This window comes from Pogona vitticeps, chromosome 8 (assembly GCF_051106095.1).
Source record: "Pogona vitticeps strain Pit_001003342236 chromosome 8, PviZW2.1, whole genome shotgun sequence".
NCBI classification, from domain to species: domain Eukaryota; kingdom Metazoa; phylum Chordata; class Lepidosauria; order Squamata; family Agamidae; genus Pogona; species Pogona vitticeps.
In genome coordinates, this window is record NC_135790.1 from 13,112,311 (window position 1) to 13,174,691 (window position 62,381).

Sequence of the window (62,381 nt, forward strand, 5' to 3'; positions counted from 1 at the left end):
TTAAAGAAGACTTAAATAATATTATGTTCAAAATTTTAGATAAAAGACTTACAAATAACAGATTTAGAAAAAAATGAAATATAAACCATCCCATTTATTGTCTCCTAGACAGTCAGTCACTAAGGAAAAGCCTGCTTGAAGAGAAAGATCTTTGCCTGCTTATGGAAGGACAGCAAAGATGGGGTCGGCCTGGCTTCAGGTAGGGGGGAATTCCAGAGTCTGGGAGCAGTTCCAGAGAAAGCCCCCTCCCATGTCCCCATCAAGTGCACCTGTGAGGGTGATGGGACTAAGAGAAAGGGCTCCCCTGATGATCTTAACAGCATGGCAGGCTCATTGAGGGAAATATGGTCTTTGAGATAGCTTGAACCGAAGCTGTTTAGTGCTTTATAGGTTAAAACCAGCACTTTGGATTGTTCCCAGAAATGGATTGGCGGTCAGTGCAGCTGTTGTAATGGGGGGGAGGGGTTATATGATCTCTCTACCCACCTGGCTGCAGTCTTTTGGACCTGCTGAAGTTTCTGAGCACTTTCCAAAGGCAGGCCTGCATCTGCAGTATAGTCTGCCTATAGCAGTGATGGCGAACCTATGGCACGCGTGCCACAGCTGGCACACAAAGCACTCTCTGTGGGCCCACGAGCCATAAGTCACCATAAATACTTACCCGTCCTCCGATCCCGGGTTTCAGCTCTCCCCTCTGCTGGTGCAGTGGTCCAGCGGAGGGGTGCAATGGCGACCATTACTGGTCTAGCCCAATGGCGGATTGGAGGACCAGTAAGTATTTATTTGTTAATACCACTTATAGCAAAAAACAAACAAACAAGCATTTAACCTTCATTTTTTCTAAACTAAAACCTCAGCATTTGGGTTTTAATTGCAGTAGTGGCACTCTGAAATAAATAAGTTGATTTTGTGTTGCAGTTTGGGCACTTGGGCTCAAAAAGTTTCACTATGACTGCACTAGAGGCAGCCACTGCCCTCAAGCAGCAGATTTTGCAGTACCAGTGTGTTTTTGCTATCTATCCATGGAATAGATCCTCATGAATTTTAACATATGCTCATCTCCAAATCATTGCCCATCTCCATTTCCTCAGTTGTGGCAATTTCGTGAGAGGTTGGGCAGTAAGCTTCTTTGAAGTGGCAAATTTTCTCCCCACTTGTACTTTGCAAGGAGCTGTCCGTGGAGTGCTCATGGTGTTGATGATGATGAGGCTTGCCAGTTCTCAGAGAATGAGCTGCTATGCCAGGAAATGGCTGGGCTCCCCTGAATCTCCAGGCCAGGCAAACAAATGTGAGGAGCCATGGCAGAAGGGAAGGAGCGAGTCCCATTTATTGTTACGGGGTGGCCATAGTGTTTGGGTACCCAACTCTAACCCTCTCCGAATGGCACCAGGGCTTACTGGCTTCCTGTGTCTGTCCAACACGGCACATAATATACTTGCTTAGGAGCTCAGACAGAGAACCCACAATGCCTACCTCCCTCCCTCACACATGCAGAAATATTATGTTCCCAATTTCTGTGACATCACAGGGCCCCACACCATGACTTCACAAAGACCCACCCCAGGCATTGGGCCCCAGATATAATGAGGGGGCGGGGGAAGATCATCCCGTGACAGCCCCTGACAAACAAGACAACACTTCAAAACCATTCCAGAAAAATTCTTTTATTGCTTTTGGAAAAGAGGCTAAACGGGTATCCTCAGCGGAAACAAAGGCCTGGTTCAGCTCCAGCAGGATGCCTGCCTTCTGCTCCCTCGCATCCCCCGGGGGAAGAGGAAGCTTAAGGCCCTGCAAGAGAAAGAGAGAGAGAAAAACAACTAAGGGGCGAGCTCGTCCACGGCCGTCAACTGGCTTCAACCCAGGCTTATCCACCCACCAATCTTCTGGCAACTTCATCCCGAAGTTCAACCTGCCAGCATCCACTGGCTTCCACCAAGAATATCCACCTTTCCTCTCTTCCACTCCGCTTCTGAAGCCAGCCTCCATCAGCTCCTAAATGCTTGGGTCACAGTCACGCCCCGGCGACATCCCCACGGAACACCAGCCAGCCCATTCACACACACATTCATACACACACAGGCACAAACCAGTTTCCCTCCCCCCTCGATACACACACACCTTCACTCCACCAGCCATTCACCCAAATGTCCGGGCTTCCATCCACCGATATCCACCGAGCTTCCCCAAGCTGGTTTCAGGAGGCTAACGTCCACCACCGGCTTCATCCACCAACCTCTGCCGGCCTCCACCTTGGGGCCTCAGCCAGCTTCTGCAGGCAGATTCCACCAGCTTCTGTCTGCTAACATCTGACTTCCCCCCGGTCCATTGCCAACATCAGCCAGCTTCAAGCCACGGATCTCCACCAGCCTCAAGCTGTTAACTCGCAAGCCCACTTAGCAAGTTCCTCTACTTTCAGGAGAGAACTTGCCTTGGGCAGAAGGGCTGGGTCTCTGCCGGACTGCCCTCTGGCCACTGGCCTCCCTTCTGGTCTCCTGCCCTGCCCAACAAGCCCCTTTTATCTGCCAGCAGAGGGGTGGGGCTCTGTGAGGTGACAAAGACCCAGGAGAAAAGGGGTTGGGTTCCCAAGGCAGCAGCACCCTCAGGATTGGCTGAGTCCTGAAGATGATGTCAACAGTCCCTCTGATCATGTGATTCACCCACAAAAGCTTGCATTTTGCATGATTTTTAATTTTTTTTTTAAATTAGTGGCCTATATATTCCAGCAGCCCAAAAACTCTTTCAGGCAAAGGTGGTCAACTAGATGCTCTACGGCACCTTTATAGGGCCTCCATCTAGCTGCTTTGATCTGATAGAGTGGGTTCAGATTAAATTCCTTAGAGCAATTCTTGAAGTTCCAAGATGCGTACCAAATGCACAAATTCGTTTAGAGACAGGCTCACTAACAATGGTAGCCAAAATTACGCTAGCCTCCCTTCAGTACTGGCTTAAAATAAATTATCAATTACAGGGATTAACCCATCTACTTCTAGAGGACAATTTTTAATCAAAGTGGTTGAAAGCGGTCCTAAACAAATTGCAAGTTATGGGCTTCTCTCCACAAGCAATACTGAGTATGCAATGGGATGAAGCAAAATCAGCCCTTAAACAGAGAATAATGGACATGGAAAGACAGATAGATCTCGGTAGATGCCCCAACTTTAGAGCAATAGACACACACAAATATCGCTTGCTCCCCATGGCCTATTTATCACAGCTTGAGGCATATAAATTTAGGAAAGCATTTACTTTGGCCAGATGTGACGCCTTTCCCTCAGCAGTGTTGGAAGGCAGGTTTAAGAAGATCCCGAGGGAACAGAGACTCTGCCATTATGGATCTGGTGAGATAGAATCCATTGAGCATATGATGCTCAGATGTAACAGGCATAACAAGATTCAAGGAAAATATATTACACCTCTCTTAAAAGACATGACAAGCCAATCAGACTCGGACTACTGTAACCAATTGTTAATTGATCAAAATTGGATTACTACAGAACTGGTAGCGAAATTTTGGGTGGCATGCCATAGTAGCCAGAATAGATAGCCAAATTTAGACATTGGTCTTTCATAAAGTGGTTGCATAGACCAGATGGGCGGGACACAAATCAAATAAATAAATAAAATTGGTATATTTGTAGTTTTATTGCTTTTTGCTTATTTGATTTGGCTTTTTGCAGTATATGCCAGTACTATACTTGAAGCTCTGGTTTTAATTCTGTTTTATGTATATGGCTTGATGCTGTAATAATAAAAGTATGTATGTATGTATCCCCTGTCACCAATCCCTCTGATTGTTAAATCTCCCCGTGTTGACCTTCTGACCATTCTAGGCTGGATTCTAGGCTGGTGCTCCAGAGAGTTATCTTCCAGCATTTCCACCAAAAGGAATTTTCCTAAACCCTGAGCTGGGGGGAGGGGGAATGAAAGTAATAAATGAATAAGGATTGGCACACTCACACAATGCAGCCTTTGACCCTTTGGGGTTTTTTGTTGTTGTTGTTTTTGCTGCTTTTGGGGCATTTTTTCTTGCCCTTGCCATGAAAAAGACGTTAAGAAAAAAACTAAGTGTTTGAAACACACCAGTATTTTAACACCATCCCTGCACTATCAAAGATGCAGCTGTGTTTCAAAGACTCTCCCAGCCTTTGGAACTCACTCCCAGTTGGGTTCAAAAAGGTTAACCATCACTGACCTATAGTATAGGTCTGGAAAACATTTTGCATTTCAGATGTTTTGCCTTTCAGATGTTTTTCAGATGTTTCATCTCAATCCAGCATAGCTGGATAGTGGGACAAAGCTTCCCGCCATGATTTTAGTACCTCCTCAGAGAGACCTACAGGACTATTCTAGATAGGAGGAGGGAACTGAATATTCATTACTATGCAACCTTTTGCAGGAGTTGCCTATTCTTCAATCTCAGTTTCTTCCTCACTGCTGTCTGTGAGTGGAAACTCCTGAAGAGCCTTCTGGATTATGTAGCTTTTGGTTTTCATGGAGCATTCCTGGCTCAAAATTACCTAGACAAGTAGGAGAAAGAGAGAAGGAAGACAAAGCACTTGAGCATCATCTGCCATCAACATGCCAAACATGCCATCTATAAAGATCTGCTTTAGGACATCTAGTAGCCTTTTAGCTGCTTAGGGTCCAAAGAGGTTCCTTGCTCATTGGTGAGCAATGAGAAGGACAACAGCTGTTTCCTGGATCCAGCAATGGTGGAATAATCATGACAGATAGTGTCATAGGGGCACTGGAAGAACCTAAGAGGTAGCTTAGTATGTAGGGTTTCCATTTATTCTACCTTGCAAAGCACATTTAGAAGGCTATCAGAATACAGTCCTCTATAGGAAAATATCTTCTGGTTTAGGATTGGGGAATGTGTAGCCCTTCAGATGGGGGTGAATTACAACTTCCATCAGCCCACTGCAAGCATGCTGATGGAAATTGTACTCAAGTACTGTATGTCTAAAGCATCACATGTCCCTTATAGAGGTTTTGTTCAGTCCAAGTCCAAGCGAAAGATAAAGAGCCATAAGAAAGGAGCATAAAGACCTTCAGGTTGCCTGCTCTTTGCCATTGCTTCTGTTCTGGCCAACAGATAGAGCCAACCTGGACTTCCTCTTACTAAAATGTTCATCTCTGGGAGGCCCATTCCAGTTACCTTTTCTTAAAACCTTTACTGGCATTAAAAGGGGATAAAACAGCAGTAACAATTTATGTCATAGTGTTACAAACCAAGAAGGACGGTCGTGAAGGTGAGAACTGGGAAGGTGATGCGGGGGGAGGATGGGGCAGGGGTTTTGACTTGGAGACCGCTAAAAGAAAATCCGCTACCACGCTAGTGATGGTCGCCGAGTAATCGCTTAAAAGGGTAGGGAGGGGGTCAGCTAGGGAAACAAAAAGGGACAACAGAAGGGGTTCAAGGATGTTGTTTCTTAAATGTTGATGAGTCGGGCAGCGGAATAATATGTGGTCTAGGGTATCGGGCTCAGATGAGCAAGAGAGACAGAGTCTATTGATGCGTGGTATGTTTGCAAATCTTCCAAAGTGAACAGCTGATGGGAAAATGTTTAGTCTAGCTAGCATAAAAGCCCTCCTTTTACTTGGATTATTTAATTTACTAAAATAGTTTGAGGGTCTACCGAGTGAAGGGGAAAGGCCGAAGAAGTGAGGGGAACAAATAGGATTTAAATTGGGGAGTAATAAATTGAGTTCCTGTTGCCAGAGTTTAGATTTGATGATTTGATGGGCTCTGTGAAGGGTGGTGTCTGAAAGAGATTCAGGGGAGAGGTCCAAGGATGCGAGCTTAGCATCCAGAATATTGAACCACTTGGATGAAAAGGGATCTTTTAGTAGGTCATTGAGTATGGAATCTGGTTGGGTATTGAGGTGTAGTCTGAGCCAGAACTTGAAGGTTAGGGACCAAGCGATAGTAGAGGGAAGGTGCATGCCTAATTCGAGTATCAATGTGGACAATCTAATTAGGTTTGGGACTCCAAGAATCCTTCTGAGAAAGGAGGCAGCAACTTTATCAAGGTCTTGATTAGCAGCCTCGATCCAGATTGGGGCTCCATATAGCAGCTGGGAGAGGATTTTGATTTGAAATATATGGAGAGCAGCCGGAATGTACTGGTTGCCACTGTTGAAGTGGAAACGGGCGACTGCATTTAAATGTGGCATGGCAGACGAAATGGCAGCTTTACAATGGTGAGTCCAGCTGAGTCGGGAGTGGAAGGTGATCCCCAGATATTTGAAAGTCTGGACTTGCTGGAATGATAGATTACCAATCTTCCAGGCTGTCGGGGCCCAGGATTTTGAGAAAACCAGGATTTTTGTTTTCTCGGAATTGATTGATAATTCATTGGAGAAGCAGTATTCTTGGAAAGAGGATAGCAGAAGTCGGAGGCCAGGTTTAGTGACAGACAGTAGCACCGCGTCGTCAGCATAAAGAAGAATAGGTACAGGGACACCATTGAGAGAGGGAGGGGAGTTTACAGAACTAGGAAGAGCGGGAGGCAGATCTGCAAGGAATAGATTGAAAAGTGAAGGGGCAAGTATACACCCTTGGCGGACTCCTTTGTTGATAGGGATTTCGTCGGTCATGGAGCCTGCGCCATCGAGGCGAATCCGGCACGAGTTGGAAGAGTGAAGGCGTTGGATCAGGAAGAGAAGGCGGGGGTCGATCCCCCAATTGGACAGTTTCTTCCACAGTATGTCCCTATTGATTGAGTCAAACGCTCCTCTAAGATCAATAAAGGCCGTGTACAATCTGGCTCCATAATGAACGGAGTATTTTTCTGCGAGAAAGGATAGTGTGAAGGCGTGGTCAACTGTGGAAGCACCTGGGCGGAAACCTATTTGTTCTCTGCCCGGGAGGGCTTTTGAAAGTGCCCAGGCTGTGAGTCTGTTGAGTAGTAGTTTGGAATAAAGCTTCCCAATGGATGAGAGGAGGCTTATTGGTCTGTAGTTGTTCGGTGAGGCAGGGTCACCCTTTTTGTAAATGGGTACAATAGTTGAGGATAGCCAGGCGTGAGGGAAAAGACCTGAATTGTTGATTAATGTGAAGAGGTTGGATAAAGGCCCCGACCACCATGAGGGGTTGCTTATGAGGATTTCGGATGGAATGTCATCAGGACCTGGCGCTTTCCCAGTTTTCAAAGTATTAATAAGTTCTTCCACCTCATTCGGGGTGACCGGTGGCCATTCCGGTAGGTCTGGGGGATGCAGGATCGGGTCGTTATGTGTAGTTGGAGCTGTAAAGATTCTAGAAAAGTGAGTGGTCCAAGTAGAAGCAGGAATGGGAGGTGAAACATTACGAGCTAAGGGGGAGTTAGTGCGGGAAACCAGGGACCAGAAAGCTTTATGGTTGTTGGAGTGGATTGCATCATGGAGTAAATTCCAGTTGTGTTGGGCAAATAAGTGCTTCTTTTCTTCTAGGAGGAGTCGGCAAGTTTTCCTCAGATGGAAGTATGATTTTAAAAGGGCCGGGGAAGGGTCACGGCGGACTAAGAGGAAAAACTGCCTGACACACTTCTTGGCATTCAAGCATTCTGTGTCAAACCAGGAAGGAGGGTGTTTATGGGAATTGGTAGAAGAGGATGCTCTAAGGGACTGGACGAGTGCCTTGGCAAGGGACTCGTAAGTCGCAATGGCTGTAAGGGGAGAGTTGGTCTCAGTCAGTTTCAGATTAGAATTAGTAGAGTCTGTCGTACTCAGCCAAACGTTGAAAGCTTCCTCTATCTTGGGGGACCATTTGAGAAGAGGTATAGGCTTTGGTCGAGGGTCCTTTGATCTCATGTTGAGGATTTGAAAACTTAAGACCAGATGAATGGGTAAATGGTCACTTTCAGAATGAGAGTCAATAGTGAAGTCTGAAAGGTAAGGCAGGACGGCTGAAGAGGTAAGTGCATAATCAAGAACGCTAGTCCCCCTAGAAGAGAAGTGGGTTAATCTGCCTGGGATGTCGTTGGCGGTGGAGCCATTGAGTATGGTTAAATTGAATTCAAGGCATAAATCAACCAATTGTGAGGTGTAGTTATTGAATGCGGCGTCTAAAGAAAGTCTAGGGCCTTGGAACTCAGGTGGAATCAGCTCTTCTGAGTCCCAATTCATGTGTAGAGACAGGGCTGAGTTGTTGGAGCCCATTCTAGCGTTAAAGTCGCCCAAGAAAAGAAGGGGGATGGATGGATCGGACACCAGGTATTCTGTTGTAAAGAGCTTGACCTCGTCCCAGGGGGAGGGGGTATCTGCATAGGATGGGGGAATGTATATATTAAAAACTAATATCTTAAGGTCCTTGCATGCAAGCAGGAATGCTTGGAAGAACCTAGATTGGGAAACAATGGGAGTTAAAGAGTACCCAGAAAAGGGTCTATACAAGCAGCAGAGGCCGGCACGAGGGCGGCCCATTTGTTTAGATTTGAAAGCTGGAAGATGATAGGGAGTGAACCCTGATATGTGTGGAGGGGTTAGGGACCAGGTTTCTTGAAGAAAGATGATATCGAAGGACGAGAGATAACTGATGAGATCGGGATCTGTTGTTTTTTCCCCCCAACCCGCAATGTTCCAAGAAACTAACTTAAGGTCTGCGAGACTACAGGTAGTCAACAGGGAAGGTTGGAGTTAGATGAGCAGGAAAGGGAATCGATATGGGTTGGGTAACTGGGGTCCCCATTGAGAACTTGATTGTTGGCTAAAGAGGGAGCTCTCGTGTGTGTTCCGCCTGATAGGTGGGAAAGAGATTTGGCAACTAAGGCTGGCGAAGAGTCAGGAGGGGTTAGCGATATGGTCTCGGGCTCCTTGGTGCAGACCGAGTTATCCCCCTTGGGGTCGGGGTTTATGAGATTAAAATTAAGAGGAGGGACAAGTTGTGTTGAGGCATCCACTAAGAGGAAGGAGCCGTCAGGGGAGTGTCTATTCACAGTACAGGTAGGGAATAAGGAGGTGGGAAAACCGCTGTTATCAGGGAGCAGGGGAAGGATTGGGTTTTCACTGTCAGGGAGAGTCCTTGGGGGGCAATTGGGGATCCAAGGTTCAGGTGCGGGTTCCGGAGTGAGGGGGTGACAATTGGAGGTAATTCCAGTCAGCCGGTCGACTGGGTTCATCTGTAGCTTTGTCTTGCAGTCAGGGTTCGCATCGGCAGAAATCGGAGGGGAAGGAAGGACGGTTGGAGAAGACAAGTCCAGAAGACAGTCCCTGGAAGCGGGAGAAGTATTGGGACCCAGGCCGGTATTTGATGGAGGTTCTGGTGCAGGGGCCGGCGTCATGTTGTCTTGCAGTTTAGGCTTGACCGGTAAAAGGCTCGCGATGGTAGTATTCCTAAAATGTCTTTGGGGAAACATGCCGGCTCTTCTCAGGATTCCTGCACGTGAGAACAGCAGACCCGGGATGTGCTTGGAGTTGAAAAACAGCAAGAGACGGCCCATAGAGTGAGCAGAAGGTAGTTTCTCAATTTTAAGCAGGTTGATGGAAGAGAAGGCTACTTTTAGTAGTATAGCCAGATGGGTTTTGGCCTGCTTTATTCTGGACTTCCTCTTACTAAAATGTTCATCTCTGGGAGGCCCATTCCAGTTACCTTTGCTCCTTTGGTCAGTGTCAAAGGCCAGAGCTTTCCTTTTGTTTCAGGACTTGGTTGCTTGACCAAGGCTTTTCTCTAATTCTCTTTTTTCACTCTTCATCCATTCTTTAAAATGATTCAGTTCTTAAAAAAAACCTTCCAGTCTATGAATTTGGGATATTATGCTTCTGTACCAATGATTCAAAAAGCCAGGAGATGGCCCGATATTGCTGCATAAAATTGTGCACACATTACCAGCAGGAAATAGGATGTCAAGCTTTACATAGCAAAGGGATGCCTGAATGTTGACAACACCAATGGCAGCGGTTAAGTTGGTTTATAGGATGCCCTCTTCTGCTCATTACTATCCACACTTGTTGAACGGATGAGAAAAGGAGTGAGCTTCGGGTATTTTCCCTTACGTAGTGTCACTTTGTGAATGGTAGTGCTGCTGGGGGGGGGGGGTCTCCCGTTCAACTGTAGAGTGTCTCGGGGTTCCATGATTCCCCTTACTATTTCACATAAGAGGTTGTTTTTGAGTTTGGTGGTCTGGTTCCACCAGTGTGCTGATAACACCCAACTCCATCTGCTAAAATGATCTCCTAGGAGGCCCTTCTCTCAATCTCTCAGGCCCCAGTGTGTGGTCACTCAGGCCCCCTCCCCCACCAATTTCAATCTAGAATTTATAGTGCTCTCTCAGACAGTTGAAATTCTGCTAGTAAATATGACCTTATAGTCATTATGTTTTCTGTTTCATTAATTTAAAAATTCAGCGTGGAAAAACAACAGTATTCTTGTATGAACATATGGAAAGCCAAAAGCCTCCCACTCCTGAACTAACTAATAAAGATAAAATTAATCTTTGTGCCAATGACATGGTCCTGAAAGATGTACTGGCGCACACGTCTAAGGATATTTCAAGACACATGATCACTGGGAAGAAGTTGTTGATTAATAAGTCAAAGAATGATGAATGGTATATACTTATTGAGAAGCATAAAATTTCTGATTATTTTAATGTGTTTTATAACAGAACATGAAACCTTTGAGGGGCTGGGAGCCCTTGTTTATCACCCATCCCCAGTCTTTGGTGGGCGGCACCACAGCCTCTCAAATTTTCACATCTCCCAGAAATTGTGAGAGAACCATTTAAATGCAGCACATGCACCCTGGTTAATCAGAAACAGGAAGTGACACGCTGGTCACTTCCAGTTTCTTTAAAAAAATCCAGTTTCTAACTCTGGATTAAATGAGACCTTAAAACAAAATTACATTTAAATGGCATATTTCATCCCTTGCGGATTTTACAGTGAACTTTTTTAGGGGCACACCACACACTGGGGCCTGAGAGACTAAGAAAAGGGCCTCTTGGAGGATCTTCTTAGCAGATGGAGTTGGGCATCATCACTACACTGATGGTACCAGACCACCAAATTCTAGACAACCTCTTTCAGGTTTTCATGTATCTGTGAAACAGTAGGGGGAATCATGGAACCCTGATTCAATGCAAGGGAAAATCTCAGAAGCTGACTCCTTGTTTCACCTCTTCTCGCCTAAACACACTGCCATTGGTGTTGTCAACATTCAGGCTTCCATTTGTTTGGTGTGACAGAACCTTAGCCAATCTGCATGATACACTGTTTCCCTGAAAATAAGATCTAACTTAAAAATAATCCCTAGTATGATTTTTCAGGATGCTTGTAATATAATCCCTACCCCAAAAATAAGCCCCAGTTAAGTGAAACCCCACTCTCCACCATTGTGCAGCGACCAGAAGATGACACAACTGAACAGTATTTGAATGAATGTAGATTGTTGTAATGAAAAAAATTAAAAAATCCCCTGAAAATAAGCCTTAGTGCATTTTTTGAGCAAAAATTAATATAAAACCCAGTTTTATTTTTGGGAAAACACGGTAACAGGAAAGAAGGTTATTGGCTGGGGGTGCAGGTGGCCAACTTATCCAGGGGAGCCCAAAGGAGGAGAGGCCTGGAGAGAAATGAAAGGTGGAGAATTAGAATGTAACTGGAGAGAGATGTGTTTTAGGCAGTTGGGCTGTAAAAAGCTGGTGTTGAAATCTGATTCCTTACAAATTTTTAATCTGTAATGGAGAGAAAAACATTTTTTTTCATTCTTTAACCACTTGATCTAGTATGTTTAATGGCTGGAGTCAAGTTTAAAATGTGACAAGCCTGGGCTGAGGCTGGTTATATGATTGGTGGCAGCATGCAGGATCTGAAAATCCCTCAATTCTCTGAAGTAAACGTTTAGGTAAATTGGTAAGAGAATCACTGGAAGTCTGAGAGAAACCAAAGTATTGGTGCCATGATCTCCTGAAGTAAAAGTTTTGGATACAGTAAGGAGTCACTGATAAAATTTAGCTTGTACACAGATAAGTGTCAGGAAGATTTTAAACATATTTCCCGAGGTAAACGTTTTTGGGTAATTGTAAGGAAATAAAAATATATGAAAAAGAAAAAAATAGAAATGGAATCCCTGATTCTTGAATAAGCTGGTGGTGAACTGAGGAGGTTGCACTGACAAGCCCTGTTGATGTATTAGAGAGTGTGGAAATCTGGAAAATAAAAAGGAAATTAGAAAGGCAACAGATGAGAATCAGAGCACTAGAATTAGAAAAGGAGAAAGAAAGGAATAAATAAGAGCAATGGAGCTGGAATTAGAAAAGGAAAAAGAGATAAGGTTAAGAAAGAAAGAAACAGACTTTCAGTTAAGAATGGACTAGAATTGGGAGCCATCTCCTCAAGAAATTAAAATGGAACCAATAAATCTCATAGATATGAAGAGAGTGCCCAGATACTATAAAGTGAATAATGTAGACTTTTTTGAATGAATCTCTGTGGAATTAGGAGTTAAGTCTGAGGAAAGAATGGAGTATTTTAGATCTCAGATTTGTGGGGGTTTAGCAGAAATTTCCCCTTCATGGATTGCTGCCTTGTCGTGGCGAAGGGGCTTGAGTAACTCAGGGAAGCTATGGACAGGACATAGTGGAGAGTTCCGACTAAACACAATCCACCTGGAGTAGGAATTGGCAATGCCACTCCAGTATCTTTGCCAAGAACGCCCCATGATCAGAAACAAAAGGCTGAAAGATATGACGCTGGAAGATGGGCCCCTCAGATCGAAAGGCGTCCAACATGCTACTGAGGAAGAGCGGAGGACAAGTACAAGTAGCTCCAGAGCTAATGTAGTGGTTGAGCCAAAGCCGAAAGGACGCCCAGCTGTGGACGTGCCTGGAAGTGAAAGGAAAGTCCAATGCTGCAAAGAAAAATACTGCACAGGAACCTGGATTGTAAGATCTATGAACCTTGGGAAGCTGGAGGTGGTCAAGCAGGAGATGGCGAGAATAAACATCGACATCCTGGGCATCAGTGAACTAAAATGGATAGGAATGGGCGAATACAAGTCAGATGATTATCATATCTACTATTGTGGGCAAGAATCCCATAGAAGGAATGGAGTAGCCCTCATAGTCAACAAAAGAGTGGGAAAAACTGTAATGGGATATAATCTCAAAGATGATAGAATGATGTCAATATGAATCCAAGGCAGACCTTTCAACATCACAATAATCCAAGTTTATGCACCAAACACCATTGCTGAGGAGACTGAAATTGAACAATTTTAAGAAGATTTACAACACCTTCTAGAACTGACACCAAAGAAAGATGTTCTTCTCATTCTAGGGGACTGGAATGCTAAAGTAGGGAGTCAAGAGATAAAAGGAACAACAGGGAAGTTTGGCCTTGGAGTTCAGAATGAAGCAGGGCAAAGGTTAATAGAGTTTTGTCAAGAGAACAAGTTGGTCATCACGAACACTCTTTTCCAACAACACAAGAGGTGACTCTACACATGGAAATCACCAGATGGGCAATATCAAAATCAGATTGATTATATTCCCTGCAGCCAAAGATGGAGAAGCTCTATACAGTCAGCAAAAACAAGACCTGGAGCTGATTGTGGCTCTGATCATTAGCTTCTCATAGCAAAATTCAAGCTTAAACTGAAGAGAGTAGGAAAAACCACTGGGCTACTCAGGTATAATCTTAACCAAATCCCTTATGAATACACAGTGGAAGTGAAGAACAGATTTAAGGAACTAGATTTGGTGGACAGAGTGCCTGAAGAACTTTGGACAGAGGCTCTTAACACTGTACAGGACGCAGCAACAAAAACCATCCCCCAAAAAAGGAAATGCAAGAAAGCAAAGTGGCTGTCCAACGAGGCCTTAAAAATAGCAGAGAGGAGAAGGGAAACAAAATGCAAGGGAGATAGGGAAAGTTACAGAAAGCTGAATGCAGACTTCCAAAGAATAGCAAGGAGAGACCAGAGGGCCTTCTTAAATGAACAATGCAAAGAAATAGAGGAAAATAACAGAAAAGGAAAAACCAGAGATCTGTTCAGGAAAATTGGAGATAGTAGAGAAACATTTTGTGCAAAGATGGACATGATAAAGGACAAAAATGGGAGGGACCTAACAGAAGCAGAAGACATCAAGAAGAGGTGGCAAGAATAAACAGAGTAATTATATCAGAAAGATTTGGATATCCCAGGCAACCCAGACAATGTAGTTGCTGACCTTGAGCCAGACATCCTGGAGAGTGAAGTCAAGTGGGCCTTAGAAATCATAGCTAACAACAAGGCCAGTGGAGGTGATGGCATTCCAGTTGAACTATTTAATATCTTAAAAGATGATGCTGTTAAGGTGCTACATTCAATATGCCAGCAAGTTTGGAAAACGCAACAGTGGCCAGAGGACTGGAAAAGATCAGCCTACATCCCAGTTCCAAAGAAGGGCAGTGCCAAAGAATGTTCTAACTACCGTACAATTGCACTCATTTCACACGCTAGGAAGGTTATACTCAAAATCCTCCAAGGTAGGCTTCAGCAATATGTGGACCAAGAACTCCCAGAAATGCAAGCTGGATTCTGAAGGGACAGAGGAACTAGAGACCAAATTGCTAATATGCGCTGGATTATGGAGAAAGCCAGAGAGTTCCAGAAAAATATCTACTTCTGCTTCACTGATTATGCAAAAGCCTTTGACTGTGTGGACCACAGCAAACTATGGCAAGTCCTTAAAGACATGGGAGTGCCTGACCACCTTATCTATCTTCTGAGAAACCTGTATGTGGGATAGGAAGCAACAGTTAGAACTGGATATGGATCAACTGATTGGTTCAAAATTGGGAAAGGAGTGCGACAAGGCTGTATATTGTCCCCCGGCTTATTTAACTTATGTGCAGAATGTCAGCAAACACGGGTTCGAAAACACACGTGTAAGCCTGGACAGAGAGCAATCAGGAGTTTGCACATGCTAAAGTGGGCTGAGTGAATCCAAACTCAGCTAGCCATGCTACAACACTCCCTCTTACAAGTCTGCCCACATAAGATGCCCTTGTGCCCTTTCTCTATTGCTGAAATAAAACCATGTGGGCTTTGTAGTCCTGAGACTTATCTTGCACCACAGGTAGGACTCTAAGTAAGCTAGGCCGAGGCAGCACTCTCATGATGACCCTATGACAAGTGTACTGTTCAGGAAACCAATTGAGTTTTATAATCTTTAATTTATTAAAGAATAAGCATGTTACTAAGTATCAAAGCCAAATTAAACCAAAGCAAATAAACTAGCATTGTGCTGGTTATTTACAACTCTGTAGTGAGGCAAAGAAAACATGGAAAATAGACAAGTGTTCAAAAACCTTACAAGAATACAAAAAGCCATTAAAAAGAACAAAAACAGTTCCAGTCCAGTAATTCATTAGTAAAAACAAAATAATCCAATTAGGTTATAAAAAGGCTATAGTCCTCAGTGATCCTGTAGAACAAAAATACTGTTCTAAAAAGAAAAATTCAGTAAAAGTCCCATTATCCTTAGAAAAGAAAAATCCAGTAAATGTACCATAGTCCTTACAAAATTACAAGAGCATAGTCCATATGGAGTATTCCAAGAAAAGAAGTTCATAAAGGGTATTCCCTAGGTAACAATCCATAGAAAATAGTCCATGCATAGTCCTTAGGAAAAATCCCATAAATCCAAGGATAATCCAGTATAGTAAAGGTTAGTCCCATGTGTCACGAATGAATGAAGAGTTGGTCTTGAATGACTGAAGGGTCGGTCTTGAAAGACAATGTCCATAGGCAAAAAGTTCCTTTTTCAAGAGTAACTGGCAAGGGCTTATCGCACCTTCCCACGATGTCATCCAATCAGAGTTCGTTACTAGGCAAACAGTCCTGTTGCACCACATGACTTCTTTCCCATACACACCAGATGTTATTTGGGTTTACTGTGGTTTCGCAAAGATTCACAACAATTCCCATCTAATCACACCGAGTCCTTTTCTCAGGCTATCAGAATAACATTCTCTCTGCTCGCCTAGAAAACAACTTGTCAGCATAGCAAAGATCCTTTATACAAAGAAACAAGATGGAACCTCTCTGGCTCATTTCTTAATTAAAAAACCCATATGCCTTAAAAGATTTTAACTCAAAAACCCATCTCATCACACAGAATACATCATGCGGAAGGCCGGACTGGAGGAATCCCAAGCCGGAATTAACATTGCCGGAAGAAATATCAACAACCTCAGATATGCAGATGATACCACTCTGATGGCAGAAAGTGAGAAGGAATTAAAGAACCTTGTAATGAGTGTGAAAGAGGAGAGTGCAAAAAACGGTCTGAAACTCATCATCAAAAAACTAAGATCATGGCCACTGGTCCCATCATCTCCTGGGAAATAGAAGGGGAAGATATGGAGGCAGTGACAAATTTTACTTTCTTGGGATCCATGATCACTGCAGATGGAGACAGCAGCCACGAAATTAAAAGACACCTGCTTTTGGTAGGAAAGCAATGACAAACCTAGATAGCATCTTAAAAAGCAGAGACATCACCTTGCCGACAAAGGTCCACATAGTCAAAACTATGGTTTTTCCAGTAACTATGTATGGAAGTGAGAGCTGGACCATAAAGAAGGCTGGCCACCAAAGAATTTATGCTTTTGAATTGTGGTGCTGAAGGAGACTCTTGAGAGCCTCCTGGACTGCAAAGAGAATAAACCTATCCATTCTGAAGGAAATCAAACCCGAGTGCTCACTGGAAGGACAGATCTTGAAGCTAAGGCTCCAATACTTTGGCCATCTCATGAGAAGAGAAGACTCCTTGGAAAAGACCTTGATGTTAGGAAAGTGTGAAGGCAAGAGGAGAAGGGGACGACAGAGGATGAGATGGTTGGACAGTGTCATTGAAGCAACCAACATGAATTTGACACAACTCCGGCAGGCAGTGGAAGATAGGAGGGCCTGGCGTGCTCTGGTCGATGGGGTCACGAAGAGATGGAAACAACTAAACGACAAGCAGAAATTTATGGAGAAATGAGATTGGAAGAGGTCTGAAATTATGAGTTATTTAAGAATAGGGAAAAGAAAGATTTGGATTAACTGCTGAACATCATAAGACAAGACTAAGAACTTTAAGGAAGAAGTTCGATGAAATTTATACTCAGGTTGTTGTCTGGATTATTTACTGACTGGTTGGTAACTGAAGGGTCAGGTGTTAAAACTAAAGATGATATGAGACAGTTAATGGGACTAGAACAATTTTATAATACTACGCCATAAGCAGTACATATGTTTAAATCATTGCTGAGCTAACTGAATTAACTGACATATTAGTAACTTTGAGAGCAGTAACAAGACCTCAGTATAATGAGAAGAGAAATGGTATAAAGTGGCAATTTGGCAGAAACAAAGTGTCTGAAGATTGGAAAATACAAACAGAGCAGTCTAGAAATGAAAAAATTACCTTGGCAGAATGAAGGCATGGCCAGGGAAAAACAGTTTGTTGGGGGTAAAATAGGAAATCAAGTCTGTTTTGTATGTTTTAAAGAAGCACATTTCTGGGATGCCTGCCTAGAAAAAGTTATTAGAAAGAGAGGGTATACAGAGACACCAGTTTGCTGTGTCTGAAAAATCTTGAATACAGAGTTAGATCCCTCGCTTAATGGAGAAACAAACAGGCATGTTATTATGGAGACAAGAATGTCAGAATTGAATGAGGCTGGGCCAAGTCAGGGGATAAAACATTATTTATTTATTACGAAAAATGCAGAGTTAGTTGAAACGAGAATTCAAATTTAAGACAGTTCTATGGGGTATGAGAGGTACATAGAGAAAACTCTATAGGAGGGATAGGGAAGGGTTGTTGGAGGTGGGGTGGCAATCTATGTCAAAGAAAGGGTAGTATCCAGCAGAATGGAGATGGATGGCGGGTCTGACTCCATCATAGAATCACTCTGAGTTGAACTACCAGGCCCAAGGAGTGATGTGATAGTGGAGGTGTGCTATTGTCCTCCAGATCAAAAACTTGAGGGGGACCGTAAAATGAAGAAACAAATCAGGGAGATGTCCAAGAGGGACAGGATTGTAATCATGGGGGACTTCAATTATCCTCACATCAACTGGGTCAGTGTGTCCTTGGGTCAAGAAAGAGAGACCGGGTTTCTTTACATGCTAAATGATTGTGCCTTGGAGCAACTTGTCATGGAGCCCACGAGAGGACAGGTGATTCTGGATTTAATATTGTGTGGTATTCAGGACCTGATTAGGGATGTGAATGTCACTAAGCCACTAGGGAATAGTGACCATGCTGTAATCTCTTTTGCCATGCATTTTGGGTGGAGAGTGTCAAGCAAATCTAACACAAAACCCTTGATTTCTGAAGGATGGATTTACCTCAGATGAGGAAACTAGTTAGAAAGAAGTTGAAAGGGAAGCTAAAAAGAATCCAATCTCTCCAGAGTGCATGGAGCCTGTTTAAAACAATGGTAGTAGATGCTGTAAGCAGCCCCTTATCTCCAAAGATGAGTCCGAAATCAGACAAACCTCTGACTGCTGAGCAGAGCCACTTAGGTCTCAGCCAGGTCCTGTCTAAACTTCTTCCTCAAAAGCCAATCTCCTTTATTAAGAAAGCAACACACACAGGTGTTGGTTGATTCCTTGGTCAGGAATCTCCATAATCTGCATTTCGGCCTTTACCTTGTCAGTTTGATGGCCTGTGCGTTGGCAATAGTCACAAGAACTGACATAGTCCTTTACAGTTTTTGAAATACCAGGCCAGTAAAAATGTCGAGAAATCCTCTTTAGGGTTTTTTGTATTCCCTGGTGCCCACTACTCGGATGGTCATGAGCCATTTCTAGTATTCTCAGTCTATATTCAGTAGGCACGACTAACTGTTGAATAGGTTGGGCATCCAAGTTGGATTTGGGGAAATATTCTCTGTACAAAAGTCCATTTTCTCCCCACAGGAAACTAACTTGCTGATGCGCAGGACGTTCAGCATAGTTGTCTGCTTGTGACCTCAAAGAAGCTAGAGAGGGATCATTAAGTTGCTTCAGTCTAAAGACCTCTGATCCCTTAGGTATCACCTCCTCTATTGTAGTTTCAGTTTTAGCTGCATTATCAGGTTTGGTCACAAGAGGCTGCTGTTGGGTAAGGTCTCCATCTGAGCTATCCTCAGTGGATTCCTGCTCCGGTTCAGGACCATGCATCTCCCTACTTTGAGAACGTGTGACTACCGACATCGAAGCTACATTTTGACTCTGCATGTGATCCAAAAAAGCAAGATCATTTCCAAGAAGAAAATCAGGTTTTCCCTCATGGGTTAAAATATGTTTTGCACCTGACCAGGACTTGTAGGTAATTTTTACATATGCCAAAGTAACATACTTCTGCTCAGTCTCTATAGACCCATAAGTTTTTACTGGACACCTCAGGTTGTTCAAGATCAAGGTGGGGTCTAGAAAATGTCTGCTTATCGAAGAAATGTCGGCACCCGAGTCACGAAAAGCACTTAAAGCCATATCACCTTCAGGTGTGTGAAGAAAAACCACCTCAGAAAATGTGCGGGTTGCCCAGTCCCTTTGTGTAGTTGGTACTATGCAATCAGGATCCATAATGGAAAATTTCTCTCCTGAGGTTGTCTCTTTTACAATTTCTGAGGAAATTGAAGCAATTTGTAAGTCCAAAATTCTAGGCACATATTGGTTTACTGCTGCCTGCATTCCACTGGCTTGCGAAGGGGTTACAGTTAGGTTAACTCCTTCCTGACTCTGTGAAGGCACAATGCTTGACTGGTGAGGCACAGAAACTGCATTACTGGCAGCTGGCACTTGCTGAGTTCCCGCTGGCACAGAACTTACATACGCCATCTTGGGAGTGCCTGCTTTAGATCTGCGTGGAGCTGGGACAGGTGTTTTTCTAGCTGGCTCCTTAACTTGGCTAGCTGGCACATTCAACCTTGGGCAATCTCGTCGCAGATGAGAGCCACCACATTCAAAACATTTAAGAGGTGTTTTACTCTGGCTAGGAGCTAGGCTCCTGCGTTGCTCAAATGAACTTTGCCTGGGCTCTTGAGAAAAAGACCTTCTAAAATCAGGCTGACTCTGTCTCTTAGGCACTACTGGTGCAGTCTTTGCCCTAACAGCAGGTTCATGCATTTTAAAGGAGAGAATTTCATCAGTTTTTAAAGCAAGGGTTTGCAAGTCTTTGTAGTTTCTCTCCAACAAAGTACTCCTTATTTCTGAAGGCACTAAATTAAGAAAATGCTCCATGTACAACGCAGTTCTTAAATCCTCAAAGGTACTGGCGCCCAAGGAGCTCAACCACTGATCACCTAGATGTTCTATCTTGTCAGCTAGTGCAGAATAACACTCATTAGGCTGCTTTTTCAGTTTTCTAAAGTTCTGCCTCAGTATTTCCGAAGTGAAACCAAATTTTCTCTTTACCACCTCTTTAAAAATAGGCCAGTCAGGGTCCTCATCAGATAATTTGGCTACAATGTTGGCAAGTTGCCCAGAACACTGAGTACGCAATAACTTGAGGTACCAGGCCTCAGGTATACAAAGATCTCTACACGCTTGTTCATATATAGATAAAAATGATAAGATATCATCGCCATCATGGTAGTAAGGTAGATTGCTTCTATCAACACTGGCTATTGAGTTCTTAAACTCCTCTTTTTCCTTCAGCTCATTAACCAAACGCTCCACCTTTTTCTCTCTGTACTGCTGCAATAACTGATCAGCAATGTTCTGATTATGAATAGATTGAGTGTGACAAGCAACAAAATCTGCAAACATCATTGTTAACTTATCCACTGGTGATAGACTCTTGTTAGGATCAGGCCCCTCAGCACCGGCTGCTGCTGCTGCCGCTCCTGCTGTTTCATCAGGAATGTCTCTGGCTGGCACTCCCCTCCCTACCGGAGTGCTGGCACCCGCCATTTCCTCTGCCTGATCCATCTGTTGCAACTTAGACCAAGTCTGATCTGGATCAGATCCAAGTAGGTCCTGGATATCTTCAGTTGTGAGACTGTACTTAATTCCACCTGTTCGCAATCCCCTAATCTTAATTGTCCTCTGAGTCACAAACTGCTCTCCAGGCAACTCCAAAAATTCTTCTCCTTCTAAGTGTTGCTCCATGCAAGCTGCAACTAACGCAGACGCCAAGTTGACCCAAAAGGAAAAATCCTCTCCCTGCCCCTGTAGCCGAAACTGTAGGGCGAGGGCAAAGCCATAAAACACTCTGGCAGAAAACAGCCCTACCCTGGAGCTTCTGAAGGGCGACCGCTTACTTGCATGAAAATGCCCACTCATTAAACAGCCCAATTACATAACCAAAGCATTAGTTCTTACAGACTTCGCTTAAAGCTAAGTCTTTCTTTAAGACCCTTAGCTGAAAAGAAAAATGCAATATAGCTAATTTATAGCTCTTCAAAGTAAATAGCGTGGAAGAAACCCCTCTGCCAAGGCTTGGGATTTCCCAGCTGTGAAAAGCACATGCATCGAGATGCTTGCTGCTTTCAACTTAAGCCAAAGTAAACACAATAAATCAAAGCCCGTGTTTCATCCCACCGCTGCCACCATGTAAGCAGCCCCTTATCTCCAAAGAGATTTATGGGGGTGCCGGAGACTGGGATGAGTCCGAAATCAGACAAACCTCTGACTGCTGAGCAGAGCCACTTAGGTCTCAGCCAGGTCCTGTCTAAACTTCTTCCTCAAAAGCCAATCTCCTTTATTAAGAAAGCAACACACACAGACAAATCCATGAGTTATACTCAGAATAATCTGGCTCTAAATCTTTGGTAGCAAACACACATGGCCAATTAGACATTCAGCTAGTCTGTGCAAGAACCAATGCATGCAGATCAAATCATTACTGCTTTATTGAAAAGAATTGCTTTAGAAAAGGTTTCAGTTGATAGTAAAATAGTTCAGTAGGTACATTTTCATATCAAGACAAACGGAATACTCCCCTCCCCACTCCAGCTGGAAAAATAAATAGAATTATGCTAACTAATAAAAAGCATAACACAGTCCATCTCACGTGTCTTGGGTCTTCATAGGCTGATGCTAGATGAAATCCAGTTGACTTCCATCAGTCCATGGTAGGAAAAATAGTCTATAGCAAAGCTACAAACCATTATGGGAAAAAGCACGTGTCTGACCTTTCTCAGTCCAACTCCATCTTTTTTTTTTAACTCCTTACCAACTTCCTTCTTCTTCCCAGAATTCTTCATAAGGAACACCCCCTCCTGGGTCTTGTTGTCCCGCCTAACTTTCTCATGGAGCTTCAGTTGTTATCATACTTTGTGGCAGAATTATTTTGACTACGAAAGTCTCTGCTCTCTGCTCATCTTAGCAACGAGATAACCAGAGAGCGAAGTTTCTCTGAAACAGCATGAAAAACTTTCCTACTACAGAGCAGACTTTAAATCAAGATGGATGCTATTGGGACAATCTTAGGACTACATATCCCATTCTAATACACATAAAAACACAAATCATCACAGATGCCCAGTGGAAGTGTATACCACAAAGAAAGAAGGGCTGAACTAAATCCAAGAAGGTGCTGGCATGGCTAACGAGCAGAGTTTGAGAGGTTTGGAAGGGCAAGGAGGGGTCCTTCTGTAAATGGAAATCCTTCCCAAATGAGGAAAATAAAAAGGAACTCAAACTCTGGCAAAATGAATGTAAGAAGATAATATGGAAGGCAAAAAAAGTCTTTGAGGAATGTATGACCAGCAATATAAAGGGGGATAATAAAAGCTTTTTAAAATATGTTAGAAACAGGAAACTTTCCAGAGAAGCGGCTGGCCCTCTGGATGGTGAGGGAGGGAAAGGGGAGGTAAAGTTGGACATGGAGATTGCAGAGAAATTAGTTCTTCGCACCTGTCTTCATGACAGAAGACCTTGGGCAGATTCCACTGCCCAAACAGCCCCTCCTTACTAATGAATTAAATCAGATACAGGTTAAAAGAGAGGATGTTTGAAGTAGTAAGAATAACTAGCCTTCATCAAAATTGCTTTTGACAGGTGCCCAGCCCCTGCAAGGTGGGAGAAAGGGTCAAGAATTGACCCAGGGCCCTCCTTCTGGGTGGGCAGGACTTTAGGATGACGTAGGGGGCTGGTGAGGCCACCGTGGGCCTGTAGAAGGGGTTAGTAGATGTGTGGGTCTCCAGTGACCAGAGCACGGCCTCAGGATTGGCCCTCAAGTAACGTGCCACCCCCATGGTCCTGTAAGCCAATGGGGAGAGGTTGGACGGTTTGGCTAGAAAAGGGCCAGCCATAGAGCATGCCTTGGCATGCTCTTAGGGCTCCTGGATCTGAAAATCCACAGCATTTGCTGAAACGCCACAGCAGTGATTTTGGGGGCCTTCTGCGTGTGCTTGCCGGTCTTTCCAGAGACCGGCATAGTTTGGAGAAGATGGAGGACAAGGAAAACCAGATCCCATGCACCCACACATCCCCAAAAGTGGCAGACCAAAAGGATCTGGATGACAAAACCCCAGCCAACCCTAGAAAGCGTTACATGAGATTCTGACAATGAGAATATGCCGCCTGCATCACTACAGTGCCTGGAAGACCCAGAAAGCTCTGAAAGCTGGCATAATATGGAAGGTTCCTTTTATACAGAGAAATCTTCTGAAAACCGGTATGTAATCATTTGTGGAAGGGTGGTGTAAGAGGGTTGCTATATATCAGAGGTCTCCAACCCCCAGTCCATGGCCTGAGCCAGACTGGGCCACCGAGACAGACCTCCCCCCCCCCCGCATGCACTCACCCCTGCACAGCTTGTTTGTGGCTGCAATGCGTGCTCCAGCACCCCCATGTGAGCACTGTGCTGCTGTTTATGCATGAGTGTGTGGGCCCAGACAAAGGCTGTGCTGCCATTTGCGCACGAGCATGAGCCTGCCAGATTTACGAGATGTTCAAAAAGTATGTGGCAATGGTCAATAATAAGCTTAGAGAAATCAGTAGCAAACATGCAATGTATTTTGATGAGCTACAGTAAACAGATAGAAGAAGAACTATACTAGAGAACACTGATGAGAAAGATCAGCAGAACCCCTCACTCATAGACATAAATGTACCTGTGTGTTCAAAGTCTGAATCAGGCAGAGGTGTGGACAGTAATGAAATATGAAATACAAGCAGTACAGTAAAAGAGAGGGAAAGAGATGGAGAGGTCAACAATGCTAATTACAGTGGTGCCTCGCTTAATGATGTTAATTCGTTCCAGCGAAATCGCTGTAGAGTGAAAACATTGTAAAGCAAAAATTAAAAAACCATTGGAACGCTTTAAAACCAGGTTAATGCGTTCCGATGGGCTAAAAACTCACAGTCCAGCGAAGATCCTCCATACGGCGGCCATTTTCACTCCCTGTCTAGTGAGGAATCCATCCTAGAAAACAGCGGGAGGCCATTTTCTTCAACTGGCAGCCATTTTGGAACCCGACAATCAGCTGTTCGCTGATCGTCGTAATGCGAAAAATCAGTTCCCGAAGCAGGGAACCGATCATCGCACAATGGATTTTGCCCATAGGAAGCATCGTTTTGTGATTGCTTTTGTGGATTCATCGTTATACAGGGCAATCGTAAAGCGAGGCACGACTGTATCTGGAAAGGCCCCTTGATCGTCAAGAGTTTCCAGAATCACACATCAGACGCTCCTCTTTATATAATAGTGGCAAAGCTCCACTTGGAAGGAGACTGCTTTGCATGACAAAGTCAAGAGTTGTTAGAAAGGAAGAGAAAACTGTATTGCAGATAAAGTGCCCTCCAAGAACATCTGAACCTGGTGCTACTGCACAGCGTTTGAATGACCATGCAAGCATTTTACTTTCCAAAAGTTCATGTGAAAAACTTAGAAGAAATAGAAAACAGAAATACAGGTTAAAACAAAAGCAGGAGATAAAACTTCTTGGAGAACAAATGAATTTGCCACTTGCTGTGGTCAAAATGGTCAAGTCAACAGCTCCAGTGACTGCAAATCCTAAATTTCCACTGACATCTGAGAAAACTTGCCCAGTTCCAGAGAGACTGTTGGTGAGATCCCAGGAAGCAGGTGCCAGAGAATGTGAGATTGGAGGAGCTGAGAGCTTCAACTCAGCCTGTAAAATGGCAAGTTCAAGATCCTGATTAACTGTTCTACCCTGTGAGATTGTTGTTCATATGTAAGCCAACCTGGAACGATAAAATAACTGTCTATACAACAAGCACCAGGTTTCCTCAACCTAGAGTTTCTTTGCAGGTTGGAGAAAGGACTCCAACAAGGTCATGGTGAAGAATAATTATTCTTCTTCAGGAGAAATGGACATTATGAATATATTATTTCATTTGGAAAATGAATTATTTGCTAATAATGATGAACAGTAATATAATTAAATAGTAAGAATAATAAGTTATTGTTGAATAGTTTCAAATTTAAATATGCATGTGAATGTGCCATACCAATATAAATTCATTTTATTAAAGGTAAAAAGGTGGAGGGACGTGGTGGTGCTGTGGGCTAAACCGCAGAAGCCTGTGCTGCGGGGTCAGAAGACCAAGCACTCATAAGATCGAATCCACGTGACGGAGTGAGCATCCGTCACTTGTCCCAGCTCCTGCCAACCTAGCGGTTCGAAAGCATGCAAATGCGAGTAGATTAATAGGGACCACCTTGGTGGGAAGGTAACAGCGTTCCGTGTCTAAGTCGCACTGACCATGTGACCATGGAAGATTGTCTTCGGACAAAACGCTGGCTCTATGGCTTGGAAACGGGGATGAGCACTGCCCCCTAGAGTCGAACACGACTGGACAAAAATTGTCAAGGGGAACCTTTACCTTTTTTAAAAAGGTGGAAGGAGATGCATTAGAAAATAGTAAAGATAAAATTGAACAAAATATATTGAAAAGTAATGATAGTTAATATTAAATATAGAACCATAATTAGTAATTTAATCAAATTCAGTGTATAAGTTATTGAGTTATTTGTTGAAAAATGTGTATTATGGTTAGTATGTTTGCAGATGTTACAAGAACTAATTGTTAAGGATATATGAAATCTATGCTAAATGTGAAATGCAATTAAATATATGCTCTTGGTTTGATCACTCCTTATTGAGAAATATTTGGAGGCTCTTAATAGAGCAATGATTTTAAGAGGGGAGGAATGTGACAGAACTTTAGCCAATCAGAATGGTAACAGAGGAAAGATGATGATTGGCTCTCTGTGTGTGGATGTGGCCAGCCTATCCTAGAGAGCCCAAAGGAAGAGGGGCCTGGAGAGACCTGAAAGGTGGAGCATTAGAATGTAACTGGAGAGAGAGGTTGTGTTTTGGGCAGCTGGGCTGCTCTGCAGTTCTAGGATGGTGGTGGTGGTTGCTTTTCTCTTTTATCACAAAGGTGAGCAACCTGTGGTTGGTAGACTGTGTCTCCTGTAATTCCCAACCAGCTAGTAGGCCACAGCGCCTCCATCTCCCCATACTTCTCTTGCTATTGAAATGTTATGGAAAGGCAAGTTTTAAAAAAGGCAAACAAAGTTTTACATAAATAGGAAAGCTAGAAGTAACCCTTTGCATTCATCTGGTTGACACCTGCACAGAAAAACTTACAATCTTCTCCTCCTTGACTGGGGGGCTGCACAGGAACCAGCAGAGAGGTGCATATGCCAGGTTGATACACCCAATGACAACCATCAGCCAGGGAAAACCAATGGTCTGTACGAGAATTCCGCTTGTAGAGGGACCTGCAAGTTAAAAAATGGTACCAAAATACACTATGGCTGAAATCCTGTTCCTTAGTGTAGTAAGTCACAATGGGAGTAAGCCCACTGAATCAATAGAGCTTACAGAGGAATCGACTCATCAAATCTCCACAGCCTACTCTAACTGCAACATTCTAAGCCAAGCAACAGGATTTTAGCTGCCAAATACTGGAAACATCCTTAGTGAATTCAATACAGTAGGCATATCACAGTTTTATGGAAAATTCTGCTTTTTTGCATTCAGACACCTAGAAATTTAGATATGTACCGTCAAGTTGAAACCAACCTATAGTGACTCTAGCAGTACTTTCAAGGGAAGTGAGATATTTAAGGAGTGGTTTTACCAGTTCCACTCTCATATGCAGTTTCAATGGCTGAATTCTGGTCTCCAGAGATCTCCTCCACCATTCTATCCACTATACCATGCTGGGAATATTGCCCTAGAAAACCTGGGCAATATTCAGCATTTCATATTCCATATCTTTTTGAGGTTAACAGGGGAAGGACAGACAATATCTTGTCCACCTTTTGTGCTTTGGCTAGGGCATTCCCTACACTGCTGTTGTTCAGTCTGGAAGTGCTGTTAGTAGGCCACCAAAATGGCCCCCTCCATGCCCAGCAGGATAGTGTCAGCAGACAAAGAGAAACCCCAAATTGTGTAGAAGAAAAGAACATTAGGAACAGGAGAAAACCCCAAAAGGGACAGATGAAAACTGAGTATGTTCAGCAGGCACAAAATGTCCATTGCCTCTCTGAGGTATGGTGAGGAAAATCAAAGGGAAAGGGGGACTGAATGGTGTGTCTGGAATCCAGAACAGGGAGTGATTCAAACTGCAACATTTTGCTGCCAGTTCAGCTTGTTAATGTGAATGTTCATTTTTAATTCAAAACAAAAATCAGAACGTTTTATTGACTGGCCATGGCCTTGCTGAAACAGACCACATGGAGGCAAGATAGTAATATAATAATAATCTTAGAACGGAAGGGATCATTGACTCCAGCCCCTATCAAGGAGGCACAATCAAACTTCCAACCTCTAGCTCCGCAGCCAGATGCCCACTGAGCTAAAGCACCATGAAATTTACAGATTGCTGGCAGAAAATGATGGCAGCTGGACAAAGAAACCCCTAACAGTTAAATTAATATGTAGCAGTTTTGAGCCAAGGTAGACTTGATACAAAGAATCTATATACAGGATTTTCTGCATCATAATTACAGTATTTTTAAAAAGATATAGTGGCTGTGAGGGAAGATTCAGAACAGGGTAACTCTTTAGTCTGCACCATTTTCCCAAGTAGAGATCGGCACAAGCCACAGTTCAGCACTTTGGTGCAGTTCAGTAGATTGGGCTCACAGGTGTTGTGTGGGTGCTCTGGGTTCCCTGCCCTGCCTCCTCCCATGGGTGCCCACACAGAGGAGGAGGAGGAGGCAGGACAGGGAAGTCCGAGGCACTGCCTCTGAATGGGCTACTGTGGGTGGAGGTGGGGGAGGGAATCCCAGGCACCTGTGCAACCCCTATGGACCCGATCTGCCAAACTGCAACAAAACACTGAAGCATGGTTCGTGCTCGTTTGACTGAATTCCCCCTTTGGCTGACATTTGGCCCATGAGGGAAAGTCTATGGCTATCTTAAATTTGCGCCATAGGACAAGTAGTTGCTTTGGAGATAATGGGAGGAAAAGGTTTAAAAATCTTTTTTCAACGATGTGGTCCTGATCCAATATGTGTGTAAGAAAGAGTGGGCACGTACTTTTTTTAAAAAAAAAGCTGTTTACAGACTTCCAGTTTGGGATATAGCTTTAGAATAGTTTTATGACTAAAGATTAACTGAAGTTTCATTGATTTTAATGTATCTTCTCTAAGCATGACTACGCCTGGAACCTACCTGTATATTAATTTGCTTTATGTTGCAGTGGTGCCTCGACTTAGGAACTTCATTGGTCCCAGAACTCCAGTCGTAACTCGAAATGGTTGTAAGTCGAAGCACAATTTCCCATAGGAATGCATTGAAATACAATTAATCTGTTCCAGCTGAAGAAAGAAATCACCCAAAAAAGCCCACAAACAAACACTGCAAAACCCATCGGAATGCTATTAATCCGTTCTGGCCAAGCGGGGGGGGGGGGGAGAAGAAAAGCAAACAAACCGTGCAAGACCCTCCAGAAATGCAAAACAGCAAAGCAGAAAGCAAACAAACCCCACAAGATCCATCAGAAATGGGGGGGAACCCAAAAGCAAGCAAAGCCCACAAGACCCATCGGAAATGTAAAAAGAGCAAAGCAAAAAGCAAACAAACTGTGCAAGACCTTCCAGAAATGCAAAAAGAGCAAAGCAAAAAGCGAACAAACCCTGCAAGACCCATCGGAAATGGGGGGGGAACCCCCAAAACGCAAACAAACCTCGCAAGACCCATCGGAAATGGGGGGAGACCCCAAAAAGCAAACAAACCAGGCAAGACCCATCAGAAATGGGGGGAGATCCCAAAAAACAAACAAACCCCACAAGACCCATCGGAAATGGGGGGAACCCCAAAACAAGATCCATCACAGCATAGAAGCATAATCCCACCACTCAGCACAAAATCACACTGCAAAACCCACCCAGAACAGTCTTTAAAAAGTAGAAAGCAGCACCTTACCAGGCAGTCCTAAGCCTCCTCTGATCACACACTCTCTAACTGCTGGGGTGAAAGAGCTACAAAGAAGCATCCTCTTCACCACCAATAGTTAGCAATTTGAATTCCCCACCTTTTCCCCCTGCCTTTTTCTGGTTGTTACTCAAAACTCTCACTGCAAGTCGAAGCAAAATTTTGCAACTGGAGCTGGTTGTAACTTGAAATGGTCATATGCTGAGATGTTCATAAGTCAAGGCACCACTGTATCTGAAAGGTTTTTTTTTTGTTTTCATTTTTTTTCCCAAATTAACTATCTTAAAACTGAAAATCAACTGAAAATTTCCCGCATGTGGATGCAGGAAACAGGCAAAACAACATCACAATGACTGAATGCCATTCCATACCAATAGCAAAGCCCACACAGAAGGCTGCATCAGCAATGGCGTAGATGCTGCCGTAGACAGAGGTGTGACGAAGATCCACCAAGTATCCCATGATCGGCATCATTGAGGAATCTACCATACCTATTCGGAGAACAAAACCAAAAACAATTTTATAAAAAAGGGCTATTCTTCCCCTCTAAGTTTCAAACCACATGTGATTATTCTTCAAATACACATATAGATACACTGGTGCCTCGCATAGCGATCGCTCCGCATAGCAAAGAAATCGCTTTGCGACACTGTTTTTGCGACCGCAAAAGCGATCGCTTTGCGATGGCCCCTATGGGAAAAATTTGCTTTGCGATGATCGCAGGGAAGCGATCGTCGCAAAGCCCCCATTTTCACACAGCTGATCAGCGGGGCTTTGCAATGATCGCGGGGAAGCGATCATCGCAAAGCCCCCATTTTCGCACAGCTGATCGGCGGTTCCAAAATGGCCATCCGCTGTTTTGCCTCGCTTTAGAGACACTGAAAATGGCTGCCGCAATGGAGGATTTTCGCTTAAGGTGAGTTTTGGAGCCCATAGGAACTCATTGAAGGGGTTTCAATGCGTTTCTATAGGCTTTTTAAAATCACTTAGTGACGAAATCGCTTAGCAGCAATTTGTGCTGCACGGATTGACGTCGCTAAGCGAGGCACCACTGTATGTGCATATGTATGTGCACATACATTTGGTTATTATGTAATAAAAACAAGAAATGGTCTCAATTTGAGAATAACCATAGCTCAGTAGTGGAGTAAAGGCTTTACATGTAAATCTCTCATGTCTCCAGGTAAGGCTTAGAAATAATTCTTCCTGAAAACTTGGCAAGATGGCTGTCAGTCACTGTGGGCAACACTGGGCTAGGTAGAGCAATATTCTAACAAAACTTAAGGTACCTACCTGTGAGCATTCGTTACTGTTTTGATCCAATTTGATCCTAAATATATCCAGAGCTGCCCTTTGGAACTTTGGTCTGTGAAAAATTAGACAAGTGCTTTTCAAATGTCTGGTCAGTTCCTCCAAGAGGGGAAGAGACCTTTCATTTTAGATAAAGCATCTGTTATGTTTAGCTCCTTGCTGAGACAACTTATCCAGCTTGACTAGTGGGGGCGGGCAGGAAATGGCAGTTCATCTGTAGCTATCAATGTCTCTGTTTTCTCTCCATTCTACAGATGTATCATGTTGTGATGATTTCCCTTTGCTGACCAGACTTTCTATATAGCACTTTATCTACCTTGACCTGACTGCTGCTGGTTTCTACCTATTCTTCTTACTATCTCACACAAAGTAAGCAAACAATGAGACACATCCTTCCTCCCTCTCTTTGTTCTTTACTTAGAAGCCTGGCAGGGAAGAGACAAATTTTCCCAAAGGTATGGACAGGAGTCTCAGGAAGGAGGCTGAAGACTGTACATGGCTCTGGGGCAGCCACTGGTCTACCCCAGTACCCTATCCAAACTATCTGTATTTACAAGTCAGTCTCTCAAACTGTGTGCAATCAATGAGAAAGATGGAAAGTGTTAGGCACAGCAGAAAACAGTCTGTTTTGATAGGCAATATAGAATAAACTCACTCTTCCTCATCTCTGTTTCTCCCCAAAATTGAAGGGGCTGCTGACAGCTGTAGATATGTCACCACCCATAACTCCTTAACAATATCACTTTTGATTACAGATCCTCCAACATAGGTTTGAATTCATTACCTACATCAGGAGCTCCTCATGTGTAGAAAGGCAATGTATCCAAGAAAAATTTAGCCACTGCCTTTTCCCACTGATGTAATAAGCCAATATTTTATATATTAAACCATATGATTTCACCATCACCCAATTTCTGAAGTGACCCAGCCCTTTTTGAAAGTGAAATTAGGTTATGCATCTTTCCTTTGAACAGTTTTGTCAAGACACTTTACAAATCATACCAAGGGCAAATCCAACTCCACTGTTGGGGGCAATAAGTCCATAGATATTTTGAGCAAGTGGAATCTGTGGGGCAAAAAGAAAGAGAAATAAGGGTGAGGACCTAGGGCATGAAAAAAAAACCCACTAACATATTGTCTTGTATTTGTTTTACAGTCTTAATATAACTGATAAACTGCTAAAATATTTGGGTATCAGAGACAGGGCATGTCTCACACAATACTATAGGGCTATTGAGGTATTTATTAAATGACAAATGAGAATTGCAACTATGTTGCAGTGTGATGTACTACTCTTTAGGGGTCCAGCAAGCCACAATCAATTCATTATACCCCAGATCCACCTCCCTACTTTTCATCTCACCCAAATGCACTCTGCATTTTGTAGTCATGAAGTATCTGCTTTGTTTAGCTGTTTCAGAGCAGGAACATCACTACTTAGGCTGCTCCTTTTGAAAGTGTTGTGCATGTGCAAACCTCGGTGTTCTTCCAAACTTGCTATGAAGGGATGGTGCTGTTTTGCCTACTGGGGATCCACACTTGAGAAAATCAGCATATAGGATTTAACAAAGATTTCCTTTGGTCCAACGCATCTATGTAGCTTCTAATTTTAAGTCTCCTACTAGGTATTGCTGAACTCCAACTCCCAGCTCTGCCATAGGCTATGCTGGCTGGAGTTGATTGAAGTTGTAAACTATTACTCAGCAAACTTTGAAATGATCCGAATCAACCCCAGGACAGTTACATCTCAGACAACTAGTCAAAGTTCAGAAAGGTCTGAGGCCTCTTACAATATGGTTTCCTAACTGCTTTCATACTTACACAAAGGAGACTTATTCCCACAACCATAATCCCAATCAGTGAGCAGAGCCACCTGTGAAGGAAAGTAAGAGAGAGAGAGAGAGAGAGAGAGAGAGAGAGAGAGAAAGAGAGGGGAGATTGTGAGATGTGTTCTGAAATTGTCATTGCAATCTTGCTGATTGCTATCACAATCTCTTTATACAGAAACTGGGTCCTTTCTAAGGACAAAGGTAGGATAGAAAATTTTTTAATAAATAAAATTAAATATAAATACAAATCTATGGTGTAATTAGACTTGGAATACTGGATACAATCCAGTCCCCAGCTCTTACAAAGGATAACATACATCTAGAAAAGATACAGAAAAATGCAACCCAAATGAGCAGCACTGGGAGCTCATGGTGGGGGATATAAAATTATGCTAGTTGAGTTGTCCCTAATCAGTATACAAAACCCTTGAACCTGGGACTACCTGGTGAGATTGAATGATCCAAGAGAGACAGAAAGAAGTACTTTATATGGTGCACAGTTACTCTGTGGAATTTGCTATCAAAAGGTGGGGCAGCAGGCACTAACAAACAATATGCTCATCTTTAGAAGGGGATTAGATAAATTCATGAGAATAATGGCTTCTACGCATAAGAGTTGTATCTACCACCTGGCAGATCACAGAGATAACATGACTCTGAATTTGATATCCGGGGAAACAGTGAGAGTGGGCTGTACTCTCATCCCCTACTTACGGGTTTTCCTAACAGGTGCAGTTTGTTTGCAGTAGAAAATAGAAATGCAGGCCTTGGAAAAGTTACATTTTAAAAAAAGAATCTCCAAGCTAACATGGCCATAATTTTTCCAAGGTCTGAGAAACTGCAGAACTATATAAGCCTTAGGTTTGACACAGGAGATCTTTTCTTATGCTCCAGTCTAGACCTGATCTTCAGTTGGGGAAACAGCTGAATTGAGCCATTGGTTCTCTCTCTTTGGAAAAGACACTTCCCAAGTTGCACATTTGGACATTCGTTGTCCAAATGGTGCAACCAAAACTGATGCTACAGCAGAAACACGCAGGATTGCAAATTTCAAAAACCTTTGGGCTCTTTCACTTACCGCCCCATCCTTTTTGCTAGCATCCCAAATAGGTTGGTACCAATCAGATAAGATACACTAGCAGGAAGAAAAGCTACACCTGGAAAAAGAAATGCAATACTGTACATGGAAACAATCATCAATTTTTAAAGAAAGGCTTAGAATTCCCCATGCTACAAAATCCTGTCATCTGCATGTATATATAAATGCAGACACATGCATATTCTCTAACAATGGCAACAGACAATGAATAGTTAAACCTGTACTTCTGCATTATAGATTTGATTGGAGAGAGAGAGAGAAAGTGAAAAATTGTACATCTTTTTAAATAATTTCAGACAATTTTATACAAGTCAGGTAAAATAGGCATTAGCTATAACAGCTAAATTGAGCCTTCATCTATATATAGAGGTAGACCAATTACTACGTGTTGTTGTTGTTTAGTCGTTAAGTCAGGTCTGACTCTTCGTGATCCCATGGACCAGAGCACACCAGGCCCTCCTGTCTTCCACTGCCTCCCGGAGTTTGTTCAAAGTCATGTTGCTAGCTTCAGTGCCACTGTCCAACCATCTCGTCCTCTCTCGTCCCCTTCTCCTCTTGCCTTCACACTTTCCCAACATCAGTGTCTTTTCCAGGGAGTCTTCTCTTCTCATGAGATGGCCAAAGTATTGGAGTCTCAGCTTCGGGATCTGTCCTTCCAGTGAGCACTCAGGGTTGATTTCCTTTAGAATGGATAGGTTTGTTCTCCTTGCAGTCCAGGGGACTCTCAAGAGTCTCCTCCAGCACCACAATTCAAAAGCATCAATTCTTCGGCAGTCAGCTGTCTTTATGGTTCAGCTCTCACTTCTGTACATCACTACAGGAAAAACCATAGCTTTGATTATTCGGACTTTTGTTGGCAAGATGATGTCTCTACTTTTTAAGATGCTGTCAAGGTTTGTTATTGCTTTCCTCCCAAGAAGCAGGCATCTTTTAATTTCAGGGCTGCTGTCACCATCTGCACTGATCATTACTATGTAGGTGGCATCTATTTTGTCTTCTGATCTGTAGACTATCAGCACCATCTTAGTGCCCTGGTGCGATTCTCATTCACAAACAAGAAAGATCATAGAATCATTGAATGATAGAAAAGTGAAGTTGGAAGGGGCCTACAAGACCATCAAGTCCAACCCCCTGCTAGGTGCAGGAATACAATCAAAACATATCTGCCAGGTGATTTTCTAAGTTTTTCTTGAATGCCTCCAGTGTTGGAGTACTCACCAACTCCCAAAGTAACTGATTCCACTGTCGTACTGCTCTAACAGGAAGTTTTTCCTGATATTCTACTGAAATCTGGCTTTCTTTAACTTGAGCCCCTCGTTATGTGTCCTGCACTCTGGGATGATCAAGAACAGATCCTGCCCCTCTTGTGTATGGCAGCCTTTCAAATATTTGAAAAGTGCTATCGTATCAGCACTCAGTCTTCTTTTCTCAAGGCTAAACATGCCCAATTCTTTGAGCCTTTCCTCATAAGGCTTGGTTTCCAGCCCTCTGATCATCCTTGTCGCCCTCCTCTGAACTTGTTACAATTTCTTAGAAACCTTCTTGAAGTGTAGTGTCCACAACTGAGGTGAGGCCTAACCAGTGCTGAATGGAGGGGACTAGCAATTCATGGGATTTCAAAACTATACTTCTATTAATGTAGCCTAAAATAGCATTTAAGGGACATGGTGGTGCTACAGGTTAAACCACAAAGCCTCTGGGTTGCAAGGTCGAAATACCAGCATTTCGAATCCACATGACAGAGTGTCCCAGCTCCTGCTAACCTAGCAGTTCAAAAACATGTAAATGCAAGTAGATAAATAGGTACCACCACGGTAATGGTGTTCTGTGTCTAGTCCCGTTGGCCATGTGACCACAGAAACTTTCTACGGACAAACCCTGGCTCTATGGCTTGGAAATGGGGATGAGCACCGCCCCCTAGAGTCGGACATGACTGGACAATTGTCAAGGGGAACCTTTACCTTTACCTAAAATAGCATTTACCTTTTTTGTAGCCACATCACACTGTTGGCTCATATTTAGCTTGTGATCTATGACAATTCCATGATCCTTCTCACTCATAGTTTTGCTGAGCCAGGTATCCCCCATCTTGTAACTGTGCAATTGATTTTTTTTTCCGAGGTGCAGGACTTTGCACTTATCCCTGTTAAATTTCATTCTGTTCCTTTCAGCCCAGTGCTCTAAACTATCAAGGACATTTTGAATTTTGTTTCTGTCTTCTAGGGTATTAGCTATTCCGCCCAATTTTGTACCATCTGCAGATTTGACAAGCATTCCCTGCACTCCCTCATCCAAGTCATTAATAAAGATATTGAAGAGCACTGGGACCAGGATTGAGCCTTGGGGTACCCCACTAGTTTCTCAACAGAGGGTTCCCCAACCATCAGGAGACTTCTTCTAAACCATCATCTCTGTAATTCTAAAAAGGCAAATGAAGAATATAGGTGTGAAATAAGTAAATGAAGTGAAGTCCGTGTTGCTGGTTAAATTGGTATCTGGATGGAAGCCCATGGCTGGTAACCAAGGCAGAGAGAAGCTTGTGCCCTTTCAGATACTGATGAACTATTACTCCCAGAATCATTCACTATTGGCCAGGCTGGCAGGGGGTGATGGGAGCATGAGTCCAACTGCATGGAGGGCTGTAGGTTTCTCAGTCATGTCCTAAATTATGTCAGAAGGCTGTCTTGAAGAAAGGGGGGAAAATAGGAGGGAAAATCTATCTGTAGTTGCTTTGAGAATTTGTAGTGTCATGTTTGAACAGCATTCAGTACAGGTTCCTTAGCTGGCCTCTTTAAAAACTCATCCTTTCTTCCTTTATTCCAGTGTTACACATTGAACCAACAGAAAGGTTATTTGTTCTGCAGTTACAATTAAACCAGAATTAAATATGTGACTGACTGGTTTTCAGTTAGTTACTATTAATGTACTCTTCTTCAGTATTTATTACTGGCATGTCTGTTTGCCTGAAGATAGAGCATGCTTATTGAATCTCAATTGTTTGTTTTTAATTTCCTTCAGCTGTGCTCCTTTTATTTATTTTCCAGGTTCTCTGGGAAAATCTGCCCACTCTCAGATTTGCTCAGAAACAACAGCTTATACAAACAGAAGCAGCAATTGAAAAATGCTCTGTGCCAATAGTATTAAAGTATTCAACCTATAGTCTTATCTCTCATCTATATCCTCTACTATGCTTTACAAATACACTATTTAATAGTATATATAACAAGATCCTGAATCTCTAACTAGGGTCCTTTTTTGCATTGGCAGGAACAAAACACAATGGCATCAGTATTTGCAGAGATATGTCTATAGATTCCAATCTGGCCACTGGCCACCGGCCACTATTGTAATACATGTTTTCTGATTGGATGATTTTTATCTATTTGTATTGGTGCAGCCTTAGTTTTAAGGTCCATTTATTTCAATGGATCTGCTCTTATCTGGTCCACCCATTTTGTTTTAAGTTGGACAAAAGAGTAGAACAAGAAGAACTTAGTACATTTTTACCCTGCTCATGCCCCTCTCATGCCCCTGTTATTATGGCAGCAATCCAGTGAAGTAGTCCTGATCCCCAGGATCTCTCCCTGAGCATTATGACTGGCAAAGAGTTCAACTTATCCACAGTTAACAAAGTTCTTTGGGTGATGCATGTTGGAGGAACTGATTGAGACATAACAGAATACTAGGCTCCATGATGGAGAGTTGTCCCTTTCAAGTTCACCATTATTCAAGGAGGGGGCAGAGCCTGGGAAAAATAGTCAGTGATGGTCCAATAGAGATAAAAATTGCTCTTAACCTTCTGTACTTGTTGGAGCACATAGCCAGCTTGGAACTATCCGTGGCCCTGCAATGCCACCCTACACACAGAACTCTGAGAGAGCAATTCAAAGTCCTGTAATACTACCCAGAGCCTACTCATTTTGGGTGTCCTATTGCTTATCTTAGTCTCTTGCTTATCTTCAGGAAGAGTTCAGTCATCCCCAAAAGAGAGTAACAGGATCTCTGAAAGTAATGGATGTTGTCCTCAATCTCAGAACTGAGTAGTTCTTTCCCTTCATTCCATGTTTCATAGACTCTGTGCAAGTAGTGTGCAACAAATTTACCCCTTTTTTGCTCCCTTGATTGCTCATTCCAGAGGATCTGAAAGCCAGAAAAAAGACAGACAAATGGTTCTTACAGAAACATCTCTGGCAGAGGGCTCCTCTTGGCTGACCAGTTGTTTCCTTGGTTAGCTCTCAATAACCCTGCTAAACATAGCTAGTAATTTGATTTGAGTAGTACATGTAGCTCAAAACATCCCCAAAGGTCATCCTTCCACAAACAGGACATCAGTATTTTTTTTCTTTTTTAAACAAAAGTTTTCAATTTAATCTTATTATCCAGTCCCCGGCAGTATATAATTGCTGTGTACTAAGTCACCCTCCCAGTGCCTGTAACATTTCATTTTAAAACTTTAATCAGTACATATCTCCTTAAAAACTGTGTGACTGCACTTATCTGAGAGGTTGAATGCTCCTGAGTATATCAGCTCATGGAGCAGGGGGAGAGAAACACACCCATCTCAATGTATTCGTCACAGTCATCAGATGCAGAGTTTGGAAAGCTTCTTTGTAAAAATAATAGTTTGTATTGCTCTGTGTTTAGAAAGCAATTCATTGTTATTTCTCATCACAATGTGTTAAAAATTGACTCACTTATGACTTTTTAATACTTTTTTGGAGGAACTGTTAGGATTTGATAAGAGAATGGCATATAACATGCACAATTCCTTTTGAAATGCCTTCATATGTACCCTTAAAAAGTAACTAGAATAAAATATTACTCATTAAACAGTCAATTTATGTCATTCCTGTTCATTACATTGTCTTCAAAATGGAACTTTATCATCCCTAAGATATCAATGTAACCTACAGATGTCTACTTTTCTGGTAACTGATGATATGATCACATGAAAGAATACATACATGTCTATGTTGTGATTTGCTGTCAGATCTAGACTGCAAGCAGTTATCAAGGAGGAGCATGAAACTCCAATCCAATCAGGAAGCAATTTTCTGGTCTTCTGCAGAAGTGTCCAATGAGGAGGACAAGAGCCGATACTAAGATAAGATATTCTAAACAAAGTTCTGAGAAGTTAACACTGAATTGGCTATTATATTACAAGGCCTGTGCTATAGTTTTGATAAAAGAATGGATAACATTAGAAAATCAAGGACTGTTGAAATTGGAAGGTCATGATTTAAAAATGGACTGGCATGCATATGTGTGGTATGGAAAGTTCAAAGAACAGACACATTTCTCAGAAAACATTATGAGGAAAGTGTTATGTCTAGTATGGCAAAAATTTCAAATGAAAACTTATAAGAAAATTCCAATATGGGTAGCACCAACAGAGGCATTTACATTGTAAGTATTGAATCAGAAGGGAGTTTTACCTACATATAAAGATTTGTTAACTAAAGATTAAACTATGAAAGACAAACAAAATCTAGAGAAACTGGGTCTAGCGACAGATTGGTGGTCAGTGCTGAAACTAGAATCAAGATATAAAAAGGACAAAAATATGGGCTTTTTTGAGGGGAAAATTCAGGCGAATGAATTATGGATTTATATGAAAGAGGAAATAATAAAAAATGTACACATGCCAATTAGAATATGATCTAGAGGATGAGAGGGTGAAGAAGACGATGGTAAAATGGGCACAAAACTTTGGCCATAATATTATATTGATGACTAGACAAAAATGTGGAAAGATAACTATTAAATGATTAAACCAATTAGTCTTAGAGAAAGCATCCTTAAAATGTTTCATAGATGGCATTTTACTCCAGTAAAATTGGCAAAAATGTCAGAAGGGATCAGTAATGTTTGTTGGAAATGTAAAAAACAATCCAGGGACTTATTATCATGTATGGTGGTCATGTGAAAAAGCAAAAAACCAAATTGGTTACAGGTTTGGGAAATGTCACAAGAAATCGTTCAGCAAAAAGTAAGTTTTAAACCTGAAATGTTATTATTGAATATAATGCCAGAAATTATTGATAAGAAAATAAAATATAGTCTACTTTATATATTTACTGCAGCTAGGATACTCTGGGCCCAAAAGTGGAAGAATGGAGAAAAGCCAACGATGGATGAGCTATTAAAGAAGCTACTGGATATTGCATCATTAGACATACTTTCAGAAGTACTACAGGATCAACCAAGACACTTTGTAAAGGAAAGCTGGAAGCTGATATATAATTAGGACCAAGAAAAGACAGGAACACAGTGGAAGAAACAGTTTATGGCGAATGAGTGCTCACTAGAATTCTTTGATGATATTTAGATGCCTAGATGATGGAAAAATTTCTGATCTCTATGTGTAGTATGGATGCTTAGTTTTGATGTTTTGTTGTTATTTGGTGCTATTTCTGTTTGGTTTTAGTTTTCAGTTCAGTATGTTTGTACAGTATGTATGAAATAAAAATACTATTAAAAAAAAACAACACCAGTAGTTGCACACATGGAACTAAGATCCCAGATTTTGCCCGGGTAGTTTTTTATGCATGAATATGTTCAGTTGATGAAGTACCTGCAGAATTCATGATATGTTCACTTGGGAAGTAACTCAGTTTTTAGTAAGAATAAAGATGGTTGAGCCATTACTGTATATCATGGAAACATAAACTCGATATCATGGGTCCAGTTACGAAATTACAAAAATTGCATTGAAAAAGTTGGGGGAAGGAAGGAAACAAGTTATCTTTGTAGCAGATAGTCTTGGAGTTCTTTGAAGAAGGCCCTGGAGAGTCTAGGAATATTTAGTGAACTGTTAATGGGCTTTGGAGAAAGGCAAGGAGGAACCCCATATGGTGTATCATTCATTGCCAGAGGTACTTCCCAAGAAAACTGCCAGTCTTTTCTGCTTGACATTTTGGGCGTGGGGGAGGGGGGAGACAGAAAAGCAATGGGAAAGGTGGGGAAATTATAGGTGAAACACAAAATGCATCTGGACCGCTATTCTTTCTCAGGTGAAAGTCAGCCTATAAATGAGACAAATAAAAATGAAATAAATAAATTCCTAATCCTTTTAATAGGAGAAAACCTTTTAGCTGAAAACAGTCCAGGAAGAGTATAAAGTTGAACCTACCCAGTTGCCACTCTGAAGAACACATGGTTTCCATCATCCAAATGGGCAAAGTGGCTTCAAGAATAGCAACTCCCATGTTAGCAAAGCAGATAGAACCTGAACGGAGAAGAGATACTGAATCTTTATCATAACTGGGAAGAACACATATCTGTCCTGGTGAGATTAAAATTTAAATTTAGGCAATAGTGGGGCAGGATGGGAGACACAAATACTCAAATATTTTTAAAGGATTTGTTTTTTAATAGGTTTGGGTTTTTTAAGCATGTGCTTATCTTACTTTTGAGAGTTCTTGGGGGTTTTTAGCTTAAAGAAGTTTCTCTTTCTGGACTATAATTCCCAGAATCCTGATACTCCAAAAGTTCAGAATACTTGTTCCCAGTCTAATAGAAGCTACATTTCCTTGGTGGATATCGATATCATCAAAACTGTATTTCTATGGGGAAGGCACATTGACTTACCTGCTGCAATCAAAATGTAGGGATCCCACAGCAAGGTTAAAAGAGGAGTTCCACTGGTACTCTGCAAGACATACAGAAAAGGTAGCCCCCAAGGATCTCGTGAAGAATTCCCCCCCCCACACACATACACACACACTATCTTCACCTAAGGCTGCTTGAGGAATGAGGGGAAAGGGTGAATTTGGAAGGGCTGCTTTTTAAACTCCTGCTCCATGACACTTTTTGTCTACATGACCAATGGCCAGGCTGGTTGCTGAATTCTGGAAGTTCTCATAAAAATTATACTTTCCCCCAAGCTTTAGAAATGGGGATTCTACCAAGGGAGTTTGCTGTCCATGATACAAGGATATATTCCCTGGGGAGAGGGGAACTATAATTTTAAACATCCCCAAATTTAAAACAGCTCATATAAATTGAAAATACCCATCTTTCTTATATTGAATGGTTGGTTCCACCCACTTTTTAAAATTTGGAAATGGCAGCCTGAGTGTTGATCTGTACTCCTGCATTGAGCAGGAAGTTGGACTTGATGGCCTTATAGGCTCCTTCCAACTTCATGATGCTGTGATTCTAACACCAATGGTAGCAGTCAAAACAGTCTATAGCAGTGGTCTCCAACCTTGGGCCTCCAGATGTTCTTGGACTTCAGCTCCCAGAAATCCTGGCCATCAGAGGTGGTGGTGAAGGCTTCTGGGAGGTGTAGTCCAAGAACATCTGCCAGCCTAGCAGTTTGAAAGCATGTAAAAATGTGAGTAGATAAATAGCTACCACTATGGTGGGAAGGTAATGGTGTTCCGTGTCTAGTCGTGCTGGCCACATGACCACGGAAACTGTCTATGGACAAATGCTGGCTCTATGGCTTGGAAACGGGGATGAGCACTACGTCCTAGAGTCAGACACGACTGGACAATTGTCAAGGGGAAACGTTACTTTTACCTTACCTCCTGAGTCATAGTTTGATAACTCTGTCCACTACACCATACTTCTTCTCCTACACTAAATAAGACTCCCTAATTCTTTGTCTTCTTTATCTTATTGCTTGCTTTACTCCAGGCTCTATTTTTGTTTATTCATTTGTTTTGGTTTTTTGCAGGTTTTTCTTGTTTACTGTTCATCTGATGTTTTATACTAACACTTTGCCTATACTGTTCTGTTTGTACATATAATGTTTAAAAATCTGGCTTTATAGATCCAGTGTGTCAAAAGCCAGTGGGGAAATAGATGATTAATAGTGAATTAATAAATGCAAAATTATTGTTGAGCCTACCTCAGGGGAAATCTTTGATGGATGCAAAATACAAAGCTGTAAAGCTGAAATAGAAATATCATTACTAGACAGTACCCAGTCAACCCCAATGGAATATCATTTCAGTTTTATTAAACATAATCAGGTACAATTCTCCCTTTCCATTTCTGTTCACTGTCAATTTTCTCTTGGATTCTGAGCTCTGGCAGCCAAATCCTAAGCATGTCTTTTATGCAGGAGGAAGTTTGGCATTCTTCAGTGCCACTTATTTCCAAGCACTACATGTACAGTATCCGAGCTTGTGCTTCCATTTCAAGCCCACAACTGGGGATGTGACTCAGTCTTAGCACCTACTCACCTCCATTCAATAGAGCTAAGAATGCCAAGATCAGAAAGGGAGAGGACTTGCCCACAAACTCATACATCACACTTCCAAAAGGAGCGCCAACTGCAAGTCAAAAACTTCAAATCAATCCTGCTGGTGTGGAAAAACAATATTAACAATATTAATATAAACAGGACTATAAAGTGGCAGTGAGAAACTTATCAATCGTTTAGCTCTCTCTGCTTTCTACATTACATTAGGGACTAGTTCCTGACTAGGGGGTATTCATATACTTTCTGTTGGGACCCTTCTCCAAATGCTCTCTAGCCTTCTCTGATTACACTTCATGGCCCTCAGCTGCTGGTTAAACCAGGGAGCTGGTCAGGCTCAGCGGCAGAGAGGGCATTTAGGTGTGATCATGTCAACCCTGATGGCAGTGGTGTACCAGCCATCCACCAAAGCATTGACAGGAGTGCCAACCAAGTCAGCCAGAATCCCCCGCATGGTATCTTGGAATCTATCAGGATCCAGTAACCTGCTGGGTCGGACCATCTTAATGGGTCCAAGCTCCCCATGGGAGGGAAGTGCCTCTGAGAGGCTGCATTTAATTAGGTGGTGATCCAACCATGACAAGGGGGCCGATACCAAGTTGGTCACCATCGGAGTACACTCTCTCTGCTCAGCAGCAAAGACCAGATCCAGCATATGACTGCCCACGTGGGTAGAACCATTGACTTGCTGGGTCAAGTCCAAGGAACCCATAGTTTCCAGGAACTCATGAGGTGGGCTGGAAACTTCAGCCTCTGCATGAATGTTGAAGTCCCCCAGAACCAATAGTCTGGGGGACCTCAACAGTGCCACAGAAATGAAATCCGCCAGCTCCAGCAGGGACTGCACTGGATCGTGGGGAGTGCGGTATGCCAGCACAATTCCAAAGCCACCCTGGCCCCAAACGACATGTGGACGGCCTCTAGACCTGGGCTTGCCACCACAAACAGTCTAGCAGCCTCAAAGATGTCCTTATAAGCAATGGGAACTCCCCCTGTCTGCCCGCCCGGTCTGCCCTAGTGTTTGATGGCATACCCAGGTGGGCATATGAGTAGCTCTGCCTTCAGCACCCACCCACGTCTCAGTTATACAGGCCAGGTCTGCCCATTCCTCCAGGATCAAGTCCTGGATGAGTTGGGTTTTATTGTGGGCAGACCTGGCATTTACAGAGAAGGAGGCTGGCTAAGCTGGTTACCTAGGTTCGAACAGGTGGCAGCAGAGCTAGAACAGGGGACAGCCTTCAAGCATCTGTCTGCTGTTCTTCTACGTTTGATTGCTACTGCACTAACACCATATCTCCCACTGCGCATAATTACTCATATATTTGAAGCACCCTTGCTGGAGTAGAGGGTATCAGCCACACTAGCCAGAAAATTCTTGGAAGGGCCATACTTCAGAGAATTTGCCTCCCAACCAATATCAAGATACAGTAACTGAAATCTCCCATCACTAATACATCATGTCTCTTTGAAATGTTTGCAAATTGACATAGCCAGTCATTCATCTGGATGTTTTCCTATCCATTTCTATTTGTCTTTTGAGTATTGCTAAAATAGGTAAGAAAACTATGTGGGTTCCAAAGTCCTTAAGTTTCCTTCCCAGAGCTTCAAAGTCTGAGGTGCTATCTTCAATGTTGCTCTTGGCTGTGTTGTTTGTTCCCACATGGATGAGAAGAAATGGTTATCTGTCACATCCCTAATCTGCTTCAGCGAGACAGCATACCTGGCAGGTCCATGAGTCTTCCCGACATACTTCGGTTTCCATAGTAAGGGAGTCTCCTATAATACTTACAGTATTTTTTACCCCTTTTTTTTGGTAGAGCGTAGGTTCAGTGTCTCTGCTTGACTGAATTTCAGTCCCTTTCATATATTCCTGCATGGTCTCCTCTTTGACTTTTGTCTACTTGTTGTCTGCCAGACTCCTCATCAAGAACCTGAAAGCGGTTTTGCAGTTCCGCTGATGAAAATAGTCTTCTTCTTTTACTCCTAACTGTAACTCTTTTCCATGGTGCTTTGCCACTGTTTATTTATTTATTTAATTAATTTAACTTATATGCCACCCAAAGGTCTCTGGGCATCTTACAACAATTGAAATACAATAAAAAAAGATGAAGCAATTAAAATACAATTAAAATAGATACTCTAAAAATTGCCATCAGGACCCACAGTTGATATTATTTCAATTAAAAGCCTTCTGGAACAGGAAGGTTTTGACCTGGCACCAAAATGTCATCAGTGTCGGCACCAGACAAATTTCAATTGGGATGGCGTTCCATAGTCTGGGGGCAGCTGCTGAAAAGGCCCTTTGTCTCCAAGCCATCCCTCTTACCTCCTTGAGGAATGGCTCTTTCAAAAGGGCCCCCTGGCTAGATCTTAACTGCTGGGTAGGTTCATATGGAAGGAGGTGGTCCTTCAGTATCTAGGGCCCAAGCCTATGTTTGCTCTCTCCTCGGCATTCTCTTCCTCTGCCTTCCTTTGTTGCTCTTCCACCTCCAGTGCCTCCATTGACAGCAGCTGCTGCTCAAAAGTTTTGTCAATGTATAGGTCATCTTCCTTTATAGACTAAAGTGTGGCTACTCGCTGCTCCGCTTCTCTCACTTTTTCTTCCAACAATGCCATCAGTTTGTACTTGCTGCATGTGTACGCCATGTTACACTCAGGGACAAAGAGAAGCATTACGCAAACGTTGCAGGTCATCACAAGTGAACTGTCTCTTCCCTCCACAATCAAACCTTTTCGCTTTGATGTGTTTGTCTGTGAATACCCTTCCCCTTAATTTTGTTGCCTTGAATGTAGCTGAGAAATTCCATTAATATACAACTATTTCCAAAGTCCAATAATTTTGTTAGGGGTCTCCCCTGTCAAACTCTTGTTAGTTCACCCTGACCATTAGCTCCCTGGGTCTGCCTCACCTTTATTCCTCATCTGCGCTCTGTTAGGAGTCACCAATCAAAAGGCCCTCCCAGAACTCACAGCTGCTACTTTAGCTCTCGTCAGTAATCAAGACACACACACCCTTCCTGTTAAGTTGAACACACAGCCCTTGCTGTTGAACTGAGCACACAGTGCTTCTGAATGGGGAATTCCTAGGGATTACTCCTGATCCCTTCCTGGTGTTAATCTAAAAACACTCACCTCTCTGCCTTTGTCTCCTTGCTTTCCCACTTTCTTTTGTTCCTTCATCCAGTAGACCTTTCCTTTCTACCTTCCCTTCCTATCTCTCCCCCATCAAACTCCTGTTCATTCGCTCTCTTTGTGAGCTCCCTGGGTCTGTCTCAGCTTTATTTCTCAGCTGTGCTCTGTTAGGATTCAGCAGTCGAAAGGAGACTCAATGAGATGATGGAAGGTTAGCTTACAAGAGGAGATAGAAGCAGGGAAGGAAAAGAGGGAGCTCATCATAAATATCTTCTTCGTGTGGTCAAAGCTTTACTCACCAAGTACCCCTAAAGCCAGCCCCCCTAAGGCTATTCCCATTGCATTTCCCCTCTCAGAGTCATCTGTGTACACACTTGCCAGCATCCCCAGACCTGCAGAGTGAGCAAAGCAAATGTATTTTGAGCATTGTTATTAATTAACATAATAAGTAACCTTAGTACACTGAATCAGTTGATGACATCCAGCTAACGATTTTCTAAACTAACAATGAAGAATTTTTTTTTTCCAATCTGGGAGCCAAGCTCCAATATGAAAAGGGACTCAGGGGAATACATTCTAGAATTGGCAATGGAAAGAAAATGGTTGTGGGTCCAAAGCAAAGTGGGTTGGACCAGACATCTACTAAGGTGGCTAAACTCCGGCACAAAAGCTTTATCAGCTGAAAATGCAAGCTCACTTCCACAGAACAGCTTTCCTAGCTTTGAATGGCCACTTCTCTCCCACTGTTGAATGGAAACCACAGAAGAAAGTTCGAGCAAACTAAATCGGGAGCCCTTGAATCCTAGGGACAAAAGTTCTTCATTTCTAGCAATAGCTTACTAGTTTCAGACAGAAGTCTTGACCAGGCCTAAACGATCTGTTCTGTTACTAAGCTATGGCTCATGTCCTGTGCTGCTGCTACTGTGTCCTGCACAAGTACAGTTTTAAGAAGCTGTAATAATGCCTGGCAGTGCCCCCAGATTGCTTTTCTAGGATATGTCACTGGGCTCAACTAAATAGCACAGACAACTTATTAGAAACAAGAACTCCTTCACTGTTACAAACCAATATCTATGGCTTGCAGATCAGTTTGCTTTGTTTTGTGATTGGTCAACAGGAATTCGACACCAACTTAGTCTGCATTCTATTTGCTTACATATAACATTGGGAGCTGGAAGGTTAGTGTAACAGAAACACAAATGTGTTCTCTTCTGATGGTGTGCTAAGTGTAGCATCTGATTCAACCCCTTAATGCCCACCAGTACAGTATGTTTACCTGCAACAGAGGAACAGGCAGAGCCAATACCTTGCATTGCTCGAGCAATGAACAGCAAGATGTAGGTACTTGAGAAAGCAAATACTAAAGGAAAGGGGGAAAATACATACTTGTTATACTAATATGCTCAAAATGCTACTGTAATATTTGTTGAGATGTTAAACAGTCTCTGCAATGCTGTTTGTTGATCTGTTTTACGTCTAATTTACAACATACTATGACATTCTAGGATGAAAAGGCGGGTTATAAATGTAACAACAGCAGCAGCAGCTATTCCCTCGGATATCAGACTCAGAGGGCAAAAGCTAATGTTACTGGAGCAAAAATGGTGCCCCAAAAAACGAAAGTTCTCAGTGGTTTAGGTATCTGGCTGCAGAACCAGAGAGTAGGAGTTCAGTTCCCCCCTGTGCCTTCTGGGAGAAGAGCCAGACTGTGTAGCAATGGTAAGCTGCACGGTCTCAGGGCACCCCCAAAAGAAAGGAATGGCAAACCACTTCTGAGTGCTGTCTACCTAGGAAATCCTGGAAAGGGTTGTCATGACTTCAAATCACCTTGATGGCATACAATTAATTGTTCTTATGAAACAAAAGGGAAACATCAATATATGCTAGGGGACCCTGAGTCTTCTCTGTGTTGAGTGCTTTCAAGTCACTTCTGACTTATTGTTTGTTGTTGTTTAATCATTTAGTCGTGTCCGACTCTTCGTGACCCCATGGACCAGAGCACGCCAGGCCCTCCTGTCTTCCACTGCCTCCTGGAGTTTGGTCAAATTCATGTTGGCAGCTTCGATGGCACTGTCCAACTATCTCATTCTCTGTCATCCTCTTCTGCTCTTGCCTTCACACTTTCCCAACATCAGGGTCTTTTCCAGGGAGTCTTCTGAGATGGCCAAAGTATTGGAGCCTCAGCTTCTGGAAATGTCCTTCCTGTGAGCACTCGGGTTTGATTTCATTCAGAATGGATAGGTTTATTCTCTTTGCAGTCCAGGAGGCTCTCAAGAGTCTCCTTCAGCACCACAGTTCAAAAGCATCAATTCTTTGGCGGTCAGCCTTCTTTATGGTCCAGCTCTCACTTCCATACATCACTACTGGAAAAACCATACTTTTGACTATGTGGACCTTTGTCGGCAAGGTGATATCTCTGCTTTTTAAGATGCTATCTAGGTTTGTCATTGCTTTCCTACCAAAAGCAGGCATCTTTTAATTTCGTCACTGCCTTCATATCTTCCTCTTCTGTTTGCCAGGAGGCGATGGGACCAGTGGCCATGATCTTAGGTTTTTTTTTTATGTTGAGCTTCAGACCGTCTTTGCATTCTCCTCTTTCTCCCTCATTAAGAGTTTCTTTAATTCCTCCTCACTTTCTGCCATCAGAGTGGTATCATCTGCACATCGGAGGTTGTTGATATTTCTTCCGGCAATCTTAATTCTGGCTTGAGATTCTTCCAGTCCAGCCTTTCGCATGATGTAGTCTGCATATAAGTTAAATATGCAGGGGGACAATATACAGCCTTGTCATACTCCTTTCCCAGTTTTGAACCAATGAGTTGTTCCATATCCAGTTCTAACTGTTGCTTCCTGTCCCACATATAGATTTCTCAGGAAATCTATATGTGGGACAGGATAAGGTAGTCAGGCACTCCCGTTTCTTTAAGGACTCGCCATAGTTTGCTGTGGTCCACATAGTGAAAGGCTTTTGCATAGTCAATGAAGCAGAAGTAGATGTTTTTCTGGAACGGTCTGGCTTATTCCATAATCCAGCACATGTTAGCAATTTGGTGTTTCTCTGCCCCTTCAAAATCCATCTTGCACTTGTGGGAGTTCTTGATCCACATACTGCTGGAGCCTGCCTTGGAGGATTTTGAGTATAACTTTTCTAGTTTGTGAAATGAGTGCAATTGTACGGTAGTTGGAGAACTCTTTGGCACTGCCCTTCCTTGGAACTGGGATGTAGGCTGATGTTTTCCAGTCCTCTGGCCACTGTTGAGTTTTCCAAACTTCCTGGCATATTAAGTGTAGCACCATAACAGCATCATCTTTTAAGATTTTAAGTATTTCAACTGGAATGCCATCACCTCCACTCGCCTTGTTGTTAGCCATGCTTTCTCAGGCCCACTTGACTTCACTGTCCAGAATGTCTGGCTCAAGGTCAGCAACCACACTATCTGAGTGGTATAATTTTTATATATATAATATAAATATTTTTAAAAATATAAAATAAAAAAACAGATCTTTCTGGTATAATTCCTCTGTGTATTCTTGCCACCTCTTCTTGATGTCTTCTGCTTCTGTGAGGTTGCTACCATTTTTGTCCTTTATCATGTCCATCTTTGCACAAAATGTTCCTTTATCATCTGCAGTTTTCTTGAACAGATCTCTGGTCTTTCCCTTTCTATTATTTTCCTCTATTTCTTTGCACTGTTCATTTAAGAAGGCCCCCTTGTCTCGCCTTGCTATTCTTTGGAAGTTTGCATTCAATTTTCTGTAACTTTCCTTATCTCCCTTGCATTTGTTTCCCTTTTCTTCTCTACTATTTTAAGGCCTCGTTGGACAGCCACTTTGCTTTCTTGCATTTCCTTTTCTTTGGGATGGTTTTTGTTGCTGCCTCCTGTACAATATTATGAGCCTCCATCCATAGTTCTGTCCACCAAATCTAGTTCCTTAAATCTGTTCTTCACTTCCACTGTGTAATCAAAAGGGATTTGGTTTAGATCATTCCTGACTAGCCCAGTGATTTTTTCCTACTTTCTTCAGTTTAAGCTTGAATTTTGTTATAAGAAGCTGATGATCAGAGCCACAATCACCTCCAGGTCTTGTTTTTGCTGACTTTATAGAGCTTCTCCATCTTTGGTTGCAGAGAATATAATCAATCTGGTTTTGGTATTGCCCATTTGGTGATGTCAATGTGTAGAGTTGCCTCTTATGTTGTTGGAAAAGAGTGTTTGTGTTGTTGGAAAAGAGTGTTTGTGATGACCAGCTTGTTCTCTTGACAAAACTCTATTAGCGTTTGCCCTGCTTCGTTTTGAACTCAAAGGCCAAATTTACCTGTTGTTCCTTTTATCTCAGTCCCTACTTTAGCATTCCAGTCCCCTATAATGACTTATTGTTACTATGAATTAATGACTTCAAAACGTCCCATCATAAGCAGTCATCATCAGATCTTATGGACTAGGAACCAAGGCTTCTTTTATGGAATGAAGTTATCTCATGTTAGCACTTCTTTTCCTAATCAATTATGTGCCCCCCAAGTTGATGCTAATTTATGGCAACCTTACCATAGTTTTCTAACTACTGTATAAACGGCTCAGAAATGTTTTGTCAGTTTCTCCTTCTGGTGACAGTCTTGGATCCTGCAGCTTACCCTGTCTGCCACACACACTTCAGATTGTCATGACTGAGATTATGCGGGTTAAAAGCATGTATGAAGATGGGTTATGTAGTTGTGAAGAAATGTAAAATGGATCTATATTAGTTCTGTGTAAGAACGATTTTGTATGATGGTAATGTTTTCTTCATGAGCTGATTGGAAAGTTCCTTGTACCCAGCCATGTCAGGATACGATAAGGCGTGAAGACATAACATGTTGTCTTGATCCGGACTGAGATGAGGAGAAGGAAAACAAAACCTGAATTTCTCCTGGGAACCGAAGGTGGGATGAGAATGGACTTACCCAATCGCCTATTGGTCAACACCTTGAGAGCTGAAGAAGATGGGTGGTGCCAAGAAAGTAGAAAATTGAGTTTGTGCCATGTGGACTGTTCCTTAGAGAGGCTTAGGAGCCATTTTGAGTCTTTTTTCCCTTATGTTAGATTGAAGGGAATTGGAATGTAGAGCCTCAGAAAGAAGGAGAGGGGGGCTATACCCTATGCCTACCCTTAAAGAAGCTTTTTAGTATTTTTAACCATATTTTTGTTTAGTGAATGATACCTAGATGTCTTTGCAATACTCTGTGGAAATGTAACTTATGCTTTGATTATGCATCGAACTGAATATCTATAAACACTTAATTTTTTCAATAAAAATTATTCTTAAAAATCCTTAAGAATGGTCTTTTGAACAGCAAGTCTGCTGAGCCTGCTTCCAGAAAGACTGTGAAGCCACAGAATGCTACAGAGTCCTATTTGCCTGAGTTTTGATAGATCTGGCGACTACAAAGCTCATGTGTATGTTCTTGCTGAACTTAGTTAAGTGCAAGCAAGTATCTTTTAGGATAGACTTGTGAGAAGGGATCTGTAATTCTTCCTGGCTGAGGTCATTTGGACTCTACCCAGCTGTATAGGAGATTCAGACTCCCTAATTGCTCTCTATCCGCTGACCAAGTGCTCTCCACAAGGAGGCTGGGTCGTGACACAGATGATCTTGGCTGGCCCCACTCCTGGGAGGGGAAGAGGGGAGTCAAACCCCTGGCTTCTGCCTCTGCAGCCAGGCACTCCATCCCACTGAGCTATATAAGCTACAGCTCCCTCTTTTCCTATAGCCTTAAATTTTTCTAACATCATTGTCTTAGTGCAAAACTCTGAGTTTTACAGAAGTACAAATAAATCTATTAACATTAATTGGAAAGATGCAAGTATGTATCAAAAGGCCCAGTGCTCAGTAGCCATGGGATACTGAGCCAGCTGGGGAAAAGAATCGCAAAATTTTACAACACAAGTGTGTATCATCAGAAAAAATGCTGGTTTTATTCATATGCCCGTTTAATTGACAAGCAAGTCATTTCATTGACCCAGAGCTATGTGATTAATTTATTAAAATAGCATTCCAGATATTGTTGGCTGGCCTGCAACTCCTATCAGCCCCAGCCAGCATAGCCAATGGTGAAGGACAATAGGAGCTACAATTCAAACAAGATCTGGAGGGCCACAAATTTCTAGTTCTTTGTTTGGTGGACAAGAAACCTGAAGGCCAGTCATGAAGCAAACAATACTCACGAATTGTAGAGAGGAACATGATGACAAATCCAAGAAACATGGGAATGCCATATCCTATCCTACGGGCAGAGAAAAAGATCTATGGGTCTGTATTCCCTGTTAAGTGATAGGCATGTATAAATAACTGTTTTTGAGATAAAAGAGAAAGACAGAAGGATTGGAATCAACTGAGCAGCTTCAGGGGCCTCAGCTAGAATAGGCTCATTTTAATAAAAATGGACCTTATAGATCCATTGACTCACCCTATCACTGACTGAATGGGTCTGCTCTAGTGCTGCACAATAGGATTTCAGTCAATAGATCCACCCATCCTATCAGACTATAGAAACTGATATAACAAGCCTAAAAACATCCTCTGAGGACCTTAAAGTTATCTATATGCAGTTAGGTCAGAAATAGATGTTACAGATAGCTCTCAACTGGAAAAGGGAAATTGTTGAATGATACCCTGTTTCCCCAAAAATAAGACCTAACCTGTAAATAAGCCCTAGTATGATTTTTCAGGATGCTTGTAATATAAGCCCTATCCCCAAAATAAGCCCCAGTTAAGTGAAACCCTGCCCTCCATCATTGTGCAGCAACCAGAAGAAGATGACATGACTGTATTTGAATAAATGTAGATGGTTGTACATGAATAAAATAAAACATCCCCTGAAAATAACCCCTAATGTATTTTTGGAGCAAAAATTAATACTGTATGAAACCCTGTCTTATTTTCGGGAAAACATGATATAAGTAGTTGAGTGCCACAGCAGAAGCTCCTCAGGGATTATGGAAATCAGTTTATCTGTTTAGTGCTCAGATTTATGCACACAATTCTTTTGTAGTCTGATTTCACAAGCACAGAAGACTAGCCTCATTCATCTGTCTGCAGTATTGATGTGCTTTGAGCTCCAATTGTAGGCTATCTTGCATCTGGTTCAGGCCACAGCAATGCCCACCAGCTGGACAGCAGACTTAGTAGCTTCAAAAGTCATCTGGTCACAGTCTGTCCCCCTCTGGTGATACACATTATGACTGCACTTAAATTATAAAAATCATTTCAGATTTTTTTCACCTGTCTATTTAAATTAGCAAATGCAATTATATTCAGCTGTGTCTTCTTTTGTCCAGCTTTTGGGCAGAGACTAAGTAGCAACTTCACTTTCACATAGGCATAAAAATAAAGGACATGATACAAAAGCTGCCCTACCTGTTGGTTAAAGGTCCCACAAAGGGATTGGCAATCAGCTGCATCAAAGGCTTTGAGGCAAAAAGCAATCCAACGGGAATGTTCTCATTTGATAGGTACTCTGCCTCATCTGCACAACTGTTGTTCAGTGGCAAAGGATTCATGAGGAGATGAGATGCATTTCTGTCTTGGTTCTCATTTGTATTTACTGTCACACTGCTAGCAATGTCATCTGAGATGGCTGGTGCTGTAGTGTTGTAGTCAGAGAATGTTGAGTTATGTGGAGCAGCTGTCAAAATCACATGAACCATTGGAACTGTGGTCTGAAGAACAGAGCGGCTAGCATTTTTGTAGGTGGCAAAGAGGAAGGAAGGAATGATTGGCACTGAAAAGAAAGGGGTCAGAAGGTTATACGGCACTTCTGGCACACATGGTACAAATCACAACATGCCAAATAAATATGTAATAAATATAACAGCTGAAATCCTGTTGGTGTTGCTAAACTTGAGGAAGGGTGATGATGTTACCGGGGGAGGGGATTTTCAGTAATCCCATTTCTCTTCCATGGATTTCTAATTTGCAAATACTGCAGTCTTTTTCATTGGTTGGAAGCCATTGGAACCTCATGACAGAAGGAGGGAATAATGTAATGTAGCAGCATCAATCTTACCCAGGCTTCGTGCCCTGGAGAGGACAGTCCAGCTTCGCGTACAGCATCAAAACACTAGACGCTGTTCCAAGTCCTCCATACAGAGCACATTACCATAGTCTCTCGAGACTGAAGGATGCCTATGACATGACAAGTTTTGGTAATGAAAGGATTGACTCTCCAATCCTGCAGCTCCCATATGATGAAAGGGATTATTTGCAAGTCAAAACAACTGCAAGAAACAAAGAGGAACTTTTTCTTTATTAAAAAAATCTCCCTCTGCTGGTGACATCATTAACCTTCCACAGTCAGAGCAATACCAATGGGATTTTAGCCAATAATTCCAGTATCTGCTATTGTGGGAATACAAACTATAATTATATTAGTAGCTGATTTAAAAATAGCTGGCTATAATGTAACCTTGAGTAAAACAATGCAAATAAATTGTCCTAAGCTAACAGTTCAGAAGTAATAGAAGATAGAATAACCCTCAAAATAAAAATATACCCCTTGCATATCCAGATGGATCTTCAAAGCACCAAACTCTCTACAGCAGTGGTCTCCAACCTTGGGCCGCCAGAAGTTCTTGGACTACAGCTCCCAGAAGTCTTCACCATCACCTCTGCTGGCCGGGATTTCTGGGAGTTGACGTCCAAGAACATCTGGAGGCCCAAGGTTGGGGACCGCTGCTCTACAGGATAGGCATCAACTAAGGGGAAATGCCTTATTCACAGACAACTCTTAGCAAGAAAACAAACATTTTACCAAAATAGATCTGTCCTCTACAATCTTAATTCCTTTTTGACACCACCCTAAATTGATCAGCTGCTTTCCCCTGCCCATCTGTACTGAAGAAAAAAGTGTGCAAAAGGTTGCATTTTCACTTTGTTATTCCGTTTTTACTCATTTAAATTACCATTGTATTGGTTTTTCTTGTGATTGTTTTCTTGGATTTATCTTTTATTTCGTGTTTCTTAAATTGATCCCCCCCCCATTTTTCCTTTTCTTTTGTTTTTTTCTTTTGCAGCTGTTGATCATGCAAAAAAGAGCGCTTAAGCTGATGCCATCAGCTATCTCCTGTCATCCATCTTCCCTCCCAGAATGCATTCAGTTGGGGCACTCTTCAGGAATGTTGGCAGTCCTCTCCATAATGTGTTCAGGAAGAAAAGACAGCAAAATGGCAAAAGGGCTTTCTTTCATTTTAAAGACCACTTGTTAGACATAATGACTTCTGCCTACGACATTTGATGCATAGACTGCTATCTGAATAGACAGACACTTGTGACCATGTTAAGTGCAAGAAGGATATAGAGGAACAGAAATATAAAAAGTATAAACATTGAAAAATATATTAGCAAGCAACCACAGGAGGTGGAGAATGACATTCTCGCATAGATAAGCAGATTTGGCATGTGCATGGCGATGAAAAACTCTTTGGCCAATCCAAGTACGACAGAGTTTAACCAAAGAGAGGGAGTTCATTTGGCCATCCGTGATTTCCCACCATGCCACTAGGCAGTGCTATATTGTGGCATTCTGAGAAATCTAGAAAATAAAGAAAATAAAGAAATCTAGAAAATAAAGAAGAGCCACACAATGAGCAACTAGGTAAATTTGCTTGGGTTGAAGGCTCCTCCATCTGTGCATGGGGGGGGGAATACAAGAGGGCACGGTCCAAGTGGCCCATTAATCTATATCTTGTATACCACCTCTAGTGTAATACTGAGAAAGTGTGCTTAAGAGACAGATTCAATGTGTAACATACCCACAACTGTCAGCAGCATATTGTCTACAAGCAAGGCAAAAAACACAACTAGTAGTACCAGCTTCCGGGATTTCCTTCTCTCCTTTAACCAGACCAAAGCAGAACACTCCATTGGCAGCCTTGGAAAGAGCAGAGTCCTTAGCTTCTGGGCTCACTTGGCTTTCTTCTTAGTGATCTGTGTTTCCTGTAATCTGTAAGAGAAGGATTCTGCCAAATCTCCACCCAGATGAGACTGGGCAGAGAGCTGCTACTGCTATACTTGATTTCTATAGTTTATGGCAAAGACTGAGCTTCACAGTCACTCCTCAGGCTAAGCTGATAAATATGGTCTACCCTTCCTCCTCCTCCTCCACCGCTAGGGCTACTGCTTTCATTTATGAAAATAAAACATTGTTTACAAAAGGGAATCTATAATAAGAATAAAGAGGAGGAAGAGGAGAAGAATAGTGCTGTCATATCAATTCTGACTAATGATAACCCATTCCAGAGTTTTCTACGTATAGAGTGCTCAGACTCCACACCGGCTGGTTCTTCTCAGGAAATTAAACTCCCAACCTCTGGCTCCACAGCCAGATGCCAGATACCTAACCCAGTTTGCTACCCATCCAGCATAAGTCTAAATAGTGCCAGACTGAACTTGAGATAGAATGTAAGGAGCAAAGCACAGAGCTCCAGGTGTTGTTGGCCAGAATAGCCCATAGGGAGGAGTGCTAGGAGTTGTCTGACAGGAATTAGAGCCACAGTTTGCCAACCCCTGGGCAAGAATGGTGGACTATGACAAGGAAGACTTGATTTCAAATTTGTAGCTTGCATAATTGGAAACCACTCTCTGGAAACCACCCAGAGAATGCTTTAAGTGTTGTGGGGCAGTATAGGCGGGGTATAAATCAAAATAAATAAATAAATAAATAAATAAATAAATAAATAAATAAATAAATAAATAAATAAATAAATAAATAAATAAATAAATAAATAAATAAATAAATAAGCAGCACGCTTTGCTTTTAGAACCTGCACTTTGAATTTTGTCTAGAAATGGATTGGCAGCCAGTGGAGCTGCTGTAATAGGAGTCGGTGGCATAACATGAGGCCACAGGGACCATCACCGTGGGCACAACATTTTAGGGGACAGAAAGAGGGTCCAAGTCGAGGGTGGCAAGTGACCAGACTGGGCAGGCAATCGGCTTCTTCTGCTCTACCTCACATAAAGGGGAGGCAACTTCCTGCCCCTCCGTGGAGCTGCAGAGGGAGAAGGAAGCCCCCTGGGCAGGAGGCTGCTGGAGCAAACGTCTGTGCGGGAGGAGGACACCAATGCTCCCCAGGAGCGTTGAGCAAGTGCTGAGGATGCTGCAAGGGTGGGAGGTGATGGCAAACATGCCCCCACTTTTCAACTCGCAGGGACAGGAAACTAGCGCATTCTGCCTCCTTTCCTCAGGGGTGCAAGTTCATCCAAATTCACCCATGACCCCAAGCACCTGGCAGCTGCCACCCCAGCTCCCTCCCTGAGAAAGGCCCACTGAGGTGAGCAGAGTCAGGAACTGCCTCCGGCTCCACTCCTGGCTGTCCCGTGCCTCATGCTGGCTCTCCCAGGAGTGGGGGGGGGGACTCTCCCATGTGTAGCCCTGGGAAACTCCCTCTCAGCCAGTCGGTCTGAGAAAGGATGGCCCTGGGCCCAGTGGTACCAGTATGGGCATAGTGGAGGGGGATGCATTCCATATTACCGTTATGCACTAGAAAGCCAGGTTCAACTCATGGCACCTCCTGGGATGAATGAATAAGAATTAATTTTCCATTCAGGCAAACTGGTACTCAAAGTGTTGCCCAAAAAAGGATGTTTACCCCACAAGGAGCAAGGAATTCCTTGGGTCCTATTAGCCTGGAGTCTTGAGCATCCTCCCTTCCCACCTCTCTGTCCCAAATACCAGAAATACCTTTAGGGGGTAAGTCGTATTTCTCTTTTCCTGCTACTTTCAACCTTTCCTAGCATTAGTGTACTTTCCAGAGAATCCTGCCTTACATTGTGCCCAAAGCAAATAATCTCAGTTTCAACCATTTTGCCTCCAGAAATAGTTCAGGCTGGATTTGACCTAGGTTCTACTTGTCTGTCTTTCTGTTGGTCCATGGTATCCACAAAGCTGTCCTCCAGCACCACACTTTCATATTCACATACACAAAGTGGAAATATCATGTGAATGATCTTGGTCTTGGCCTCCAGTGACTCTTCTTGTACTTGATGTTTTCTAATTCCTGCAGTGCTCCTCCTCCAAGTCTCAGTCCTCTTCTGATTTCCTGGCTACCGTTTCCATTTGGATTGATGATTCCAAGAATGATATTTAACATTTGTAACAATTTCTGTTTCTTCTGAAATCTGAAGATTTTTGGTCTTCTTACTGTTCAAATGCAGTCCTGCTTTGGCAAGTTCTTTTACTTTCATCAGAAGTCACTTCAGATTGTAGACAAGATGTAGCACAGGCTATGAGACTGGATTGCAACATTCCCACCCGCAAGAAAGGAGATGCCCAGGGGTAAAGTAACTGCAAGATGTATTCTCGAAAGCTTTCACGGCTGGGATTTAATGGTTATTGTGGGTTTTTTGGGCTCTTTGGCCGTGTTCTGAAGGTTGTTCTTCCTGATGTTTCACCAGTCTCTGTGGCCGGCATCTTCAGAGAACTGGAGTAGGAACTTTGACCATGCTGTTTGTTGGATAGTTGAGTTGGATACCTGTGGGAACAGCTTTTGCCCTTTTCAGGAGATAGGGTGATCAGCGTGTTTTTGTTGTGGATGTATTGTTGTGATAAGGGGGAGAGATTATCTATCACTGTGGTTGATGGGTGTCTTTAGCTGGTCTTTTTTGTGGAATGATCCCTGGTCCTTGTGGCTGGGTAGAGTTCATTGAACCTTTTTGGTTCAGCCCAATAGGTGGGGAGGTTTTAGGAAGAGGCTGTGATTCAAGATTTGAATTGAGAAAGAGCTTTGAGAGGCAGGGGTTGCTGTTCACATGAAGGGTGTTTAAGACCCTTTTCATCTTGGTTTAGGCAGTAGAATCACAATGGGTTTGTGCAGGAGGGTTGCCTGGACGATTGCATCCATGTAATGACCTTACTTATTTGCATTTGTGTTTGTGTTTTATTTCAAGGCTTTAAAGTCTTTAAAGTATTTGGAGTTGTTTCCTTTGTGGATCTCCCACCTCAGTGGATCAGTATGTCTGGGACTTTATTCTTCTATGGCTTCAAAGAAATATTTCTGCTCTTCTTTTTTTTCCTTTTTTCTTTTTTCTTTTTTTGAAAAAACTCCTGTTCTGGTGGCCAGAACATGCCCCCCCCCCACAGGGGCAGATGCCCCAAGTGCAAAATTCTTAGGGGTGCAAAATTTCAGCCCTGGCACAGAGCCACTGGGTGAGGCGGAGCGCACAGTAGGCAAGAAAGCAGCTGAATCTCACCTCCCCACACCTCCCCTCGCCTCTTCTGGCTGCCTCGGTGCCTCACTCGCTCTGTTTCCCCCTCTGGGCAGGTGACGGTGGGTTTTGGCCGCAGTCGAGCGAGGGTGGCCCAGAGCAGCCCAGCCTCCCTTCCCAAATGTAAACAAAGAGGGCGGGCCATGGGGAGGGGGGCATGTGGGAAGTGGGCTCTGACAGGGTCGAGCCCCGTCTCCTGCTGCTTCCCAAGAAGGCACAATACTTGCCTTGTCCCAGGTGCTGGCAACCCACACTACACCACTGGTGTGTGTGTGTGTGCATTTGTGTGTGTATGTTATTTGATCTCTGTGACCAGCCTGATTAAACAATCTGGCTGCCACATTTTGGACCTGCTGAAGTTTCTGGATAGTCCCACATAAAACACGTTGCAGTACTCTAACCAAGATGTAATTAAGGCACGTGTTACCGTTGCCAGATAAAACCTCTCCAGGAATGGGGCACAATTGGTGCATTAGTTTTAATTTTACTAATATATCCCTGGCCACTGCTGACACCTGAGCAGCCAGGCTCAGAGACAAATAGAGTGGTCTTTTAGACCAGATGGGTGGGGTATAAATCAAATAAATAAATAAATAAAAATCCAGGGGCACTCCTAAGCTGTGTAGTAGTGTTTCCAGAAGTAGTGTAACCCCATCTAGGACAGGCTGCATCCCTATTCTTTAATCTACCTTTTTACTGACCAGGAGCACCATTGTCTTGCCTGGATTAAATTTCAGTTTATTCACCTTCACCCAGACCATTACTGATACCAGACACAGATCTAGAGCCAAAACAGCTTCCTCAGGTGGAATATACGCTCCATACTGGTGACACCAAACCCCACAGCTCCAGACAACCTGTTCCAGCACATGCACACATAATTTTCAAAACACAATATCATTTCAGACAGCCTTGTTCTAAATCCTAGAAGGATGTATGCAGTTAATCACTAAAACCATGTGTTTAAGTCTTTTAGTTGTGTCCGGCTATTCGTGACCCCATGGATCAGAGCATGCCAGGCCCTCCTGCCTTCCACTGCCTCCCGGAGTTTGTTCAAAGTCATGTTGCTAGCTTCAGTGCCACTGTCCAACCATCTCGTCCTCTGTCGTCCCCTTCTCCTCTTGCCCTCACACTTTCCTAACATCAAGGTCTTTTCCAAGAAGTCTTCTCTTCTCATGAGATGGCCAAAGTATTGGAGCCTCAGCTTCAGGATGTGTCCTTCCAGTGAGCACTCAGGGTTGATTTTCTTTAGAATTGATAGGTTTGTTCTTCTTGCAGTCCAGGGGACTCTCAAGAGCCTCCTCCAGCACCACAATTCAAAAGCATCAATTCTTTGGTGGTCAGCTTTCTTTATGGTCCAGCTCTCACTTCCATACATCACTACAGGAAAAACCATAGCTTTGACTATGCAGACTTTTGTTGGCAAGGTGATGTCTCTGTTTTTTAAAGTGGCTAGCATAACAGAAATAGTAAGGTCTTAAAGCAAGATGCCTTCTTCATCTGTTCTGATGTGACATCTAAGATATTGTAGTCAAAGTGGTGGACATGCACCTATGTATGCATTTCAACAGGTATTCTTGGTTCCTTGGCAAACCTGTTTACCACCTGGCAGAGAATCATGTCAATAAATCCTCAACTGTTTCTTAAGACTGTTATCAACTGCAGACTTCAGAGCATTAACATCATGTCATTCTCTCTTCATTTAACGTATGATTCTAAACATCTACTGTGGGTTTTTGAACTTTTTCTAATGAAAAAAGTTACCTACCCTTGTAATTGTGTTATATTTTAATGGGAATGAGTGCTCTCCATTGAATGAAGTAAGTGGTTACTTCACAGTTTCTGGTTGGGAGAGTGGGGAATAACATTGCCTGGTGAATTCACTAATTTTAATGACTTTTACTAAAAAGCAAGCTTCAAAAAGCAACCTAAATAACACTGCTGTTTTTTTTTTCCCTTCTTTCTCTCCACCCTCACCCTCCCCACCCCCAGGCCCATTCTCTATCACTTGCTAGGTACAAAATCGGGGACTTCAAACTCCAGGTTTTGCTGTGTCTGTTTCTGACTCATTCCCCATATCTAAGAAATTAAGAATCCTTACCATTGTTGAATCACACATCACAATCCATTTGTTTTCTTGGCACTGGCAGTATTCTCATGTTTTAAAGTATCCCTTCTAATAAATTATAGTCTCTTTATCTAGAAAGGATATGAAGACTTCTTGTCCAGGCAGATCTAATTGCAAGTTCAAATATGATCCATTCAGCCTGGCTGTTCTGTTTGCGTCAAAGGGAGGCAAGTGGGGCGTGGATGAGGAAAAGGACGCAGGGATTATTTGCACCTGAAAGTCACAGCTTTAAAAAAAAATCATCAGGATGTCTCTATGAGGTTCATGGGCTAGTCTTGCTGTCAAGCCCAAAATGGTGAAAGATAAAGTCTCCTCCTCTCTGTATTTAAAAGCCAATGCACAAGTTCAAAAGAGTCGATCACCCTTTCCCACATGGGCTTCTTCCTGATGCATTCCTTTCAAAATATTCCACAGAAACTCAATGAATTTGAAAACACTAGGGAGCTAAAAAGATCATTCATCTCAGTGGTTTTCAACCTTTAGTTCTCAACTATTCTGAACTTATCAGAAGCCCTGTCAGCCATGCCAACTGGATGAGATTTGGAGAGCTGAAACATTTGATGGTCCAAAGGCAGAGAATCCCTGAACTACCGCATCCTCTATTTGAGGCAATATGCTCCTTTCATCCATCAGCCCCACTATGCCAGTGAAAAAAATAACCCACATATTGGAAGATTTATTTAATTTATTTATTTAAACTATTTTAACCCAACTTTTTCCTTTAAAAGAACCCAAGGAAGTTTAAAGCAAAGACAGTTTATAAGCTAATAACTAAGGCAAGGATTTCTGTGACCTAAACATGTCTTTGCACTTGAAGATATTGTAGTCTTCATTTGGGTATTGATCAAACAAAATATTTAGCTGTTTTTACTTTTCATTGTCAGCCATAAAACAGTAATGATTTTTGTCTTCTCACTGTACAACTGTAATCCTGTCCTTGCACTTTCTTCTTTAACCTTCAAAAATACTCATTTCAAGTCATTGCTATTTTCTGCCAATAGTATATGCTTCTCTTAAATTATTGATGCCATTCAGTTTTAATGTTCTATGTTACAGTCTTAATCTTGTTTTTGCAGAGAGAATAGAGCTTCTCCAATTTCTGCTTCCAATTATACAGTT

The 62,381-nt window shown here is 42.6% G+C and overlaps 1 protein-coding gene and 1 long non-coding RNA gene across 2 annotated transcripts; one reads left to right on the plus strand and one right to left on the minus strand.

Moving 5' to 3' along the window:
* Positions 1 to 1,648: 1,648 nt before the first annotated feature.
* On the minus strand, positions 1,649 to 56,661 carry SLC18A1 (solute carrier family 18 member A1). Its single transcript, XM_020812324.3, has 16 exons — positions 55,681 to 56,661; positions 53,288 to 53,651; positions 52,096 to 52,154; positions 47,169 to 47,252; positions 46,192 to 46,284; positions 42,744 to 42,833; positions 42,407 to 42,450; positions 41,140 to 41,200; positions 40,682 to 40,777; positions 33,529 to 33,607; positions 32,443 to 32,494; positions 31,624 to 31,687; positions 29,682 to 29,801; positions 26,512 to 26,645; positions 4,388 to 4,517; positions 1,649 to 1,788 (listed from the first exon to the last, which is right to left on the minus strand). The coding sequence occupies exons 1-15, from the start codon at positions 55,790 to 55,792 to the stop codon at positions 4,404 to 4,406; spliced, it is 1,566 nt and encodes a 521-aa protein (XP_020667983.3). The 5' UTR covers positions 55,793 to 56,661; the 3' UTR covers positions 1,649 to 1,788; positions 4,388 to 4,403.
* LOC144584188 (uncharacterized) lies at positions 30,801 to 41,459 on the plus strand. Its single transcript, XR_013538286.1, has 2 exons — positions 30,801 to 30,990; positions 39,633 to 41,459. It is a non-coding gene; the product is annotated as an uncharacterized LOC144584188 (long non-coding RNA).
* Positions 56,662 to 62,381: the final 5,720 nt, after the last annotated feature.

What these genes read in the sequence shown, in the direction of transcription:
- SLC18A1 (XM_020812324.3), bottom strand. Translation starts at nt 55,792, where the DNA reads ATGGAGTGTTCTGCTTTGGTCTGGTTAAAGGAGAGAAGGAAATCCCGG. An exon ending in CTAGCAAAAAGGATGGGGCG is followed by an intron (nt 32,495 to 33,528) that starts GTAAGTGAAAGA and finishes TTTCCTTCACAG; the next exon opens with GTGGCTCTGCTCACTGATTG. An exon ending in TGGGAATAAGTCTCCTTTGT is followed by an intron (nt 31,688 to 32,442) that starts GTAAGTATGAAA and finishes TTTGCCCCACAG; the next exon opens with ATTCCACTTGCTCAAAATAT.